This window comes from Pinus tabuliformis, chromosome 3_2, assembly GCF_031772625.1.
Source record: "Pinus tabuliformis cultivar Carrire ecotype Pingquan chromosome 3_2, CPIR1, whole genome shotgun sequence".
Lineage (NCBI taxonomy): Eukaryota > Viridiplantae > Streptophyta > Pinopsida > Pinales > Pinaceae > Pinus > Pinus tabuliformis.
Genome location: NC_142302.1, coordinates 914,929,288 through 915,001,376, shown reverse-complemented (window position 1 = coordinate 915,001,376; position 72,089 = coordinate 914,929,288).

The following is a 72,089-nucleotide window of genomic DNA, read 5'->3' as shown; positions in this document are numbered from 1 at the left end:
AGAGAAATCTAACCACTTTTAATTTTGAGCTATTATAAGCCCTCTTTGACCTCTGAGTGTGTCTATAGCCACCTGTATCATTCCTCCCCACTGACGATTTTTTGGTCCTCTAAAATTATGAACATAATCGACAACTTTTGTGTACATTTTCTACACCGCAAGTGTCCTGATAGGTCACCATTCTTTCTCCTTCACCTTTGACTTTCGGATCCATAAGAAATGAGGCAACACTTGCATCCTTTGCAAACTTGTAGTACAATATTTTTCAAATTACATGCTTAACTACATGAATAATTATTACCCAAGCATCCCATACTTGTCATGTGTCTATAACACATACTTTGTGGTCAAGTTTACTTCAAAATGGAAACAATGGCCCAACTATAAATACAAGGCCAAAACATCATTGTGTCTTCAAAAAGTGATGGAAAACACATCATCATTTTTACAGTTTAAAATGCAACACATGATTTACAAAGTGAGGCCATGATAAGCTACCCAATCTAGAAAAACCATTTCTTACTCAACAAAGTGAACCACAATGAATGTGGTAGATTTTCTTGATGAACATTTTCACTGTTTGGTTTCTGCACGGGAATTTTGTCCTATTGAGGTTGCTCTACATGGAGCCTCCAACATGTGGCTCTTTGGTGACCACCTATGTTGCAATGACTACAAATAGTATTCTTCCTCTAGATCTGCTTCCTTCCCTACTGTGGAGAAGGCCTTTCATGCCTCATACTCTTTCCTGCTGCTAGTCTCTTCAAGCACTCAACAAACACATGGTTATGTACACCATAAAAGCTAAAGTGTTTTCTATTCCATGATTTATGTTCATCATTAACAAGCTTGTAATGAAAATTAACTTCAGAATACTAAGACTTGTTATACCTTTCCTGGCTATCTCTTGTGCAATTATGGTGATGACATCTTGCCTCAGCTCTTCCTCTGCAATGTACACTACCATGGGATGATGGCGATGTGTTCCCATCATTCTCTTTCCTTGATGGTTTCATCAATGTCTTGGAAGCTTCTGACACCTTTGAGCTTTCTCTTGCAGTGTGTCCCAAACCAGAAAATCAAGATATTTTCACGACCTCCAATGGTTCAGTCATTCTGAGGATTTCTCCAAGTATGCCTCACAAACTGAGCCAGAACTATGAAGTGGAGTCTCCAATAGGTTCGTCCTTCAGTAGAGTCACCAAATAGATTATTACAACCAAAAAAAATGCCCAGACTTTGTCTATCATCAAAGTTGGATCTCTGTCATTTCACAAGGAAGCTGAGCTTCAATTTCTCTCCCCAGCAAAGGTGCCAATTATATTAGGACTCCAGGAAACTCTCCTAGGCTGCAGCTAGAAAATGCCTAGTAACATATAACCTTAATATTGTTCTCAAAACTATTCGAATGAATGATGGTTTGGATCAAGTCAGTTAACCATTTCAGCTCTATTCTCACTCAAGACATGCATGAACACCCTCACCAATACAAGGCTTTAGACCAATAATGCTCAATAATTTATAAATTCGATGGATAGATGGAGAATTCTGACTGTACCAGCAGATTCCATACATAAACACATATGAATGGCAAACTATAGGAAGTAAATGAGACTTGCAAATCTAATTTATCAATGCAAACATAAGATGATAGTTATCTGGCATTAGACACAACAGAAAACCTAAATAACCTATTCAAGTGCAAGCAGAGAACAATAAAGAGAACGAATGTTGAACATATAATAGCAAAAGAAGCTTATATTTCTAGAATGAAGATGAGAAGATTGAAGGAACATAAGAGGAAAAATCTTCAGAAGTTGAACCCTTGTTACATCTAGTTTACAGTCTTTCATAGGCCTTTTACAATGCTCGTGAGCTCTCAAAGGCTCGGAGTCTTAATTTGTCTAATAGGTCTTGTTAACTGATTGATTCTCTAAATAGGCAAGCATGGCTCGAAGGTTTTTTCCTTTTGACAGATGAATAAGCAGCTTCAAGTAGTCTGATGCACTGTCTGGGGGCTCTCTCGTGCTAGAGATGCCCCATGATGTTTGTTTTGGACAGCTGTGCGTGCTGTGTTGCATTATGCTACTACTTGACCTCTTTTTCGATTTGGGGATGAACAGCGTGTGCTGTGGCCCTTTCAAAGGTTCAACATTACATGCTTTCTGTCAAAACAGAACAGCGCTGCCATATTGTGGACTTCTGCCTTAAACAATGACTGTTTCTGTTTTAAACAGAAAACACAGAAACACTAAGAAATCCCGCCCCTCTATGTCCTTTTCAGACTTCAAAAGTCCTCAGATATGGCTTATTCTCCTCTCAATTCTTCCCTTGCAGTGATAGCACATCTCCAACATTGATCTGGGAGTCCTATATCCAACTATGGTGATCAATTTCGGGTGCCTCTTTTGTACTGGAGTTAACCGCCCAATGAGGGCGGTTTTCTCTCTCCTCATTCTGGACACATTGCGGCCGCTGTATGGCATCAGGCAGAGTTTGGCCTAAACCACTTATCACCTTTAACTCCCCTGAAATCCTGTCGGTTTTGTCATTTCCTTTGTGTTTCAAAAATGCACCAAAAAATTGAAAATCATTAAAAAATGGACTTTAACAGACTTCAAAAATTATATTTTTCACTTCTCAAATCCTTTCGGGTCCAGGCTTCATCGCAATCAGCGCTTCTCTCTTTCCCTTTGTATTTCTTTATATAATGAAGTACATTAAAATGCATTTAAAACAGGCTTACTGCGAACCTGAAATTTTATCGAATATGCCATATATAACCATAGGATCCGGTTATCGGGTCGCCCATGTGTATATGCCTACTCCCTTTGTATAGATGATGTGATATAGCGATGCGATCAATCGTAATCACATGCCATTGATTCCCAGGGCCTTTTACATTAATCTTCGATGCCTCGCCGATGCAACCCGCCGATCCGATCATCGGAGATCGCTGATCAGTAAGTCGTGCGACCATACTTAAATCATCCTCTCTTCTCAGTCGATTGTGATTAGCCTCTTAGATCTAGTTTGTTGCTCGGCCAGATCTAACGGCTAGTATTATTTCACTATTTAAAGCCTATGATACTTGATTTTCATTGTTTTCTTTGGTTTTTTACCTCCCAATAGTGTATTTCCGCCTTTCCAAGGGCTCTCCTCTCTCGCTTGTTTCGATATTTGGATGATTTTAAGAAAACTTTGGAGACTTTGGGAGTGTTTTGGATCCATTTTTGGGCCAACCTCCAACAAAGCTAACATTGACTCCTTCTGGGGATGAAATCCTCCCTGTGAGGTTTCAAGGATCACAGATCAATGCCTTTTCTGTAAAACAAGATCAAATCTTCCTCCTAGTGTTGCATTGGGCATGGAGTCTATTTAGCATGAAATAAAAACTTGAAAACAACATATTTACAATACCAAGGCTTGAAATCCTTAACTGAAATAAAGTTCAAAGAACAGCCCATTGACTTGGCCATCAAAAGCATATCCTTTGTTTGATGCATCCATTTTGAGAAAATAGTGACCAAACTGAGAATTAACCCTTTTTACCTTACTATCAAAGTTTCTTTCTCTTCATCAATTTGTATATCAGCAAATTCATCAAAGACTTACGAAAGCCTATTAATTTGATCAACTACTTCAAAAAATTTCCAGTATTTGACATTATCAGGCAAAGATTGTCTATATTTCACCTCATCTCTGTCCGCTTTCAGCCTTGGATGTTTTTCTTCGAAGGTTTTGTACACCTGCTGAATGATAAGGTTTGCTTCATACTCTGTTGTGTCATTTGTGACCTGAAAAGTTAATATAAAAGATGAATCAATGCAATCTTGTGTGGGGGACACAAGGACTTCACCTGTTCCTTTAACTTCCTTAGAGCAAGCCCCATCAAAGAACATGTCCCAATTCTATGGGCCTTGTTCCTCTGTGATCTTGAAAACTGGTTTTTAAAGCTGCGTAGAGGCCAACTGATAAGACTTGGTAATGTCAAGACCAAGCTTATCCATCACAGCCTTGGGAATTGGATTATGGTTGGCTCTAGTGTCCAGAAGGCAACTATGAAGTATTTTATCATGAATAGTCAGAGAGACATAGAATGATGGGGATCTGTCTTCAAAATTTTAAATCATTGGGCTGAGAATAATAGCTGGTTGGTCATCTTGTAGATTTACATAGTCAGTGGAAGCTTGGATGGCATTAGGCTCAAGTGCCTCAAGTATAGATTTCTTGAAGGAATTTTTCCTCACTTGTTCAATCAGAGGCATAGGTATTCTTGGCTTCTGAATTTCTGATTAAAAACTAAAAGAAGAAGGGGACTTGTCAAGGCCTCTCACCTCTATGGCTAGAGCTTTGAGGATGATAGGATCAACTGTTGGTTGCTTCTACTTATTAACTTATTGTTCCATAGGGATAGCATCTTTATGAATAGGAGTCTCCTTGGCATTATTCATTTTTTACCTCAGATTATATCTTTGCCGATCTTCAGTTTGTAGAACAGTTGCACCGTCCCACTCTTAGTTGATCTGGTCATTGAATAATGACTTCTCATAAGCAGCTAAGGTCGAAAATGGGGCACTTCCTTTGTCTTCCATACAATGGATCTCATCATCTTCTTCGAACTTCTCTTCTTCCACGACTGCATTCTGAAAAGCGACCTTCACCCTTTGGTCTTCATTGGCATCTTTGTTTCTTTGCAGGATCTGCAACTGGTCATTTTCCCTTCTATATGGATTTGCATTTGGAGGAGTAAAGGTATCAGGAACCCTTCCTTTCACAGAATGTTTCTCAACCTTTAATTTGGAAACTTCAAAGGCTAATGACTCTATTATCTTGGCCATTTTATCGATCTGAGGATTTGAATATGATAAAGACTCGCCCCTCTGTCTCCTTCTATCAGCATTACCTTTGAGTTTTTCTGCAGCCTTGATGTTTGATTCTACTTCCAGGGCTACATCTTGCATATCAGCCAAAGAAGCACATCGCCTCTCCCTCAACAGTAAATAGAAGTCAGAATCAAAGAGCTTTTGAAATTTTAGCTCATGAAACCCACTTTCATAATGTTTTGGATTTGACTTTATCTTTAAACTCTATTTTTTGGGCTTTTTCACCTCTTTTTGGCTTTGCAATGAACCAAATGACCTGAGCTTTGCTTGTTTTACAGGTGATGGAGCTTCTGGGCTAAGGAAAGAAACCAGGGTGCAGATGAAGGAATTTACAATGAGCAAAACAAAATTTTCATGATTTTTGTACAATAAAAGCTAAATACTCTGTTTTTCCTCAAAACAAAGTTTTGAGAAAAAACACATTTTTTAATATATGGTGATGAAATTATTGATGATGAAACCTCCTCATGGCCTGCTGGTAATTATTGGACACTTTGAAACATTTATTGACGAAACCCTAATGAAACCTAGAACTAATTGATAATGAAACCCTAAAGACAACCTTTTGCAATTTTTAGATAAAAAGAAGACTGTATATGCCTTTTTAATGAACAGACATGAACCAGCACGTAAATGACATGAGGGACATGAGGAAAATTGTTGGAAAGCCACTACCGTCACACGATCCATGCGCCTAATGGAATGCAAATGACTGGGCGAGACACCTAATATGAAATGCAACAAGAGGATTTGATCTCTGATGGAGGGATGAAGATACCGACACTAACATAGGGGAAGAGTTTTTATTTGAGGTTATTTGATTGAGATAGATTAGCTGCAGTAATGTCTCATCTTTTTGTATGGTAGTTATATCTTGCATTATTGAGTTTTTGCATCTCGTTTGTTTGCAGAAAATGTATTGAGGCCATGTGAGTTGAGCATGATTCATGAATGTGAGAGTGGAGTGTGATTTGAGGTTCATTCTATGATTGATGTTTTGTATTGGGAGTTTTGATAATGTGCTATGATGATAACGTTGATGCCTTGTTCATGTTAAGTAGCTTTGGGGTTCCAATTTGAAAATTCATGAAATGTGAACCACAAAAAGAAATGGGGGGGGGGGGGGGGGGGGGGAGTGTTCCAGAAAAACAAGGATTGAGAACATATTTCTTCATAAGTCCAATGGGTGTTGGGAAAGGCTTGTTGATCAGATGGGTGTCTATAGAGTCGTGAGATGGAGATCATAGTTCCTTTTAGATATTTTCCATATTATATTCTTTATGTAATGATTTTCTTAACAGATAATAAAATATATTGAGCATCACAACAACAACAGCGTGTTTTTTTCTCTAGAGGGGGCTTTCCCACAAGATATCATGTGTTCCTATGTGATGTGATGATTTCTTCTTATTGTGAATATTTATATGTTATGTTATGGCTCTTATGTGTTGATTTTAGTTGATGTTGCATGTTCATATGTAATGCTTATTTGTTAAGTGATGAATTGATTAATATATTGGAGAAAAAGTTTTATTATTGTGAAATTTTTATCACTCCTGATTCAACACCCCCCCCCAGTAGTGATCTTGGTTCCAACACGAAATCTCTAGACTCAATGATTAAATATATAACAAACAAGACAGTGCATCCTATCTATCTCTCGTAAAGCTTGAACATGACTTACTTATTTAACAAAATCAATATTCATTTCAACCCTTTTCCTACTTGATTTCCTACTCCACTTCAATCTCCGAAGACTAGAACTTACAATGAGAGAGATAAAAAAAAGGATCAAAGCATCCTATGGATGAATAAGTTTAAACAAATATCGATCATATTATTAAGGAGCTCTAACACAATAAATGAAAATAATAAGCAATTCATGTGAGAAAAACATTATATTGTATTAACAAAGAAGAGGGAGAGTTTACAACATATGCCTTGATCTCATAAGCCTCCACTCAAAGATATTTATCCTTCCTTTGCACACAAGCCTTCAATCTCAATTTTACAGCATAAGGGCATAAATCAAGTACTAAAAAATGCAACCTATTCTCCTTTGATTTGCACTATATTTATAGGAGAGGGGAGGAGGTTGGAGATCTATTTTCCATGGGTTGAGATCCAAAAAATTGGGGGAATGGGTTTCAAAATGAGTTTGATTAGATCCATCAATCTTGGGATGAGGCTAATATAGGTAGGGGCTCAAATCCATGTTGTTGGCATAATATTCCTCAATACGGCTTCTAGATTTCACTTTTTATTTTTACCCATGTAGAAACAGTGGCACACTTTTTAATGGAGAAAAGTGCGAAAATTATCATAGGTAATAATGACTTAACATGTGGTGTCATAATTTATTAATAAGTTACTTTTGACAATACCTGAAATTAAGGAGTTTTGATAACGTAATATAACATTTTTATTATTCTCAAAAATGTTTTACTTCCAAATTTGCAAGGGATTGTCAAAAAGGTTCACCAGATAGCAAGAGATCAAAATTTGCAGTGATTTTCCTAATGGTGAAAAAATCACAGGTAATATATTTCCCTCAAAAACACAAATTCAAAAACCGTGTACAATGAAAAAAGTGATTTACCATGCTAAAGTTTGGATATGAGATTAATGGGTTGGAGACCTGAAAGGAAACAATCATGGGTTACAATACAATATAATCATGAAATCATCTTCAAGGTGGGAATTCCCATTTTTAGTATATCATATCAATATATCTAGACGTAAGAACGGAAATGTCCAAAAATACCTTTGAAGAAATTAAAGTCACAACCACTAGACATACATTGTGGATCAATGCTCATATAGACTCATTATGAACATAACCATCATCATACAATGTGGATCTGTACATGAGTCATGAAAACTCCACACAACCTGGATGGATGAAACTAGATCCAGGGTATTATTCACTACCACTTAATAGTACGAGTCTAACCATGTGAATGAACTTATCGAATTAGAACATTTAATACACCATTTTCTTACCTCTCAATGATGAGAACTGTGACCGAATGTGAGAGAAACAAACAATAATATTAATGGCTCTCAAGGTACACTAGTACAATCTATGAAGTGTGAATGAATAATCTGTAGTTGAACACCCATAGAATGTTTTGATCAAGGGAAAATGATGTGAACCTTTATTCGAAAGCGAGGATACCTACAATTGAGGCATGCAAGTTCCACAACACTAAAGGGAGTTTTTAAGTCAACTTCCTAGATAAGGTGTTGAAGTCGATAAGAAGTGACTCATCATAGTAGAGCCTTAATGTATCCCTCAGCAATGATGCAAAATAGGTATCAATATTTTTAGTAGGACCAAAAAAGTAATTCAGGACTAACTAAGGGATGGAAAATGTAGAAGAGACTATAAGTACTACAAAATATTTTAACTAGTATTGATATTCACTTGAATATATTGGTGACATTATAGAGATTTAGCAGCACTAACTCAATATTGGATCAAAAACCAGTATGAATTATTTCAATCAGGTGTAATAAACAATTAGATAAGTGGATTTCCCAACCCAATTAGAGACGAAAGTGAGAGAGTTTCATATTTAAGAGTAACTTATTGACAAACACTAACACTATACACTTTTTCCGTAAATTTTCCCCACCATCTCCAGCAAGTAACTCTTTATTTTTATGAAAGCTTGAGGATGGTAACATATGCTTATAGTATAAGATCATGCTTCAGATAAGTATTTCGAAGTATTTTAAAAAAACCCTGGGAAGGAGTGCTTCAATCTCATCATGATAGATGAGTCCTACACTATTTACATTTTATGAATCCAGTGAAGTGGAAACTCAACTTGTTTTTCACATTTAGAGGGTTTGAAAACAAAATGAAAAGGGTACTCCATAAGGTTCTTTTTCATAAATTTAGTCTTCTGAGTGCAAAAATGTGTAAAATAACATAAGGGAGAACTATTTTAGTCATCATTTACTAAATTTTAGCTTTTTCATAAATATTCTACGTAGTCCATAAAAGGGGTAAACTTAACTGGGTAGATGTTTCTTCATATACGTTTATGAGTATGAAGGAAACAAGTTTACTGCACAATATTTTCATACTTTGATTATAAAAATGGCTTAAAGAAGACGCTAGGGGTTTCCTTTTTCTATTCAATTTTAACAAGCCCCAAAAAGCAATACAATCATACTCAATAACTTATTCTCATGTATTTACAAGCACAACGAGGATACTAATCTCGAGATAAGTTTCATTTTTACACAAGCTTGAAATAGAGAAAAAAATGCTTGAGATAAATTCATTTTTACACAAGCTTGAAACAGAGAAAAAGTTAGGCTTGAGATAGGTTTCATTTTTACAAAATCTTGAAATAGAGAAAAAATGTTGCTGAGAGAGGCTCCATGTCCCCAACATAATGGCAGAGGCCAATGGCTTAATTCTAGCATGATGACCAAAGGCACATGTCCCTCAAGATTCATTTCCTCTACTCAAGTAGACTACTGACTACTAAATAAGGAGATGAAATGAAGGTTCATTTACCAGATTAGCTGAGGGACTTAACACAACATTTACAATATCTAGTGGATAAACTTTCATGGAAGGACTGCAATATGATATCTTCATTCAGTACGAAATCCATAATCTATTTCTAAAAAAACCAACTTTTCAAAAATATACAGAAGTAGATGAGAGGTTTCAGAGTATGGTAAATTTCTCCATTCCTAGTGAAGAGCAACGGGTTAAATTGTTGGAGCTCATCGAATAAGGTGAAATAGGAATCCTACATATTAGGAAGTAGGCAAACAAAAGAAGCATAAATGTAGCTACATTTGGCAACAACTCTCCTCAAAGTGTGAACAAAACATCCCAATTAGTCCAAATTTCCTATTACTTAGTTCTATTTTTGAAATATCTACATCTTCTGGTAGATATTATTTTGTAATTAATTTGTTTTGAGGTTCGAATTAGTTCAAGAGAAACTCTATAAATATTTTGTAAAAATATTTAGAAAGGGTTGGATTATGTAAAAGAGAAGATCTTTTCTTTGATTGTAAGCAATGAACTATATTTTGAAGTAATCAATTTCAGAAATACAGTGGCAACAATGCTTCAGGATTCTTGTGGAAAATAAATGGTGATGTTTTCCTCTTTCTTAATGTGTTTTTCCTTCTAAGTTTTCACATGGATGTTCTTTCCTGGTTGTTACAAGAAGATTAAGAGATGAATTTACTTACAGTACTCTTCTCTGGCTTGTTAATCGATCTTAATGTTTTCCTTCTAAGATTAAATATAAAATTCATTTAAGTATGTTTTATATTTAATTGAATCTTACTTCCTATTCATCTTATTGATGCCATACATAATTCATGAGATCCAATAGTTTGCCTACTTCGCCCTATTTCAGCTACTCTGTTTATTTGTGATTGATTACTGAAGATTTTTATGACTCCATGCCCAATGGACTTCTCTTTCATTCTACAACCAAAATTTTTTAAAAAACCTACCTTGACCTTTCATACTTAGCCTAATATCTTAAAATTAAAATTAAAAATCATACAAAGAGAGCCCTCTTTGAAGCTGGAAGGGCTAGATCCCATCTTTAAAAGTGGTTTTTGGTTACCTCTTCAGTTTTCTCTTTATGGAGTTCTAACACTAACAAAAAAAACAAAATCTAGCATATTGAGTAGGATTTCTATTTAGGAAGAGTAGTCTAAAATACCTTGTGCATCCCTACATTAAGGCTGCAACTTTGGGCTTAAGGCTTGTTGTTAGGTCTTCAAATTTTCATGCTAATTTCACTTCACAAAGAGTACGTTGAAATTTTTCATTGCCAATATTGGCTATTTCTTTGAGAATATTGAATGTAGGATTTGTCCCAAAAATTATGGTTAAAGAATCATCCTCTACTCCTGTTTCTTCATTCTTTCAACATAATATAGAGGATCCCTTCCCCCATTATTTCCTTCATCACACAAAAATAAAATCATTGGTCTTTTGTGTTAAATTGTAGGATAACAATGTAAACTTTGAAACAGGAACTATAAAATTAAAACGGGAACTCTAGCCAAAATCCCCCCCCAAAAAACATGAAAACAGTGCTAAAAACGAAAAGTGTGTATACTAGAACAATATTTTTTTTTATTTCTAAATTTGAGATAAAGGGCCTAGGATTGATGCATTACTTCCTAGGCTTGGAGGTCTGGCAAAAGCCAAGTGATATTTTCCTTTCTTAAGGAAAATATATTTTGAAGTTGTCATAAATATGTGGCATGGTGGACTGCAAGCCTGTGACTATAGCAATGGAACTAAATTTCAAGAAGCTATGTGGAAGAGTTGTTGGTTTGGTTTTGGAAAATCCTACTCGAATATTGACAACTTGTGGTAGAATTGATGTTCTTGGTGAACATACGACCAAACATATGGTTGTTAATACATTGAATTAATTTATGGTTGAGCCTCATCATATGCATTGAGCTTTTGCAAAGAATCTTCTAAGATATCTTCATGGTGCTATCAACCATGCACTGAGGTACATTGTCAGGGATCTAAGATTACATGGATATATTGATGTTGATTGGGCAAGCACTATGGTGGAAAGAAAAAACACAGATGGATGTTTTTTATCTTTGGGATCTTCTTCCATCTCATGGATTAGTCAAAAATGAATGTTTGTTGCATTAAGCACAACTAAGGCTAAATATATGGTAGCTAGTATGGTTTGTTGTGAATCCATTTGTTTGAGGAAGCTCTTTAGTGATCTATTTTAGCACATGCTAGGATACCACCATCATTTATTATGATAGTTAATGTGGGATTCTCCTTTTACAGAATCCAATGTTCCATAACCAATCCAAGCATATTGATATTAGGTACCATTTTCTCCGAGATATGGTACAACCGAGAGCAATAAGGCTCCAACACATCAATATGGATGAAATAGTTACTGAGATCCTCACAAATCCTTTGAGAGAGGCCAGGTTCTTATCCCTTAAAGTGATACTTCGATTCACGAAAAGACCCTCCCATGCGGGTCCCGATTGAATTGGATATTGAGCTCTGCGAGCTCCTAGAGCTTGGGGGTACTTCTTGGACCTATATGACCACAGAGTGAGTGGTTCACCTTCCCTTAGGAGTACATACTCCTACATGTGAGCATAGGGCAATTGGTTCACCTCCCCCTATGGATTACACTATACGAAAATAGGGTGAGTGGTTCACCTTCCCTGTGGAAACCCTAGCATACATCCTACCCTTATAGTCAAGGACTCTTAGGAAGTACCTCTCATTTGACAATTGAGTTAGGAAATGTGGTTAGGGTTAATTAGTACTACTGACAGACACACTAAGTACTATTGTATTTCTTATGACTAGGATGTATGATGTTCAATAGCTATATCACTAATGATCAATCCTAGTAGGGGTTCTATCCTCGAACATGAGGATTTGCCTCTATCATTTTAGTAAGAGTGGTAAGGTCTTATGACCCACCCTCTTTCAATCCTTTCTTATTGGACTATGATATCAATCTTTAGTAGAGACGAGACATGTTACAAAGATGGCACATGATGAATACAATAACATAACTATGGATGAATGTTGATAGGTGGAATTCCTCCCTAGTTAAGAGAGAGTGTTAAAGAGTTCAACTAGGGGCTAATTCCCCTTCCTAGAAGCCTTTTATGAATAATATATATAATAACAATCATTAATAATGAATAATTAACTAATAATTAGTGGTGAAGGGTCATGTCTTGAAGGACACGACCATTTATTGAGAATAGCTCATACTCACATAAATAACATATTTACCATAAGTTACTACCCACCATAATTTAAGCAAATATTTCCATAAAAGATAGGATAAGGAAAATGATGTAAATAAATATACTTACCAAGAGTTACTACCCACTATTATTTATTGGTTATTTAACACTTCAACAAATATGGGCAAAAATGTAAATGTGCAAACTTACTATAATTTAATTTACAAAGATACATGATCCAATTTATGAAGAGACATGTCTCTTGGATATATTGAGTATAAAATTCACTTGAAACTTTTCATTTTATATAATTCACTTATTATCTCATATCTTCTTGTACCTATTGTTGATGTTCTATCTACAATTACTTTTAATGATGATCTAAAGTGAATGCTAATGAAGTTTTTATGTGATTGCTATTGGAATATAAAGTAAATTTGTTATTGGGATAATAAGACATTGAAATTTTTACAAGCATATAACATACCATAAAATTTAACAATCCCCTTAGAAAGATGAACAATTCCCTTTTCCATCCATTCCTTGTCACCAAACCTTAGATCACAATCTACGACTATATGACCCAACAAAGCTTGCATTATTAATTGAACTACATGATGCATGCATATATCTTCTCCTATATCGATAAATAGAGGGAACTTTATCATGAACATTATGTTTAAATTTACTTAGCTTTACCAACTCACCTCCCTTTTATATACTTTCTATCATGTCTTGCAGCCTTGAAAATCTCCCTTAAAAGGCTATTATTATAAAGGTTCTAAAAATAAGTTTGAAAAACATTCATGTGTAAAGAATTGTCCATTGACATGACAACACAATGGTTTTAGGGCCCTTACCATTAGATATTCACCCTCAAAACCATGTATAAATATGTTTAAAAACCCTACATAATGAATAAAAGGGATAGAAATAGGTGAAAATGTATGGAATAAAAATTATAGTCATTTCCAAGACCTAAACTCTCATAATACTCATGTGCACTAAATGATTTTTTAAGTATGGTATTCAAACCATGAGTTGATAATATTTTACTCTCTTGAACACAATTTCTCTTGCATTGAAACCTACCAGCACATCCACACTATCCATGAATGAAAAATGAAACACTTCCACTTGGAAACCCCTACATATATGACTTGGGATATGGTCCAAAAAGATCTTGGACTCAACCAATAAGTATTTTTAAGAATATAATATGTCATCATAATTAATATTACCAAATACGAACAAATTAAAGAGGTGAATTCAAATGCCTATTAAAATTTACTACTGACACTTGCAGAACACTGACCATCCATCCCCAATCTCCCAACTCATGTCAGACCATATATTTATTTTCCAAACACATCATGGTAACTCCTCTAAGCACTCCCCATGATCCATGGATGATAAATGGGCAAACCTTTGGCCTTGGTTATAAAGCCCAACCTCAAGGGGATCATGATAGCAAAACCCGTGACCACCCTAACTTTAGGGAAGATATCTCATCTTGGAACATGACCATTTAAGCTAACCTTTGAAGTTAAATTGAGACAATACAAATACAAACACACATTTTCACACATGCAAGATGATAATTTGATATCATAATATATATCCATATTAATCATGTATAAGCAAGAAAAGTTGAATGGGTTCTAAGATTAATATTCTCTCAAGGATTGACTAATTATTTATACAATAGAGTTATCATAAATTTTAAGTCAATAATAAACACATTTATTTAAATCACAATTATTTGTTCCTCTTGGGAACTAAATTAAACTTACATTTTTTCTTTAAAGTATTGAATTAATTCGCTTGCATTCCACCATCAAGAACAATAAATTAAACCACTTTTTATTTAATTTAACATACACATTATAGAAGTGAAGAAATAAGTTAAAAAACTAGCAACTAGCACAACTATATAAGTTGATTTACTGGTAAATGCCCATATTAATTCACAATAATCACCAAAACACTCACTTCATCATACATCTCTTTTTGTTAAAATTAAAATGAAATCCTGAGAATTAACTAAATTATAACTTTATTTAAAATAATAATAATTTATTATTGTTAATGATAAAAAGAGTTAATATATAAGTTAAACACATACATTTTGAAGAAACATGTAACAAGATTCTTAACCATGGAGATTCACTCTCACTTTATCATGGAGATTCTTAGCGTTATTACAATACAATGAGTCAATACCATGATTATCAATACCACACACCCAAAAAATCCATAACTTATTTCATATGAAACTTGTCCATATGATACTATTTAAATTAATGAATTTAACTAAAATGATAGAAAATAATAACTACTTTGGAAATATATCTCAACATCCAATTTGTGTATACTACTAAGAATATTATAACATATTTTATAGAGATTAACTACCGTCCACCTAATAATTATTGATAATTAAATTAAAACTATGGAAGCTCTATTCAAAAATAGATATGCCTATTGACATAATTAATAGTTAAAATATTATCAAGGTGCTAAGATATATTCTAAATACAAATCTACTAAGTGCATAAAGGGAACAAGTATGGTATTTTAATTTTGGATCTAGAAAGCACGGAAATGGATCATGTCTAGAGTTAATATACCACGAGCTTGTAGACCAGCATCGGTAAACCATAAAATGACAACTTCAAACTCATATTAACTAGTCTATGACCTAAACATTTATTTCTAATTATGTTGATTGAGTCAACATAACATTACATAATTCATTACATAATGTTTTACAATGTTTCTACCATAGCATCGATAAACCCATCAAATGAAAAATTCAAACTCATCTTAACTAATCTACGACCTAAACACTTATTTTTAATTATGTTGATTGAGTCAACATAACATTACATAATGCATTACATAATGCATTACATAATGCATTACATAATGCATTACATAATTCATTACATAATTCATTACATAATGTTTTACAATGTTTCTACCATAGGGAGTCGTAGAGCACCTATGGGCACAAAAATCATAAAAATTAACTAAATTATAACTTTATTTAAAATTATGACTATTGTAGGCACCATATAAATTAAATGTTTTGTGAACGCCACCCATAGGCGTCAATCCACATTACCATGGTTTATCAATACTACTTGCCCAAAAACCATAATTTATTAATCCCTGGCAAGGCAAGACTCTAGCAATCTATTTTCTAGTTGACCACTATTAGTTTAGCATTGACCAATGCAAGTTATATTGTTTAACTTTGAAAAACAAATATTTATTTTTCAATATTATTGAAAAAATATTTTTTAAACATTTGATTGGACCATAACTCATGCTTTTGTGAATAACTTAGTATACTATCTACTATCTACCAACATAGATTCATCTTAAATACGGATCTAACATGAGTCGAGAGGGATCCAATTTCTTCACGTGCAAAATGAGTCGACATTATTTAAATGCTTTTTTTTTTTTTTTTTTTTACCAAGATGAGCAAAATTTCAACTTTGATGATGGACAGACAATGTTACACATCATATTGGGTTGTAGAATGAGCCACTTAGCTCAACCATTATTTATGTTTTTCCTTTAACATGTAAGAGTAAAAGTGTAAATATGCAAACTTATTGGTGGTTACCATCGACCAAAAAATTGTGCAAGTCCTTATCCTTTAGTAGGCAATTATCATTTCCACTTCATATATCAATTTAATTTTTTTTTGTATTTGAACAAGAGAGATTTCTTGGGAGGAGCGAGGGTTTATGAATAGGTTCACCTAGGGTTTGATATCAATGGTGTTCATAGGGGGAGGGATCGTGGCTTCCTCCTATCAAAATGTGGTAACAAACAGGGGGAAGGGGTTTAAGGCAGGATTTGGTGGTCCTACAGATGGTGTGTTAGGGAATGCACAAGGTAGGGTTAGAGTATGTGGGAACGGTTAGAGAAGAGATGAGGAAATAAGTATGTCAGGGAATCATGTAGATCAACAACAACAACAAAAGTCAAAAGGATCTACATGGTTGTGTGAGCCCAAAAAAGAAGTGATCATTGGTCCTGAGACTCAGGAATTCAGGGAGAATATGAGGTCATATGCTATCATATGAAATTTTATGGGCCTTTGGCCCACAGAAAAAGCCTTGTGTGATTCAATCAAACATCACTATAAACCAAGAGGGGAGATAGAGATGCATCCAGGGTCCAAAGGATTTTTCCCAGTGGTCTTCACTAACATGGAAGATAGAGACCAAATCTTTGATGGTGGTCCCTACTTCTTCACGTCATATTGCTTACACATGTGACCAGGGATGGAAAATTTTACACCGAAGAAGGAGACCTTTACGAGTGTCCCAGTTTGGTTAGGTTGTACTCCTTTCCCCTGGATTATTGGTTACCTTCAACCCTAAAGCTCATAGGAGACACACTGGGAAATTTTACTAAAATATCAAAGGCAACGTTATAAGGAAGGTATACATCATATGCAAAAATATGTGTGGAAATGGATGTTTCTCGAGCCCTACCTAAAGTAGACAAACTAGAGTTTCAGGATGAATGTTGGTTACAACCTATGGACTATGAGCATATTTTGTTCAGATGCAGACAATGCCATTAACATGGACACCTGATATGGGAATGCCATTTGAATAAAGCAGACGAATAGGGAAAATAATAAGATTGAAAGGATACGAATGGGTTTGTAAGACCTAACCCAAGGGGAAGAACCAATCGAATACAACAAATTATAAAGAAATCAAGGAGAGAGAAAATATCAGAGGAATAGCCTTGAAATCTTATCCAAAGAAAACCCAGAGAGTTAGGAGGTTGAATAAGAGAAAAATGAGGAAAAATAAGAAGGGAAAGAAGAAGAAATGTTGCAATTGATGGAATATAGTGGACAACAGGATGATATCCCATATCTATCAAAGGATTTTGAAGGAGATGTCGAAATGACCCCAAGCGAGGTAGGAACAGAGGACCCAAAGCTACAAGAAATAATAGAGTGGGAGGGTATAGAACTCCATAATATGGTGGAACAAGTAAGAAAATATGGATTGGAATCTATCCTAGATGATCAAATGGATCGTATCTAGTATCTTTACCTAATGAGAGAGAAGACAAGAATAAGAGGTCAGAAAAGATCACATCCAGAAATAGTCGAGATGGGAGTAAAAGAAACAGGATCTCAGATAGTTTTGGCACCACAACATAGACGATGAAAAAGATGGATGAAGTCAAATAATGTTTCCTTCTAGGAGCTAGGAGCCATGTTAATAAATATAGGTAAGATGAGAGCATTAATCTCGCCACCCTTTAATCATAGTTAAATTATGAAAAACTTAACATGGAATATAAGAAGCATAAGTAGTCTTAGGAAAGAACGACTTCCTAAGAAGAATATTAAAATAGAACAACTAGACCTTATTTTCTTGCAAGAGCCAAAGTGTTCTTCAAAGAAAATCAAGGAATTAAGTTGGAAATTGGGCAGGAGGTTAGAAATAATGGAGGTCGAAACACATGGCTCTAAAGGGGGGCTAATGATTGGTTGGAACACCCAGTCTTTGATCTTACTTGATGTGGAATCAATAAGGTCATATTTATCGTTGGAAATGTGGGTTATAAGGACTCCAGGATCTTTGGTGTTTACAAATGTTTATGATCCTTAAAGAATAGAGGAGAAGATCAAACTCCTTCAAGTTTTGAGCAAGACAAGAACTAGGAAAGGTCATCTTTGTTGGGCGTTGGGGGGATACTTCAATATGATAACCTTTCTATCAGGAAAAAAAAAAAAAATGGGGGCCAAAGATGCATAGATCGATATGTTGAAGTTTTCAAGGAATTCATTGAGGACGCCAACCTTATTGACATGGAAACTGCTAATGGTTGCTTCACATGGAGTAATAAGTGTGGAAGGCAGCATCAAGTTTCATCTAGACTTGACAATTTTTTAATTTTGGATGATTTGCTAATGAGAGGGATAGATGCGGCAAAAACTATCCTTCCCTCTGAAAGATGAGACCATTGGCTAGTGATATTAATAATTGTGATGTTGGGTATGCCCAAAAATAGACCATTTAGATTCAAAGCCTTCTGGTTGGATCACCCTGCCTTTATGGAGAATATTAAAATATGGTGGGGGGAACATATCCCAGTTAGGGGCTCCAAAATGTACATCTTACAGGAAAGGTTAAAATATATCAAATCAAAATTAAAACAGTGGAATAAGTTAGAATTTGGTAACATCTTCCAAGCAAAAAAGGAATTGGAACATAAGATGGAAACATTACAACATAAGTTGATCACAGAAGGCTACTTGGAGGAAAGTAGAGGAGACGAGATCGAGCTACTAAAGCAGTGGGGGTACAGATGCAAACAGGAGGAAATACAATGGAGACAAAAATTGTGAGTGTTATGGCTCAGGGAGGGTGAGAAGAACACTAAGTTATTTCATTGCTTAATGATAGAACATAGGAATTCCAACTGAATCCTCAGAATCAAGGATGATATGGGAATACCTATGAAGCACATCAAGATATTTAGAACATCCTGGTTCATCACTTCCAAAAAAGTAGAGGAGCCTCCACTAGATAGACGAGAGAATATCCAAAGGATTGTTAGGCACATCCCTAAGTTGATCATGGATGAACAAAATAAGAATTTGAACAAGTCAGCCTCCATGGATGAAGTGGCCCTAGCAGTGAATGAAATTCCCAATGGAAAAGCCCCCAAACTAGATGGATTTACTATTGATTTCTTCAAAGCTTGATGGGATGTAGTTAAACAAGATATCTATGAGGTAGTGGAAGATTCACAAGATTTAGCAACTATTCTCAAAGCCTTGAATTTGAATTTTATGGCCCTTATTCCAAAGGAAGAAATGACCAATACTCTAGAGAAATTTAGGCCGATAGCCCTATGTAATGTACTATACAAGATCATATCCAAAGTAGAAGCTAATAGGATGCAAACAATTCTTCCATGTATGATCTCAATAGAACATTTTGTTTTGTCAAGGGGAGACATATTTTAGATAATGTTATTCTTGCGCATGAGATATCTCACTCGTTGAAGACCAAGAAATAGGGAGGTATGATTATTCAACTAGATTTGTTTAAGGCATACAATAATATTAGTTGGGATTATATGGAATTGGTTCTAGGGGCGTTTGGGTTTGATGAGCATTGGATCAAATGGATTATTGTCCTGGTCTCATCCCCCATCTTTTCAACCCTGGTTAATGGATCCCCAACAACACATTTCTTCCCATCTAGAGGTACGTGGAAAGGGGACCCCATGTCTCCTTTTCTATTTATCATAATAATGGAAGCCCTGGGGAGGGTGATTGGTGCGGAAAACAAAGAAGGAAATATAAAGGGTCTTAAGCTGCATGAGGAATTTCAGGAAACAATGCATCAACATTTCGTTGATGATACCATGTTGCATGGCATTCCAATGATAAAGGAGGCTTGATCATTTAAAGTCATCTTGGACACCTCTATGACCACTTAAAGTATGGAGATAAATTAGTCTAAGTCCAATTTTTTTCTTTGATACCCACATTACTATCCAAAGGAACTTAACGGTTATCTTAGGGTTTCAAATAAAATCTCTCTAATCAAAGTACTTAATGGTTCCCCTAACACTGAAAACCTAGAATAAGTCCAAATGGGATAAAGTTATCTCCAACCTTGAAGACAAGGTTAAACGGTGCATGGTGAAATCCTTGAACTTGGTTGGTTGGTTAGTCCTAACAAAGGCGATGCTTCAGGCTCCCAAGATACATGTTATCCATCCTACCTAGGCCTAAGGGAGTGCTCCAAAAGATCAAGTATGTCCAAATAAAATTCTTGTGGCAAGGGGTAGAGGAAAAATGAAAATGGGCGCTTGTGGCTTGGAATATTGTGTGTAAGGTGAAAAATGAAAGAGGCCTCAGTCTTCAAGATCCATAGATAACCAATAGAGCAAACAGATCCAAATTGATGGTTAAAAGGGGGGGCAACACCGTGGGCAAAACTGTGGAAAGAAAAGTATGCCCCTAATTGTCAAACAAAAGACCTAGTTAGGCTCCCGGGTTCAATCCAAGGGTCGACTCTATGGAATTTGGCTTGGAACAACAGAGACATCATATAACAACACTACTTTTGGGAAATAAGAAATGGGAAAGAATCCCTATCTTGGGAGGATGCTTAGCAGCAACAACAAAAGTTAAACAAAGAGGAATAACAACCCTTCCAATTAAGTACACAAAACTAGGGGTACAAGGAAGTCCACCAATGTTGGGCTCAAGGATTGGAGAAAAATAAATGGAGACAATGGAATCTGAATATTTTTCAACAAACATCCCTGAGTCATTCAATCACTCAGAATTCAATAGAGGAACTAAGAAATAAATGAATTCTAGTTAATAACGACCAAGACCATCTTAGGTGGGGGTAAAATGATGGAGGGGAGTTGAACCTTAAGGAAGCCAAAGTGTATCTCAGGATGGAACATAATGATTCCAATGACCCACCATGGAGAAAAGTCTGGTTAGCTCCACACTAGACAAAAAATAAAATAAAATTATGTGGCTGATTTTACATAGGAAGGTTCTAACCTTGGACAATCTATTAAAGCGAGGATTTACAGGTGCAACCAGGTTTTGTCTCTGCGAGAAAGCATAAGAAAACCTTAACCACCTTCTGAACACCTATAGCTACACAAAGACCCTATAGGAATGGTTGCGTTATCTCAAAATCAGGCCCTGGAAGGTTGCAGACCAGGAAGACTTCAAGTAACTCTTTCAAACCTACTTTTGGCTGAGGCTTAGCCTCCTCAACCTGAGAGGGCTCTCTCAAAGGTTAATGATTTTGATAAAGATTAGATGGCTAACTCTATGAAACAAGTGAAAAATATGAATGGTTGAACATGATCAGTAAACATCCATTGGGCTTATGGAGTCAACAACACCTCAATATTACAATGAACTCAACCTTACATGGAAGTCAGGGCATTCAGCATTTAAACATTCAGAATATAAACTCATATGGGACCACACAGTTTATAAATGTATACAGGAAGTCAGAGCACATTCAGTGAATTCTGAGTGATTATACATCCATACCACTGTAAGAATTAAGAAAAGGACAACATCACATATTCTGAACATAAAAAATCCTTCATGAATCCTGAGAAGTAAAGTCCAGCATGTATTACTGAAAATGAGTCTTACATAGGCCAAATACAAGTTTTTCCATAAAATTTCCAACCCTTTGTACATCAGATCTTCTTCTATATATAGAGCTCTTTACATAACTGAGATTCCTCCTCCAGTGCGAGGGGAATTCGAATTCATCCTACTATGACACCTATTGATACATAAAACTAAAAATTAAATGCAAATGACACCTAACTAGCAGTCCTAGAGACCTAATGCAACTAGGAGTGTAACTCTTTATCATGATTCAACAACCTTATCTAAGTATTTAAAGCATTATTTGACAACTTGCAACCTAAAGAAGTCGAATTTGATGAAGCCTCCCACGTGGTCATCTGACTGCTGAAGACAAACCCTAGAAATTAGGGAACATGTTTCCCTGTTTTTAGGTTTAGATCCTTGAAAATTGGCACGTGGGACAGAGATTTTATCTCTTCATCCATGAAACATTTTATGAAACGGAAAGAGTTTTTTGTAGCCCATGTTTTCCAGAACAAAAACCTCTCCTGGTTTTTGAAAACATTACTCCAGCTGTCCAGAAACTGTCCTTGAAAAACACGTGGCAAACAGGAAAAATCCGTTTTCTGAAATTAGGGTTTCAAAGAAAGCTTATTATCTCCCAACTGAAAACACTTATGAAGAAATTGAGATAGGTTATTGTATAAGGAGAGTTGATGAAGATAAACCTCCTTCCGAATTCCAAAATACCCTTTCATGTGACCAGAAACTGATCTTGAAAAAGGCTGCTAAAACAGAGAAATATGCCTGTGGAAAACTTGCACCTACAGCAGTTTCGTAGCGCAAGTTTGATCATAAATTCCTCCCACCTCAGAGTGGATTTGAAGAAAATGAAAGAGGTTTTTGTAGTTTGGTATGTTAGGAATAAAAGCCTCTTTCAGTTTTCAAAATTAAGTTTTCAGCTACTCAGAACCCCTTCTGGAAATTTACTAGTAAACGCAGAAAGCAGAGTTTTTTCTGCTGAAACAAGCTGCTACAGGGGTTTCGTAGCGCGCTACGAAAACTCCTAGTTCAGTGATTTCGTAGTTACTTTCAAAATTTCTCCAAAAATATGTGAGATATGACTTATAAACACCTGGTAAGACTTCTAAAACATGGAATGAGGCTGTCAAACATTATTTGGAAAAGAGATATGATCTTAAAAGACTTCTAACCTTATGACCTAACCCTTAAAGCATGAAATGACCTAGAGACCCTTTAACACCATGACTAGAAGAAGGGTTTGTAAATGAGAATGATACTAATTGTGATGAGATGACTCAAAAATTATAAGACTATGACTAGAAGCAAGGCAACTTTCCAAAGCTTAGAGACAAAGATTTTAGGGTGATAACAGGTTGAACCTCACCTTTTAACAAACTGACTGAAACATGGAAAGAATATAAGAAACCATAAATAAATGACAGTTACAATATTATAAAAATGAGGTGGTGAATATGACCTAGAATTTAATTCTAGGATTCATCCTCTAGGTAGTTTGGAAGGAGAGAAATCGATGCATATTACATGATAAGAAGCTTCCTGTTGAAAACCTGGTACCCTCTAGGAATGGTTGAACCTCAGGTTTCGAAAAACTGACTGAAACATGGAAATCATATAAGAAACCATAAATAAATGACAGTTACAAAATTATAAAAATGAGGTGGTGAATATGACCTAGAATTTGATTCCAAGATTCATCCTCTAGGCAGTTTGGAAGGAGCGCAATCAACGCATATTACGTGATAAGAAGATTCCTGTTGAAAACCTGATGGAGGAAATAATTTTTCATCTTAAGGAGACAGTGATTAATAGAGGCACTCAAACCTCAAAGGAACAAACTTGCCCCCAAGAAGTGAGAATTCTGAAGTTTTTGATATTAAATACTTGAGTTTTTTGAACCACCGACCCTGAGAGTGCCATATATAGTGTGGCTCCACAGTGTAGTTGGCTTCCCCGAGTGGCTGCCTTAAACTAAACTTTGACGGGGTGTCCAAAAGAAATCTATGCAAGGCAAGGGTTGGAGGGGTCATTTGGGATTGGACAGGAAAAAATCGCAGACTATACTTCATGCCCTAGAGCATGTGATGGAAACAATGATTCGGGAGGGAATGATGAATGTGATGGTCGAAGGGAACTTTGCGCTAGCCATCCAAGCAACACGTTGGTTGTAATGTGGTGCACAGTTGAGAAAATTAATGAAGAACTGGTGCCTTTCCCAGTTAATCCAATGAATTTAGAGACATCTAGAGGTGTTGAAAGTCATGGAGTTCACCTTAGTTCATCGCTCAACTAACGTGTTGGCGAACAGAGTAGAAAATGCATGGTTGGAGAGCGCCTAATATCTTACCAAGGTTGCATGGGAGGAATTGGTTGATGGTTAGTTGAAGGAATATTTTCCAAGACTTGCGGAACGGGATTACTCCGTATCAAGAAGGCAAGTTGATAGAGAACGAGTGGGCCTAGATCAGGCTAGAAAACCACCTGGCAATGCGAATGAATAACCTTCATATGGAAATATAGGTAGCGGTTCATTAGGAAATGAGATGGGGTACATGTATACAGTATATGAAAGGGGTGACAGCTAATGATGGGAGGGAAGGGAATTATGCCTTAAGCGATTGTCAGTCGAAGTGCCTCATTAATTGGAGAGGATGGTGAGAGGAGTGGCTAAGTACAAAACCCAGAGGGGATTCGTACTGAAACAAGGCCATGGAAATTATGATTATGTACAGACTGATTGAAGGGTTGAATGAGAACGAAGCTACCCATAGTCTTTCATGATTTTACTATAACACCACTGGCATGATGGAGTTATCAAAAATATAAAAGGAAGACACTCAAAATTTAGGGAGGCATGTCCTATTTTGACGGTTTCCTTTAAATGGAAAGTCAAGTATGGGAGTAGGATTTGTAGAGATAAGCTCGAAAGTTGGAAGGCAGTGTGACTGTGAGTGGGAGTTTGCAATTTTATCAAAGGAAATTAAGGTTTCAAAGAGTGCAATGGCCAAGGGTTGCAGTGCTGGGGATAGGCCGAGGGGCATACCTCATGTGGATGCTCATGGCTCAACAGTCGTTAAGAGGACGTAGATGGAGGATGTGGCAAGGGTCACTACAATAAATTATCAATCGAATATCCTGCAAAAGGGAATGAGATAGTGGAAATATGGGAGAATGACATTATATGATAGCACAGGGTTGTGATGGATTACCAAATTGAGGAGGAAGTAGACTGGATAATTGACACAAGTAAATCTCGAACTCGGATGATGGTGTACCATAAAACCCTGGAGGCATTGTGTCATGTCAAAACTTTAGTAGGGAAGTTGTAGCTGAAGGAAACCGGGGAGAGAACTAGGAGGCAAATTGAGACTTAACTCCAGTTGAATGTGATTGACTAGAGATTGAGAGCTATCAAGGAGACCCTCAAGCATGTGGTGAATATCGAATGATTGCAAGAGGATATGATTGGGGACATGAACAAGATGTTTTCCATATACCTGAAATACATCGATAATTTGGATATCTCGTTGGGGAAAGAGCAAGGAGATTCATCCCATATGAGGAAATATTGTGTTAGAGAGGGTACTGGTGTAGGCAGCCATCAAAATAAAACTCAAGGAGTGAGGGTGGCATCGGTAACAATTCCAAGTGCGGGATAAATCCCTATAGCTGATACAAGTACAACGATAGTAACAACAACGCCTCCTATTAAATGATTATTGTTTTGGCCACTTTTTTGTTTTGTTTTGTTGCATGGCTTCATAAGCTAGATAGTAGTTATTTTGTTAAATTCGGGTTTGTAGATCCAAAATGTGTAGACAGAATGATAGACATTTCATTAATTAGTAGTAAATTGATAATTAGTGGTCGTAGGAAAGGTAATTTTGTTGATCTATATAAGAGATACCATAGATAGAAAAACATTATGGCATGTCTGGTTAAATGTGTGATCAAGGCAATATTTTTTTGCATCTGGTCTGGTTTCCAATCTAGAAGGCTAGCTTCTTTTTTTGTACTCTATGGTTATATCGTAATATAATGTTTCTCTACTTACAAAAGAAAAAACCAATTTGCATTTTTTCTAAAAACATAACATCAAGTGCCATGGCTACCCTACCCTGCAACACTTATTAATCTTGTCAATGTAGGACTCTAGCAATTGATTTCCTTTTGACTAACCATTAGTTGAGATTTGACCAATACATTCTCTAATGTTTAATTTTACAAAATATATATGTATTTTTTAACATTATTTAAAAAACCAAATTGTAATCATCACATTTGTTCATAATTTGAAGGTCTTATATCCACATTCATGGCAAGTGAATTGGAGTATAATGAAATAATCATTCTTTTAGTCGGATTCTATGTCACCAACAAGATTTGTGTAGCTTCCATCACTAGGATACAAGAGATTCGTTAATGTAACTATGAGCTTCTTTAATGTAACTATTTTTCATTTCTCTGTGAATAAATTGAAATGCAAGAATCACAATGCCAAGATATCCCTTGCTAATCCTTTTCCAAATTAGAATGAGAGATAAGTAACCACTCACAAAACAAAACAATACTTCTTTAGCTAGCGGTCAGGATCTTTGGCACAAAGGTCCCAACTCAGTCTTTGACATGATCTCCAAGTCCACCAATAAATCTCCCAACTCGGGATTCCTCATTATGTTTGGTTTCATACTTATTCAATTCCACAAACTTATGCTTATACTCTTCCTTTGTCGTGTTTCCCTGCTTCACAGAGTAATAATCACTTTCTTTCTTGTGGTAATACATGTCTCCTAGGTACTTCTCAAATTGAGTCTTTAACTTAGTTTGATGAAGCAAGAAACTTGGACACGATGGCTGATAAATGGAGGCCACTAATCAGTTGTGTTACGAAGCACACAGCTAACGAGTAAACAAACTACAAGAAGGTACAAGTTATTCATTTTTTGTGGCTTGCCTAATAGGTTTTTAGCTTTCCATTTTGCAAGGATCATAGTTGTTGTAGTTTGTCTTTATGCAAATTGCCTGGACTATGGAAAAGGTCCCTAATTACTTGAATGACAACATAGAGAAAAAGATCTTGATTCTCACTTTTTTTCACTTAATTTTAAACATAATTTTATTGTAAATTTCAAAGTATTTTGAAAACTTTATCAATTTAAATGCCTATTAAATTTTCAAAAGATTTCATAAATTTAAAATCAATCAATATAATGATGAACTTCTTACCCACAAAACCTAATATCAATTTGCACTCTTGAAATACATTATATTCTTGACATACATGATACAAAATATGCTTCGGGTAATATATATTTCATCACTCATTTGTTTCAATGTTTATGGTATAAGCATGGCTCTTACTACTAGCACTTTGCATGGATAGTTCCAATCACAAGTATTAACATTTTTTTAACAAAAAAAACCTAAAGCATCATTGTAAGGTATGCCTAGGGTAATGGATTAGGAGAGCTCAACATTTTTATATGCATCCACACTTTTTGCTTCCACCTCTTCTACTATGTAGGTGATACTTGTAAGGTATGCCTAGGGTAATGGATTAGGAGAGCTCAACATTTTTATATGCATCCATACTTGTTGCTTCTACCTCTTCTATTATGTAGGTGATACTTGTAAGGTATGCCTAACGCAATGGATTAGGAGAACTCAACACTTTTATATACATCCATACTTGTTGCTTCCACCCCTTCCATTGTTTAGGTGATTGTTAGTATCAGTGAGGTGATTACTATGTTCACCGACTTTTCTGATTACAATTTGATGACATAATTGAAATTATATTATTAAATTTAAAAATAAATTTTAACTTTATAAAATGTTTGAATCAATAACACTAACAATTTAAAATCACAAAATTGCTAATTTTTAATATGATTTCACACAAATCTATCTAACCAAAACGTCACCTCATCAGTCCATATCTGTTGTTTGAGATTTTGAAGATCTTGCTCACTGCTCAGATGTGTTACTATCAGGGCTATAATTTGACATTCTACATAAAGTTTGTTTCGTTTTATGGTTTTCGTTTTGTAGACGTATAGATATTTAATTTAATTGTCATAAATTTAATTGGTTGTTTATAAATATCATAGTGTTGATTCAAGATAAAGCAATCTTCTTTTCAGTTGAGCAAACTATTATTTTTCCAATTTGACTATCCATCAATTGCCACTAATAAGTTTTAGATCTCTTAGATATTGATAATTGCTGATCTAATTCTTTTTAGTTTTTTAATGCTATTGTGAAGTGGAACATTGAAAATTTGTAATATCAATTTTCGTTAATTATAAGCAAAAAGAATATCTTTCACTCAATCACATTTATGTTAAATACTTGTAAAAGGAAAAAAATTAGCGATCGTATATTTACATAAAATTTAAAATAATAAAGTCCACAAAACCTTGGATAGATGGTGATTGGATTCTTTGTTAAGGCACTCTTTGATGTGAAGTCAGAGTTTCAATTCCCCACCCCGTTATATACTAGACATAATTAAAATGTAGTCCTGTGAATAGAACTGAACTATGTATTGCCTTGCACGAAAAAAAAAAAAACATTTCTATTTTATAGAAAGTAAATCTCTACCATAAAATAGACACATCTTTATAAGTATAACTGTCAGACCAGGAGGTAACTCCTCAAAACAATTCATGATATTCATTGAGGTTGTTCTTTATCATAGTTGCGAGGGGGGGGATAGATACAACAAACTTTTTATTGACTTCATCATAGAGACGGTATGCTTTGGACTTGTTTGAATACCCCAAGAAGATACACTTAAGACTTCTTGCACCAAGTTTGTTTCTATGTACCTTTAGTATCAAGGCGTAACAGGTGGAACCAAAGACCCCGAGATACTTTACCGAAGGAATGTGCCCATACCACATTTCATAAGGAGTCTTGTTTCTGATAGCATTAGATGGACATTTATTCTTTATATATACAACACATAGAACTGCATTAGCCCAAAACATTATTTTTACATTTTTGAATAATAGCATGGAGTGTACCATATTTAAGATTGTCCTATTCATCCTTTCAGCTACACCGTTCTGTTGGGGATTATAAGGCACAATTGTTTGATGTTTGATCCCATGTTGGCGAAGATAGTTTTCAAATTCATTTGAAGTGTATTTTTTTCCATTATCAGTGCGAATAGAGCCAATATGAGATTGTGCATCATTTTCAATCCATGTATGAAAGTTCTTGAATGTTTGAAAAGCATCAAATTTGTTCTTCAATAAATAAACCCAACACATTCTAGTGTAGTCATCAATAAATGTCATCATATATTTATTTCCATTTGCAGAAGGAACATGCATTGGACCACATAAATCTGAATGAATGAGTTCAAGTTTTCTATGTGCTCTTGAATGTGAATCATGAAAAGATTGTTTGCTATGCTTTCCTAGAATGCAAGCATCACATTGCTTAAGTTTCCTAGGAATTGTAGGCAAACCAGTAACACCATTTTTCTTCAACAAGCAGAGGCTGTCATAGTTCAAATGTCCAAATCTAGCATGCCATAATAAACTTGATGGAAGTGTACCTTCTTCATAATGAGAATTGTATGAGAAATGTTGTGCATGAGCAGAGGTACCCTGCAGCTTGAGAAGCCTTTCTTCTTCTATCCCCCTCATGACAAGTGAGTGGTCAGATGTTTTTCTCACCTCAAGCTTGCCATCAAACATATGAATGGAGTGACCTTGCTGGCGGATGTGGACCAAGGACAACAAGTTTCTCTTTAGCTATGGGAGATATAGAACATGATGCAGAAGAAAGTCTGGAAGACCAGGCAATTTAAGCCTGATTGTGTCAAGCCCTGATGGCTTGAGTTTTGATTAGTCTGCAAAGTATACTGCTCCATCAACATTGTCAGTAAATTCTTCAAAAAAATCTTTTCCATGAGTCATGTGGCAAGTTGCTCCTGAATCAAGCAACCAATCATTTTTCCAAGAAGCAAGTGAAGCATTAAATAAGTCTTCATTTATTCCAATATTTAATATTACATTGTGCCACAACATAATGAGAAGATTCAGGTGCTTTACCTTTGTCTCTGTCATTAGTTTTACCTTTGGGTTGGTTTCTTTGCTGCTTAATTTTGTCCCAAGGTAACTTGCATGTGGAGGCATCATGTGATCCATTTCTTTTGCAGCATATGGAGTGAAAATCTGACTTTTCTCCTTGAGAGTGTCTGCCCCCCCGCCTCTGAAATATCTTCCTCTTCCTCTGGAAGAATCTTGGGAAAGATCCTTTTCTTTATGAGCAAGGCACACAACCTCTTCAGAAGATTCAAGGGTTGTCTTCTTTCCAAAAGCTTTCTCTCTTTCAGCAATTTTTTTCACAAGAGTGAAGAGTTTAATCATGAGTTGAAAAACTTCAAGTGCAAAGTGTGAGTCATAGAGTTCCTTCACTTTTTGTAAGGCTTTGAAAGCATTTGAAAATGGAAAAATATGGCGACTCACCTCTTCACTTACTGGTGTTGCAATCAATGCATAGGCCTTGCTGTTCTTATTTTCCCAAATGGTGAACTCCTTGTTTAAGGTAGGTTGTTCTGACTCTTTGTCTCCGTCTCCAACACACACTCATTTCCACAACTCATTGAAAATGAGGTTGTGTTTTATCTTCCAGGACCACTCACGATAGTTCTCCTTACCAGTGAGAACTACTCCCACAATAGATATGATTGAATGCATTGTAAAATCTGTGTACTGTGGGAAAAAAAATACTTTTGCTACAAAATTTTACTCCTAAAAAAAATTTGATTCTGATATATGGAGACAAAGATATCACTGTAAAAAATGTAATACCATACACCGCAATATCATTCAGCGTAATAGTATTGACCATTCACTGACTCTAATATTCAATGTCATACACATATACAATGCAACAGCTCACAGTCACTAAAAATAACCATACCATTTGCGCAGGAGAGGAGGCTCTCACCCATAGGCTCTGGACAACAATAGCATTGGAGCAACGTATCAATTGAAACAACATATCAATTGAAGGGCTTAATGGCCACATAGGTTGGTATTAAGTCGTGTTGGGACCCGATGCCACTGCCTCCAATACAATCTCCAAGGGAGGCCACAGCGTATCCACTGAGCAGCGATGAAATGAAGAACCCTAGCACAAAAGCTTCCGGTGGAAAGCCTAATGACGTTGAGACTTCTTCGAAGTACGTCGCAGCTGACGGTTTTCCCAATTCAGATTTTGATGATCTGCTAGCTCAGACTTTCAGAAAGATGTGCTTCACTAAAGAATATTTGAGTCCCTCTGAAATTCTTGTATCGGAAAAAGGCTTCTGGCGCCATTCTTGCAACACATATGACGAAATCATCATGCTTGATGCAAAGGCTGCAAAGTATTTAAGTAGGAAGAGTTCGCTCATCTACTAGCACAATGTCATCGTGAAATGAACAGTCCTTCTTCCTGCTGCGGGGATATGCAGTGATGGCGGTGGCCGTTTTCCCAATGGAAAATTCACAATGCTTACAAAGGTCGTCTAAAGGCAGAGGCGGGAGCGGATGCAGTGGGAGTCTCAATTTCGTCGACAAGAAGTGCCCATTTCATCGATAAGCAGCACGCAGCGAATGAAACCGTTTCAAAATTAGGAGTCGACTGTATTCTTGGATGGGAGGTAGGGTCAGAGCTGCGAGGCTAGGCAGAATCAGCAGAATAATAGTAAGAGAGATGTCAGTCTGCATAGGCAGAATAGGGAGTTACAAAGCAAAGGGAAGCCAAAAATGGCACTAGCTCTGATACCATGTCAGACCAGGAGGTAACTCCTCAAAACAACTCATGATATTCATTCCGGTTGGTCTTTATTATATACATGAGGGAGAGACTGTTCATTTCATCTTCCGGTGACTCTTCATCTTTTCTATTATTTATCGACATCAATTAAAGTTGTTCACCCAATCCTAACAATTAGGTATCAACAATAACTAATAAATATAGAGAATCTATCTTTTTTTTCCTTAACGATAAACCACTAATAATTTATAATAAAAAAATTATTCATTCTATGTTAATTGGTTTATATAAATCTTATTGGTCAATAAAGAAGACTCATTAAATATAAACCTTTGTACATAAATAATATAATTATCCATTGTTTTTATTTTGGATTGAATTTATATAATTAATACATTTAAAAAATATTGGATAAATTTATTTTAATTATTTCTATAAATATAATAACAATTTTATTTAATAATAAACCTTTTAATATTATATTTTAATTATAAGAAGATTTAATATAATCTAATTAATTGTAAGAAGATTTAATATAATTTATTTTTTAGTTAGCGTAGAATGTTACGATTAGATACTATCTACAAATGTAATGAATTTTCTACAATGGATGGCTGCCTCTCTATAGCGAATATGTTATAAACTTAATGATTAGTTAAGACGGTTTCGTGTTTAGTTGTTAAGACGGCTGCCTATCGTCATTTTACTTTGTGAATACAAAGAAGTTAGTTTATTTATATAAATTGAATGGTTAATAAATATTAATAGATATTTTATTATATTTTTTTAATAATAAAATTAATTTATATAAATTAAATGAATTATAATAATTATTATTAAAAATGTTTATTTTAGAGATTATTTTTTTTTAGAGATTTTTAAATTTATAAATAAGTTTTATTATCATATTAAGTAAATAGATGCCAAAAAAACCATCATTTACTTATTTACTTTTTGGACTATTGCACTGTTACATTTACGTTTTCACTTTGAACACATGGTCGCAGTGGATTTCAAAGCCCGATGCTAATGCAATTCACATTAGCATGGGTGAGGTAAGATAAGATAAGATAAGATACTTATATTTATGTCCAACTAATGACCATTGAGTACAATGATGTCCATAAAATGCAGGAGAACCAAACGGTCTCCTATAAAAAAATACAATGCATGAATATAAAAGGTACAATGCCGGAACAAACCCATCTCTCCTAACATCTGAGACTCACTGAAGAGTACTGAAAAAAATTCCACAAAGTTTGTTGGCCTAGGTATGGACTGTCCGCTAACTCATTGTCTAGGGGAGTTTGTGCATTGCTGAGGTCTCGAGGACCTAGTCCGTCTCCCAGGGCTGAATCTGAGACAGTTTAGGTGCTGGGGTCTCGTGTGGCGAGGTGAGGTCCCACGGATCCTCACTAGTCTAGAGTCTGAATATGAAACAATATCAATCGTTCTCTTTGTGCCCCTGTCTGAAGGTAGTACCTTGAAAATGTCTTGATCCTCTGTGTGGGATCTAGTATGATGGGAAGTTGAAGAATATGCGCTCGGAACCTAAGAGCCTCTTGCATATATAGGGCCAAACATCTCTAATCGAGATAACTGAAAAAATCTGTGAGGGTCTCAGAGTCTTTGAACAAGCAATGGAACCTTCCTCTGATCTCGTAATAGATAGGGCATCCAAAAATGAAGTGCACCTTAGTCTCTACTTCCTGTAAATGACATACTTGACAGATTCTATCTGGCATATCAATCTAGTGGTCCATCTCTACCCGAAGTCTATGAGAACCTACTCTGAACTAGCCTAGAGGAATGTGAAGAGCATGCATCCAGTGGTGAAACATACACTGGGGTCGAATAATGAGCCCGTCTCTCAACTCCAAGAAGTGCTCAGCGTAAAAGGCCATATTTGGGCGCAACGCTCCCAGAGGATTGACCTAGGGGACTTGGACGAACTTCCTATAGATGTCCTCCCTGATGATCTTGTTCAACTCTTGTCTAGTAGGTAGAAGATGACCCGGACCATCCAAGCAATATCGAAAAGGAGGGAGACGATCCGACTGAATGCCCATTGACTCTAAGAGATCTGAAACTCTTGTAAACCAACATCTAGCCCGACCCGAGGGAGTAGAACGAGCAATATTCTCAGAAGAGCAATATGCCAAGTAAGGGTAATGGTCCCTACTCTTTATCGAGTCTGCAAATTCCCGGACACGATGCAAGAATGAGACCAAACTAAAGACTATCTCAAGCCGAAAGGGTTGAGCTCCAAACTCTGCAAGGATGATGTGTTGAGGTATTGTCTATTTGCATCTAATGATGCAGCGGAGAAGAAGAGTCTAGAGTCTCTCAACTAAAGCCCAATCCAACTCAAGTGAAGATGGTCCCCAAATATCTGAGCCATATATAATAGTGGGATGAATCAAGGTGTTCGTGAGGCTGATCTTGGACAAGATGTCCTGGAAGTGATGTCGAAAGCATTGTCTCTCGAGAAAGGCTAAGGATCCATATCCTTTGTTGATCTGAGGCTGAAGAGTTAGTCGCAAACTAAAGGGGGAGCCTAAGAATTGCACCCCCAAGTACGCATACGTGCTGGTGATCTCAACCTCCTCTCCTCTGAATAGGAACTGAAGGTCCAAAGTTTTATTCACCCCATTGAAGATCATAACCATGGTTTTACCCAGGTTGACTATCAACTGATGAAGATCACAAAACAAACCTAAGGCATCCAACTACCTCTGTAATCCTTCTGGAGATGAGGAGAGGGGGACCATGTCATCAACAAAGAGTAGAATAGATATCATGACCTGGTGAAGAAGGCAACCATCAGTGCCCTGGATATGCTTGTGTAGAAAAGCCTCTAACTCATCAATATAGATCCCAAACAGGGTAGGGGACGATGGACAACGTTGTTTAACCCCAATAGTGCTTCAAATGAAATTAGACATCCCATTAACAATGCGAAGACAACCAAGGATAGACTCATATAGGTGTGTAATAGGTGTCAATAGGTTGTCGAGATTCCAATATCTTTGAGTCTCTGGAGTAAGGCTTCCCTCGGAACAGAGTCAAAAGCTTTCCACAAATCTACAAAACAATAATAGACTTTTGAAGAGCGATGTCGTGCCTCCTCAATCACAACACGAAGGGTAAATATGTGGTCAATGGTCTGATGAGCTGGTCGAAAATGTGCATGTCTCCTAGCTCTGAGTTGTCTTTTCTCAAGGTCACTCGAGAGCTTTCTATGTAGAACAATATCGTACAACTTCGAGAACGTGTGACCCACCATGATCGTTATGTAGTTCTTAGGATTTGAGCTGGAGCGTGATTTGTGGATTGGATGGATGATGTGGTGTGACCATGCCAGTGGAAAACCTTCATGGACTACATGGTTGAAGAGATCAGCCAAGTAACTAACCAAAGCATAGAAACCATGTTTAAAGAACTCCGCTTGGTAGCCTTCCTCATCGGCTTCTTTACTGTTTTTCATCACCCAAATGGCCTCTCTAATATCTTTGTCTCAGAATAGGTAACACGAAGGGGGTGGAAACGTAACACGAACTTGGCCTTGCCCTGGAATATCATAAAGGTTGGAAGTGTGAGAGAACATGGATGTAGGGTCAAGGTCAGATGGAAGAGGGGAGCATCGGGGAAGGATGCTATGCCAAAATTGTTTAGGGGAGTGGGCAAGGAGAGCAGAAAGTTCCCGTCCAGGAAGGGGGTGGGAAGGTAACACGAACTTGGCCCTGCCCTGGAATATCATAAAGGTTGGAAGTGTGAGAGAACATGGATGTAGGGTCAAGGTCAGATGGAAGAGGGGAGCGTCGGGGAAGGATGCTATGCCAAAATTGTTTAGGGGAGTGGGCAAGGAGAGCAGAAAATTCCCGTCTTCTATGAGAGGCAAAGAGTCATTTCTTGGGACGAAGGAGACAATGGTAAGAAGCTTTGATGTCAAGCTAGAAGGGTAAGAGTGAAACAAAAATATAGAATTACGGCCGAGCACTCTCTCAATTCCGGTGAATTTTGGAAAATATCAAGCCTTGGGATTGGTATATTTATTCTTAAGATTCACAAATGCATGAAGGAGATTAGATCTTTGAACAGGTTTGTCAAATTCCGAGTGGGAGATCTCTGTTAATCATATTTATTCGAGTTTTATAATTAAATTTGCTCAGCTTTCTACTTTTAAACGGTGAGTAAAGCAAAAAAGAAAAAAAAAATTCCTTAATTTTTCAGTATCTGTCCCAACTGTTCGATTCTTGTAGAGTCTTTTTGGTTGTATAATTCAGATGTGATGTTTATGCGACATAGATTGGGTGGTTGTGTGATATTTGGACTTTGCATGAAGCAGACTTGTAGAATAGTGGACGTCTGGTGTAATATGGATTCAAAGCAGGGGAAGGTTCTCATTGGTAGGATATCATTGGAGACAGCAAAGGAGCGACGGAAGCACCATTTTAAGACGTTTGGAGATGTGGTGGAAGTAGTGATCTCAAAGGATAAGCTCACAGGCAGGCCAGAAGGGTTTGGTTTTCTTGCTTTTGCAGATGCAGCTGGCAGACATGTGGCGGAAGTAGTGATCTTGAAGGATAGGCTCACAGGCAGGCCACAAGGGTTTGGTTTTCTTTCTTTTGCAGATGCAGCTGGCAGACATATGTGGCGAAAGTAGTGATCTTGAAGGATAGGCTCACACGCAGGCCACAAGGGTTCGTTTTTCTTGCTTCTGTAGATGCAGCTGTGGCAGACAGATTTCTCTTGAATTCCAAGCACAACATTGATAGACAAAAGTTAAGTAGCTTTTCTCACCCTCTTCTTTTCTTTTTGTTCACATAAAGATTTACAAATTACATGTTATGACTGACTGGTTTATATTTCTATCATTTTCAACAAATATTTAGGTGGAAGTTAAAAAAACAATTTCCAGAAATGATCAGTATAGCATAAGTAGGAGTAGGGATAATACAATTGGTTGTGGCGCCCCTAGTCAAAGTAGGACAAAGAAGATATTTGTTGGTGGCTTACTGTTACCGATGATATTGGGAAATATTTTCAGCAGTTATGGAGATCCTGTTGCCTATGGAACAAGCAATGCAGAGAATAGAGTATCATATGGTAATGATGCGATACAGGTCATTTATTTAATATCATATTGTAAATAAATAAAGGAAAGACTCTCTGGCTTAAAAGATTTATAAACCTTGATTTAAACACAGGCTTCTTGGCTTCCTAGGTATTTAATAATTTCAAACAATAGCTAGCCGGCTGAAAACTACTCTAACTAAGAATTCAACATCTCCCAGTCCTAATTTCTTTGGCAAAACCTTTCCCAATTTGGAGGCTCTTCGGCACTTCGGCACCTCCAACAAAGAATTAGACATCTCCCGGTCCTAATTACTCTGGAAAAACCCTGCAGCATGGAAGTTTTGTACAAATTGTTCTGGAAAGTTTGCATCAAGTTTCGCTGAAAACAAATAAATAATTTCAAATCATACACCATTTTATCTTATGATTTATCTATAGGACAAGAAAGTTCAGTTCCTCGTAAAGAAACGCAATCTTTAAAATTAAAAAGAAAGAAACACAGTCTTTAAAATTAAAAAGAAAGACATCGTGCTTCTGAAACGCAACCTAAGGGAAAAGAAAGACGGAGTACATCATCAAAAGAACAGCAAAGTTTCGTTCGTCAGGCATAATCCCAATTTTTAAAGGAAAAAGAATAGACTTAGTATGTTTCTGAAACAAAATCTTTAAAGGAAAAAGAAAGATAGAGCACGTCATCAATAAAACAGCAAAGTTCCGTTTCTCAGAGAGAAACACAATCTTTAAAAGAAAATTAAAGACAGACTAGATTTCTGAAAAGCAATCTTTAAAAGAAAAAGAATAACTAAGGTATCCTAACCGTTCCGTTTCTCAGAGAGAAACACAATCTTAAAAGAAAAATAAAGACAGACTATGTTTCTGAAAAGCAATCTTTAAAAGAAAAAGAATGACTAAGGTATCCTAACCTCTGGTGCGCTGCATGATTAACCAAATAAAATGGCGCGTTGCAGAAACTGACGTTTCTCACAGGCTGGACACTGCCTGAGCGATGGACAATAACGGGACAGGTCGACTGACAAATTGTCATGAAGAGAATGAACATTCAGTGCCACTGGAATTAAGGTGCTTTTGTTTAAATAGATAATGGATGAATTCAAAATGATTTTAAACAAACAAGCCCCGCAGATCGACCTTCTTCCTATCTAGAAACCAACATTCATTTTGATATCAATAGATGGAGGGGTGGTGCAATGGAATCATAAGATGAGGAGGGAGATTCACAAGTGGGTTATGGCAAACGATCAAGATTGGTCCGGGAACGAGTGAGTGAGTTACAGAATTGGTAGAGGAATGAATGACTTCAACCTTTCACTGGATAAAAAAGCATTATATTCATCAAAATATGTGCAGTATGTATAATACATATAGTATAGATAGCAGAAAGATGGTATATACAAATATAAGGAAATGTCTCATAATCAGAAATATGTCACAAAAGCACAATGTCGTAACTGTGCAAGCATAGCAAAAAAACAAAACACAAAAAAATAAACGTCATGACAACATAATATATTTTTTAAGATACTCTGCCAGCATTAGCATATGAATATTTCTAGTGAATGTAATAGTGTGAATGTAATAGTTATCCAGGTAGAGGAAGCACCTCAGCATCTATGATATATTCCTCCATCTTGATCTCAATGTGCATCCCATCCAGCTCATCCAGCGACCCTCTCTTCCAGAGTCTGTCCAAGATTTGATTGAACTCCCTTCCAATGTTCTTAATCGTTGAGCCCATAAAAGAAGTCCAAAGTTTCTGAACCTTGAATAGTCAACCATGGAGCGTGGGTTGATAAATATGTGCTCGTCCTAGAACATAGTCAATGAGGATCTTGGAATCCCCTAATATATGAATAGTAGGGATGTTCAGAAATCTAGAGAACCAAAAGTCCCCAGTGTGCCATGGCTTCTGCCTTCGTACCGCTGCCACCACCCTAGTGAACCCAAAATTCCTATTCTGAAGAGAAAGCAATCAAGAAGCTACATCCACACCTATTCCTTTGTGAAGCTCCATCAGAAAAGCCTACCAGGAAGACCAACTTTGGACCAATTGGTTTTTGGATGATTTTCTTCAGTCCTATACCCTGTAAAGTGCCAATAGAGAAGCACTTTACAATGCGTCCCGCACCAGCAAATAGTTTTCTCTAAGGTTATTGAATATAATATTGTTTCTCCATCTCCAGATCTCCTAGAAGAAAATAAGGGGAATGTTGCGCCATGTAGAATGTTGTTTGCTCCACGAGCGCAAGCAGTGAGAAATATGTTCATATTGTTGATATGGGAAACCAATATAACCAACAAGTTTTTGCCATAGCTGAATAGTCTTAGGACATTTCAAGAATATGTGTAAATTGTTCTCCTCCGCAACCCTGCAAAGTACACATAACCCCGACCCATACCAATTCCTCTTCTGGAGGTTTCCCACGTTAGATTTTTAGTTTCTCATACCAACCAAAGGAAAAGAATAATCTTAATGGGAATTTTGGATTTCCAGAAGATAGAGAACCAACATACCTCCAAGTGTAACATCTCTTGAGGATAGAGAGTAAAATATGTGTCAACCACCAAATGGCCACCCTCCTTCATTTTGCCAGTCCAAGCAATCTCGTCCCTATTGACCTCATGACAAACTCCAACAACCAACAGGCTAGTTCTAATCTGTTCCCTTTCCCTCGCCATTTGCCCATCTAATCTCAGTTCCCATGCCCTTTTCCAAATAGGACATCTACCTTGTCACGTCAATATGACCTGATGCCAGAAAAAGATGTCACGACTATTTAAACAATGTATGAATCCATCTTATATATTAGAGGTAGCATCAATCCCCAGAATATGATCCAAACCAATGATAATGTCGTGGCCAAAACCCAATTTCTAGGCCAGTAGTTAAAGGAAGCAACCATGAATTTTGTTGAAGTTGAGCCAAGTTGTTGATCTTGTAGCGATCCTTATACTTCCTCGGCGCATCCAGACAGAGAAATCGATGTTCTTCAAATACTTGTGACGAATGATCATGCCCCAGGTGCCATCCCCAAATATCCCTCTCCACATTGATTTAAGTAATAGTGCCCAACCAAATCTCCTCAAATTCAGAATACCCCAGCCACCCATACACTTTGGAAGTGTGAGGTGGTCTAGTTTGACAAGATGGAATTTTTTTTTTATTTTCAAACCGAACCAGATGAAATTTGTTGTAATCTTGTTGAATATTTTAATAATGGTGAGGGGCAAATGATATAAGTGTACCCAGTACACTCCCAATTGTGTGATTACGCCTTGTGTCAAGGTGATTCAGACGACCATAGATAAGCATCTGAACTCCCAGCTGGATTTTTTTTATAGAAACGGTCTACGAGCGACATCGAGTCATTGAATTTATGGCTACAAGGCTGATGTGAAATCTGAGGTATTTCATACCCCCAGACAATGGTTCGAAAGCCACAACAAATAATATTTTTATATGTGCAATAATCTCCTCATCACATATGTCATGGAGAATGATATACTTCTAAAGATTCATGAGCAAAGCATAGGCATTTCCAAACTTAGCAAAAATGTTAAAAAGATGAAACCATGCAAACCTGTTAAGGATCCCCATGATGAGCACACTGTCAACAAAGAAACTATGCGAGATATATATATCCCACCCCATATGTAATGCTTGAAACTGCCCTTCTGTCACAGTTTTTTGTATGTGTAGGCTCATCCCATCCATAGCCAAAATGAAAAGAAGTGGAGATAGCAAGCAACCTTGTTTGAGACCCCTTCTCGCCTTGAAGAATTCCATAAGATAACTATTTATAACAACTGCATAATGTACATTTGTGACACAAGCCATAATCCACTCAGCAAGCCTGACTTGTATTCCAATTTTGTGAAGTACCAGCCTTAGGTAGCCCCAATCAAGTCAGTCAAATGCCTTTCGAAGATCAACATTCATAATAGAAACATTTAATTTTTTAAGATGAAATGAGTGCATACATTCTTGGGCTATCGCCAATGCGTCGTGGATATGTCAATTTCGCAGGAACCCGAACTGTTGTGGAGATATAAATTTAGACAAAGTGTGCTTCATCATGTTTGTGATAGTTTTAGATATGATCTTGTAGATAAGATTACAAAGAGAAATAGGTCTATATTCCGAGAAAGTGGTGGAGGGTGACCTTTTCAGAATAAGAGTGATGTATGTAGAGTTAATATGAGAGTGAGTAAAGCCACTAATCCGAGATTCCTCAACCATGTCCACAAGACCTTGTTTGATGAGGTTGAAGAAGTGAGTGAAGAGTTCCATTGTCCACCAATCAGGACTTGGACTCTTATCCCCCTTGAAGCATTTAGGCACTCCCATAATTTCCTCCTCTGAAACAACTTTAAAGAGAATCGAGTTAGTAGCCTCATCAAACATGGTTGGAAATAATTCCACTGATCCTCTTGACAATCCAATTCCCTTTGACGGTAAGCATTCTAAAAATGGAGAACAACAACTTTGCAAATGTCTTACTGCGATTGAACATTAGTGTCGACTGCATGAGTGATCTCCTAAATGGAATTTACCTTCCTTCAGTAATTTGTAAATTTGTGAAAAAAATTAGTATTTCTTTCCCCTTCTCAAAGCCAAATGGCCCTACTCTTTAATCATTACATATGGACTCTTTGATAAGAAGAAGTTGTTTCCTTTTGAGTTCAAGAGCTTGTATGCGATTTCTAATATCAACAAGAAGATTGTGCTCAAGTAGGTGTGGGCGAATGTCATGTAAAGCTTTGGAAACATCAGCTAACTCTTTGTTCATATGCCTACATTTTCTTTTCTCCCATGCCTTAACCTCCATCTGGAGGGTCTTCAACTTCTCCTGAATATGCATCATGGGGGAGAGGGGCCAAAACCCAACATGATTCCATACATCTCGCACAAGGCAGTTAAAATCCGAGTCGTCAAGCCAAACCCAATAAGGGAATCCTGCCTTTGTAATCTCCCCACCTCCAGTGAAGGGCAATGGGACGATGATCAGAGATATGATTACATACCACCTCAGAATGGACCATCTCGAGCCGCTCAACAATCTGTTCATGCATGAGAAAGCGGTCCAACTGCTTTGCAACATATCCATCCCCAGATCTACCATTATCCCAAGTTGGAGTGAGTGTGGAAGGGCAGATATCAACAAGATTGTGATCGAAAATGAGCTCCTTTAATTAGTCAGTTAGTACATCCACCCTTCTGGAACTCCCCCATACCTCATTCAGATCGCTTGTACAATTAAGATCCCATTTAGTTTTATCATGTTTATTATTATTATTATCCAATTTTAAGGTGTGGTGATTTGATTGCTAAATTTGAACCCATAATCTCTTAAGAGGGTTAAACATGTTATTAACCATTTAATTTCTTGGAAAAAGTTGGTTCTCGGAAACCAATTATTCTATACAAATTAAAATTGTACCATCCACATATCCACTTAATAAATAAAGATAATTAAATTAAAATTCTAAAACTCAATTTTAAATTAAATCTACACCAAAACTAATTATTAAAAGAAGTTATAAAATTCTCTACCTATAAACAACTAAAAAACAACTTATAAAATTTCTTCCAATTTCCTCCCTAAAAATTAAACAAAGAGAACATATCTCCATATAAATATCCACGTGAAGGTCCATGATGATAAAATCATCACTTTAGCCTCCCACAAATAAAAATTTTGGGTACCCAAAATCTTCACACTTAACAATTATACCGAATTTTATCAAAATCCTTGAGTGATAAACTCATCTATTTAAACCCAAAGAAATAAGACTTTTGGACCCCCAAAATCTTCCAAGTTAACAACTATACCAAATTTTATCAAAATCCGGCGAAAATTTCAATAATTTCGAAAACAAGCTTGAAACTAATTAGACTACGGCGTACCAAATTAAACAAAACAATAATAGAGTTCCCTCCCTCCAAAATATTTAAATCTAACAGAACGGGCAATCGATTAAAAGCGGCACCAGTGGATCAGCATGAAAAATTGTGCGATGAACGTTTACAGTCCATTGATTTTGACGCAGTTACAATTGCCACAACTCACATTAATATGGATCAAGCTGATGAGAAGTTTCGTTGTATTTGTAGGAGTTGTCTATAATGCGATTTTTTGAGATTCTGGTGACGGAATCGGGCAGAAGAAATTGAGATGAAATCATGATTTGTTGCAGTTAAAATGGTTTTTTAACTGCATATTCGGATTCAGCACCTTGAAAAACCCCTGGGACGCTTTCATTGTGCAAAAACTAGTTATCAAACTTCGATTTCAATAAATCACTGCCGGATTTTCACCAAAAAAAATCGCCAGAAAAGCTTTCAAAAAGTCGCGTTAAAGACTACGGCGTACTTGTCTCATGCAGAGAGAAAGTATTGTAGCAGGAATCTTGAATTTCAACGCCGCTGACGCCTCGTCAACAGATGGGATTTTCTCCAAATTCAAGTCGTCATTGCCGTCAAACGGAGATTCCCACGACGCCCGTAATATGTACAAGTTTGGCTCTGTAAACTTTGCAATACATCTGCGCAGATATAGAATTGGAGTAATACACGTTATAAAAACCCTGAATAAAACTATAAGCGCTCACTTGGTTTCTTGGCTACGGTTTGCGAAATGATTTCAAATAGCAACTGAAAGGACGCAAGCAGTCGAAAACGAAGGAAACCTGCGAATCGATTCGCAAGTGGGCGGACGCGACCAGTGGAAAAATGAATCTGGATTGCTTGGCAAGCGAACGGACGCGACCAGTCTAAAACCGAATTGCGAATCGATTGGCCAACGGGCGGACGCGACCCGTCTCTGTTTCACATGATCAATTCACTTAGTTCGATGCGTAGACATAAATTATTTTCGTCTGTCATAATCTCAAACTACATGAATTCATAATTCCAACAAAAAATCTCACCCTAGTTGCCCAACTAAAAGGATGGATGTTGACATGGTAAGTTCCCCTCACGAAAGCAATGGAAATGGCGATAACAATAACGAAAATGGCAGAACAGAGGATGAGAGAGAGAACCGTGAAAGTGACAGCAATAACGAAAATGGCAGAAAAGAGGATGAGAGTGAGAACCGTGAAAGTGACAGCAATAACAAAAATGGCCGAAAAGAGGATGAGAGTGAGAACAGTGAACGTGACAGAAAAGGGGATGGCAGTAGCAGATCAAGTTCAAGTAATGGTGAAACTAGTTCAAACAGCGGTAGCAATGGTAGTAGCCGTAGCACGAGCCCTGCTAGGTCTAACTCTGCCTCAAGCGAAGATGGTAGTAGCCGTAGCACGAGCCCTGCTAGGGCTAACTCTGCCTCAAGCGAAGACGAAGCTGAGCAGAGAACAGTGGAAGATGAACCCCCAGCTGTGCATAGAACAGTGGAAAATGAATCACCATCTGAAGAAGTGAATATCGATGATTCTGATGAAGAGGAAAATGCAATGAACGGAGGGGTAAGAAGTGGAGGAAATGAATTTGAGGATGCAAATGCAGTTGTAGATGATGAAGATGTGAAGATTACTGACTCTGATGATGAAAGGGAAGTGAAAATGGCTGACTCTGAAGATGTGAAGATGACTGATGTGAAAATTGTTGATTCTGAAGATGTGAAGATTACTGATTCTGATGATGAAAGGGAAGAGAAAACTGTTGATTCTGAAAGTGTGAAGATTACTGATTCTGATGATGAAAGGGAAGTGAAAACTGTTGATTCTGAAGATGTGAAGATTACTGATTCTGATGATGAAGGGGAAGTGAAAATGGGTGATTCTGATAATGGAGAGAAAGATGTGGATGCAGAGAGTACTAATGAAAGAAATGAATCCATCGATGATGAAGAAGGGGAGAAAATCAGCACTGGCGAGGATAATGTAAACGAATTCATTGATAATGAAGAAGGGGATGAAAACAAAATTGTTTATTCCGACGAACACAGAGATGTGAATGCAGAGAGTGATTCTGGAAGGAATGAAGATGATGAAGGGGGTGATGAGGAAGATATGAATTCAGAGAGTAAAAGTGGAGGAAACAATGCCATTGATGATGAAGGGGAAGATAACAAAATGGTTGATGTGGAGGGAGATAGTGAGAGTGAGGAAGCTGGAAATGATATGGAAATTGAAGTTAATGATATCAAATTTAATGAAGAAGTTCCTGAGAATATGGCTTATGATGAAAGTGAGAAGAAGGAACAATATCAATATCCATTCACTCTCTCATTCATTCATAAAGATCCAATTCGTAAAGATCCAATTGATGACAAAGAGGATGAAAGCATCGATCCTAGCTACTATCACCCGCGTTTCAAGCCAGCGAACTATATATTAGAGGTGATCAATCTTCGTGCTAAGAGACCAAGCGAAAAGGTAGAAGAAAAGAGAGAGCGCACCAAAAGAGAGAAAAATGATTACAAGCCTACAAAGGCAGTTCAGCATGGTATTCCCCATCAGAAAGCATCACAGAAAGGTTGTGAAGATGAAAAGAAAAAGGAATCGAATAAATCTGGTAAAGGGCTACGTGACATTCTGTCCACTGAAAAATCCATCAAAGATGTTGCTCCGAAATGGGTAAGAAGTGAGCAAGGGCCAGTTGAGGTTCTGTCCACTGAAAAACCCAACAAAGATGCTGCTGTTAATTTGGTAAAAAGCGCGCAAGGGCCTGTCCATATTCTGTCCATGGAAAACCCCAACAATAATGTCATTGTGAATCGGGTAATGAACGAGCAAGGGCCTCTTCTGAAAACTGAATTGAAGGAAGGCATGAAGCGGCCCGTTGAGGCCCCACTTATGGAAATGCCCCCAAAAGATGCAGAAAGTTTATCTGGGCGGATTCCTATGAATCCTGTATCAAGCCAACCAAAGCTTTCCGTAGAAAACAAAGGGGAACCCAAGCAGACCAACAAAGGGATTCTGGAGACAGAGACACTGCCGAGACAAAAGCCTAAAAACCCTGTTGAAGAGCCCTCTATGAAAGCTGAAATGAAGGATTCCAAGAAGCCCAACAAAGGGTCACTAATTAAGGCCTCATCCAAGGAATCACTCACTAAAGATAGGATTGTTGCAACCACTGTAGCCACAAAATCTGTTGAAGGGACCTTTAGGAAAACTGAAATGAAGGAATCTAAGAAGCCCAGCAAAGGGTCATCTATTGAGGCCTTATCCAAGCAATCACTCACCAGTGATGGGATTGTTGCAACCACTGTAGCAACGGAACAAGAACTCTCTATGAACTCTGAAAATACCGAAGCCAAGCAGCCCTTTAGAATGCCAGTAAAGACTGATTCCAACGAAACATCCATGACTGATGAACTAGCAGATTTATTTGGTTCGCCTGTTGTAAATACCGTAACAAGGAAACGACAGCCTTCTTTGAAAGTTGAAGAGGAGAAGTTGAAGAAGCCAAACAACGTAGCAACTGAGATTTCGAAGGGCCAAACCCTACACACTTCTGCTGATCACAAGGCTAAATATACGAGAACAGATGAGGGAAAAGTTGAGCATGAGGTTGTGAGGAAGACATCAGAGAAGGAACCCAACAAGCCAAGCAAAGGGACGGTTGGGATCCCAAAGAAGGATATCCCACAGGCTTCTAAGGCTGAGGAAAGACGCACAGGAAAAAATGCAAATGAGCCGAGAGGCCTGAAGAATTCAGAGACGGGACCCCATAAAATTCCAGAAAAGGAAAATCCCCTTAAGCACAGAGAAGTTTCTTCTCATGGGCCCGTTCTGAAATCCTTAACTAGCAATAAAGCTGGGCCTTCAACGAAACATGAACTGATACAAGAACGCAATAAAAGCCAAGACATGCCAAAGAAAACATACCACAAAGATGGCAGTGATACCTCTCAGCCAAAAGTTAAGAATTCTTCACAAACAATGCAAATGGATGAGAAATTGCAGAATAAAGTTATGAATCCACCGAAGATCGCGACTAAAGGTGGAGAAATTCGGTTTCCAATCGATAGAGACAAGCACGAGAAAAAAGTTGAAGATCTCCACGAAGCCAACGCGACAAGAAAAGTGGGGAAAAAATCAACAGGGACTCATCTAGAGGCCGTAGATGGGGATGGGGAACAATTGCTTGAACAAGGGGAAATCAGCCTAAGCGATGAAAAAGGCGACAAGGATGCCTCTGGAGAGAAAGCCAGAATAGATAATAGAGGCATTCATGGCAAGGGGGCCGGCTCCGAGAAGCCCAAAACAAATAACAGTGGCAAGAGGCACAAAACATCCTTTACTGATTGCGGAGATGACTGTTATAAAAAATATCTAAAGGACGTGCCAGACAGTTGGGAAGCTATCGACAACATAAAAACGTTAGTTCTCTTTCACTTCTGCTATGTCCTCATTAGGGTTAGAATTTGAAGTCTCTTTTGTTTTTTTCTATGAAATGAAAATGTGATAGGAAGGTTGGATGTGTTTCTCATCTCCTCTTTTATTTTATGTTTTGTGCAAGTTTCTGATTATCAAATTCTGTTAAGTTTATGTTTTATGCAGATATTTCAGTGTCAAAATTCTGTTTCTATGATTATTGATGTGCTAAAGCATAGTGTTTAAACTCTTAGTGTTTAAACTCTATGTTATAGATGAAATTGTTGTGAAGCACTCTACCCAGAAGAGTTTAAAAATTAACTGGAAGTAAAATATATATATGTGCATTTTATTTAATATTATTGAAAAGAGTTATATTTTATAAATATAATAAAAGAAACTTTTAAAATTATTTAAAAGTCAAATAAATATATGTCAACATTGGTATAATGATATTCATTCATAAGGAAGTTCTATTTTTAAATATAATAAATCATGAAATGAGTATTATTGTTGGTTTGTTTTATTTTCTTTTATTGTAAAAATAAAATGAGATTGAAAACACAATTTATAATTTAATTCAGCTTGCTACTTTTTTCATATATATAGACAAATAATAACTTCCTGCTTAAATGTTTGTGTGACCATAACTAATCATTTGAAAAAGTATTTATTACTTTTAACACATGTATTTAGTTTTTACAAATCTATGCTATTCATCTGGATGATTTTGATAGATGTAATGTTGATAATTGGCTAGTAACTTATAATAAATTTGTTATTTACAGATATGGCGAGTATATCAAGGCATTTGAGAAGCGATATTCTTGTTATGAACTTACTGGAAAGCGATTATTGGATACAATGTAAGAATGAAAACTCCTAGTAGTATGGTTTTAAAATGATAGCCTTGTTATTATCTTATTAAAGGCCAACTATTGGCTACAATGTAAGCATGAAAACTCCTAATATTATGGCTTTAGTATGTAAATATTATTGTATTTCATGTTTATGATAAGTTTCTTAATTAGAGAATTTTGATTTTTTTCTCAGCAAAATTTTCAAAGACCTTGAACAAGCATTGGATGAGGCGAAAAGTAAATTCAGTGAAAACCTCTCAAAGATAGTTACACAACAAATCATGCAAAAATACCAAGAGGTAATGTAGTTAATTGTTCTATGTTTATTAATAGTAATGTAGAATAGAATCATAAGAAACATTAATGTTGCAAACTTGGTCATAAATCCCAAGGATGTAACAGAGAAGGTCTTAAAGCTTTTTTTTAAAGTTAATGTATATTATCACAAATATTTCCATAGGCTAGATTGATCAAACTTATATTATTTATTAAATAGAGAATGAAATCACATTCTTTAGATTTCCTGTATAAGTATTTTTAATATTATTTTATTTTAAATATATTAAAATTTGGAATTCTTTTACTATTTTTCTATTTAAATTTTATGACTAATTACTAAAATCACATATTATAATTATTTACCTTCATAATTTAATAAAAGTGTTAGAGTAATAGATGTTAGGACTTCAAATCACAAAACTTACTTTTCTCTATGCATTTGACTCTTTGCAGGAGGGTACAAAATACTTGCAAAGGAAAAAAGCGTATATTGTGCTACATAGAGAATTGGATGTAATATGATTTTCTCCTCATTTTCATTATTTATTCTCAACTGTATTTCACCATTCTCATACTGTGAATTGATATATTTGTGTGTTAATGTACAGAACCTCCGAACACATCTTTTCAGATATTTCGAAGATATAAATGTTGCAAAGTATTCCTGACAAACTCTTTTAACACGGACACACATGACCTGCATTGTCTTTCAAGGATTGATCTCATGACCCAATTTTTTAAACATGGGAATGGGGGAATGATGCAGTTCATTGCATCATAGCACGCAAATTTCTATAATTTCAAAATTCTAGCAATTTTGTTTTCAATTAGATTTTCACAATATCTAAATGAGTTGTATTTTTTTATTTTATGGTAATAAAATAATAATTTATTTTGGGCACAACAAAATTTATTCAAATATTAATTTTTACATAGTTAAAATATTATTATAAATTTAAAATGAATTTTAAAAATATAAAATAACGAGTTATTTTATTTTATTTTATGATAATAAAATGAACAATATATTTTGGTCAAAAAGTATGTGGTAACAAAATCTATTTAAATATTATTTTTTACATATTTAAAATAAATTTTAAAAATATAAAATAACTATTTAATGGCAATATTTTTAAATGAATTTAAAAACTAAGAGTACATATGGTTCACTTTGTCTCCCAAGTACTCTTACTTTTTCTAGTAATTATGCATCCGTTTTAAATGTGTTTGGTCTTTTCCTCTTTAAATTGACAATTGAATATTGATTTGATCCTAAACTTTTGCTTCCATGAAGAACGGTCCTATTCTTCCTACAACCTCAACTACCACTAAAAGGAGTTGGTGAGACCAAACTATGCTTTTTATATCTTATGGTCACTCCATTTATCTCTCTCCTTACATCTACTAATTAACACATGACACAATTTGAGACTTATTATGAGTAACCATTATTTCCTTGCATGCACAACTAGATAGAACCAAAGATTCTCCACATACCAAAACCTAGATACTTGAAAGATACAACCACCCTATTCGCATGAGGATGCTAGGGACCTCAACCTTGAGAAATAATTGGAAACCATATAACATGAGAATTTATCAAAACTATTAATTGAAATAAATCTCACAGAACACAAAACTTGCATTCATTTTTTTTTCTTTTTTTTTTTTTTATATATGTTAGTGTCCTTGATAAAACCATGCAATTATTAAGCGCACACCTCCTAAATAACTTTGATTATCTTAACAAATTTGTACGTTTTAAAATTATTGTTAATTATGATTTTATCTTTCATTAAAAAATTAATCAATAATGATTATAACTCTTATTAATTTAACAACAAAACTACATTTAAGTTTAGGAAGTCAAAATGATCTGGATTAGATCATTATACTGTTTTTCATTCATGTTGATGCATTTGGAGTGGAAAAAGTGGAGGAATTAGCTCACTAGACGGTTTTTATTAGGGGACCCAATTTGGCAAAATGAGGTCTGAAACCTTTCATGAGCGTTTTGAGGCATCAAACAATGTTTTTGGGGGTAAAAGTTTGTCGCTTCAACGCTGCACCATTTCATGTTATTATACATAGAGATCTTTCCAACAACCCAAGAAGCATGACAATCGAACTCAGAAGTTATGCAAAAGTTATGCCACTCAGAAGTTGACTTTTCTATTTTCACACCTATAGTTTGGGAAGGTGCCATGCCAGCTCCCATTATTCATGGAAAAGGGGCTAGCCACATGATTATGATGTAAAATACTCTAGAAGAGTCTATATTGTAACTCTAGTTAAGAGTTGATGTAGTCAAAATTAATCACTAGTAGGCTATTAGTTTGTGTTATGAGCGGGCTATTAGGAGGAAGAAGATTCCATTCTTTTGAGACCATTTTGTTCCATAGCCGATCAAAGATGGCCAATAGAGATAGGAGGTAGAGAAAACAGAGAGGATCTTTGCACTAGCCACATGCATTGCTTCTTTGTACCTGCAACCATATTTCTAGACAGATAAAGAGACTGAAGCAACCTCACCTTCTAGCTGGGTTTTCTCTCGAAAGGGTTTCCCAGAGAGCATATCTTGTGTTTTGTGTGTATGTGCTTATTGTGTCGTTCTCTACTTTTCTACACAATTTCCATTTGCATGCATGCACTAGTTACAGTTAAATCTACAGATGTTAAAGTTTTAATAAAATTGTAATAGTGTAGAATCTCATATTTTTAAGATAATATTATCAGATCTGTTTTAACAAATTGTCCAATAAAATATCCATGACAATTCATAGATCATAAAATATAATATATAATTTAATAGAGATAAAATTTTAATACATTAAAATTAAAATTAAAATCATGACCATAAAATCCTTTGCTTTTTACACAAGTGAATGGAGAATTTTCCATTAGACAATTAGTAGGAAAATTTTCCATTACACATGATTTGTCACAATAGTTGTCAACCTTAAAAAAACATCACTATTTAATATTTAACATTAAATATTTATTGTTGTATTTAAGTAGAGGAAAGATAAGATGGTCCTATTGTTGTATTCAAGTAAAGGAAAGATAGAATAGTCCTATTGGACTATGTAAATAGTTTGATGAAGCCACACCATTATGATTAACTATAAAGTTTTTTGTTTTTATTTTTTTTTCAAAATTTTAAATATAAATAAAGTATTAAAACCACTTATAATTTTATTAGAGAAATTAATAATAATAAAATTATTAAAAACTAATAAACCAAACTTATTTAAATAATCTTTGAGGATAATACAAATATAAAATGTAAGAACATTGTATATAGTTTCATTATGGTATATTCATTTTTTATCAATCATCTCTTAAATGTAATACAATCTTATGACTATTATCTTTTAATAGGGACAGGAATCACTTTTACCAATACATACACATATATGACTTGGCTTATGGGAGACATGATGGGCTAGAATGGGTCAAGAGACATCCAACCAACTTGGAGATGTGTTGACATAACCTTGAGACTATCTTTCCCTTAATTAAGATTAAATTGCTTTTACTAATGTACAGATAAAGGACAAGACTTATGAAAGAAGCGACAATTCACTTTGCCCATGCATCTTGTAATGTGGTGCGTGGACACAACCTTATGACTGCCCTTCTTTTAACGAGGGTTAAAATGTTTTTAACAATATACACACAGCTACAGCTCAAGCTTGGTTAAAAAAACTCTCTCAAAAATAGAATATAATGTAAAAAGATTACATAGAATCTTATTATAATACAACCAACTAACTCTATCAACATATCACTTAAAAATGATGTGCTAACAAGCCCTTATAACTACCATCACTTAAATTAGAGCCAAGAATTTCATTTGCATATTGTTATAACCCAACCGTTAATTAATGTTGAAAGGACTATTGTTCATCAAATAAGCAAAAATAATACCATGTTTTTTAAAATTATCAACCAATTATATCTGTAATTAATCTTTGTATAATAGATTTTATATTAATAGATTAAATAAGGACTATTGTTCATCAAATAAGCAAAAATAATACCATGTTTTTTAAAATTATCAACCAATTATATCTGTAATTAATCTTTGTATAATAGATTTTATATTAATAGATTAAATATATTTTTGTAGTTAATTTCTTTTATATTGACATGTAAATTCCAATATTAGATGTATTTTTATTTTTAAAATACTCCACTTAATATATGAAAGTGGAATACATAGAGATTATGTGAAAGCATGTTTTGATTTTCCAAATTAATCTTAGTTCTATGATTTTATTGGTTTTATAGAAGATAATGAACGGAAATTTAAATTTTTTTTTTACTGATTTAGAAATATTATTTTTATTCATGTATTTATATTTTTAAAATTTGTATAAAGAAGAAGTTTATATATATATATAAATTAAATATTATTATAAAATATGTAATTTTATGAAAGTATTCCTATTAATGACCATTGTTCTTTTAATAAATATTATCTAATTTGAAACATCTTTTAATAGCCCTTGTGGTTGTGGGTGTTCTTTGGAGGGAAAAAAACCTTCCCTTTATAAAGAAATTTAAATTGAGATGAAGGGGTTTTTTTTGGCATGGGAAATTGGGAGAGGGGGAAATTGAGAATTACAGGGAGAAACTTTGTCAATTGGAGAAAAAATGAGGGATGTATTAGGATTCAGCTATAGACCTACTATACTTTGGCTTTTTCCTTGGAGGTTTTGGCATGGGGGCTAGAAGACTTTGATCTTGAAGTGTTCTTGGTTTGGGAGCTGGAGAGGTTAATTCTAAATAGGCTAGCAGGAATTGGTTGATTTGGAAGCAGGAGCACAAGACTTGGATTCAACCATAGATAGATATCAGTTGAGGATCGACATTAACCAGGAGAAAACCAAGTATGTGTTGATTTTTAAATTGTTATGCTTTGAACTTTATTTTGAATGAAATATGCTTCAAATAAACAAAAATAATTATAATAGGTCTTACACAGGGTATCAGAACTTTAGATTCAACACTATTGGACCTTAGAGGTCATCACCATGCAACTGGGATTAGAACCAACAAATGTATAGTAAAAAGAAAAGTGTCTTTATTAATAAATCCATAATCCCTTATAAGTTTACATAACCAAAAAAAATCCATTTTGCTATACATTCAGGAGTTGTCATAAACCAAAAATCTTAATTATTTTTCTCCCTATGTTCCATTAAGAAGCTCCACAACTAAGATAACTTGTAGAGTCAAATAATAAAAAAATGTTAAAAAACAAAACAAAACAACATTTAAATAAGGGGGAATAATAAACAAAATAGATAAAAACCATTAGAGAAGAAAAATTGGACTACTGTAAAAACTATCTCTATGCTCATTAACTAAATGATGCAATGAAAACAATGTTGGTCTAAGAAATGAAAATGCAATGGCTAGAGATTACTGAAAAGAAATTTCACTCCTCAATGAGATGACTGCTTTGCTCACATATTGAACATGGGCAAATGGTGATTGTACCTAGTAGGCTAGATGAAGTGAAACTTTACCAAATACTTTCCCTAATTTGACTTCATTAGGGGAGAAATCAAGCTTTATCTTATATATACCAAAGTTTACGCCTAACAATGTCGATGCCCTAGATTCAACAATGAGATGACACTCAAAACTAAGGATTATTTCTCCAATTCGCTAACGTAAGTCTAGTTGGATTCTATATGCACCATTAATACAATCTTTAAGACTTTATGAGAATAAACCCCACTCTAAAAATATGAGATCTTAGGTAAAGAATGGTAGATTCTACAAATGAATACAATTTGATGAGAACACTATAATAGAACATGAAAATATCGCCTAAAATAGCATTGAAACTTAGTGTATTTCAGTCCAGGAATTGGACACCTTTTTTGGCGCAAAAATGGGCACAACTAGGTATGTTTATCATAGCATGAGATTTAGAGCCAAAAATTGCATTGGAAATAACATTGGAAATAGAGCTAGAAATAATGTCGGGTAGAGTGCCAGTTTTAGCACCAGGATGAACACTAGGAATATCGCCAGGATTTTCTTCCAATTTGGCTTCTCGTTTGGCTTTCAATTTTGCGTAGTTTTGCTTCTCATTTGAATTTCAGTTTTGCATTCTAGTGTGGCTTCGAATTTTGATTCCATTTGTTGGGTATGTGTTATATTCTTTCCACAACTAGTTCCATGCGTTGTATGTTGCGTAGGGAACAACCAGGGAGTCACAGGGGGGGCAAAAGCCCCCATATCGGGGGATTTACATGGGGCCGGCAACCCCCTTGCACAAGGTCCAAGGCAGCGCCCCAAGAATTTTCTTTTATGCAGACCCAATAATAGTTAGGCAAATCCATGGATGGGGGGCAGACCCAAAGATGGTGGGTGTACCTACCCATTATTTTGTGCATGGGTTTTGCACATGGTTTTGGGCATGATGGTTTTCTTCCCATGGTATTTTGTATATCCATTCAAGGGAAGTATGGTTATGTTTTAATCCAGGGCTAATGGAATTAGGTTTATGAATGCTTCAGCATGTAAATATATGTATTGTAACATTGAAAGGAAGATAATGAAAAATCAATATGATAGTCCCAATTTTGGGATCCAGGGGAAAATGTCTGTGTATATTTGTTTTCTTTTCTTGCCATTATTTATTTTCCTGTTTGAAGAATTTGTTTGCAAGTAATTTTTGTGCAGGGTTAAAATTTACACCATTGTTGCTTTTTTTTGCTTCCAAGCATCGGGAATAGCACTAAGTTTAGTGCTGGGATTTACTTCTAGTTTGGCTTCAAATTTTGCTTCCTGTTTTGCTTCTATTATTGCTTCCCTTTTTTCTTCTCATTTTGCTTCTAATGTGGCTTCCAATTTGGTTTCCATTGTTGTTTATTTTTTTGTTTCCAAAAAATATTATTGTTTTGCATATAGTTAAACTAATATGTTTATTTCAATTTAATTAGTTAAATATATCATATATCTTAAATAAGTTATATGATTATACAGTAAGTCATATGAATGCATTTGAAATATTTTATAAGATAAAATTTATAAAGAATTTTTAGGGAAACATACATCCATACAAATTAACAACATCATTATACTTATTAAATCTCCATCAAAATAGAATCTACAACATCCAGTATATATAAAATAACAAGATAATTATTGTAACATGATCATCATCTATAATTAAAACAAGTGAGTCAAATATCTATAATTTAAGTGAATTTGACAACATCCATCATGAGCAGTAAATCAAAACCATCATACGTAATAAATATGCATCCAAATCATCAACCACTTTCAATATATAAAAATTGATGAGTCAATACTGATAAGATCATCATCATATATAACTAAAACAAGTGAAATTCACATATACTAGTAGATCAATAACATGTGAAAATGATACATGTCCAACAGTCAACATAAGTCAAAATGATACATCATGTACAAATGATATAAATAAAAATGATAAATTATGTAAGTCAAAATGATACATCATGTACAAATGATATAAATAAAAATGGTAAATTATGTAAGTCAAAATGATGCAAGTCAATATGATATATCAGGTCCGAATGGTATAAGTCAAAAAGATATCATGAAAATGATATATATGATAGTAACCATGAAAATTGACATCATGACAATATATAAAAAGTGATCCATGTTGTAGTCTATATGTTCATGAATGTCACTGGCTGCTACCAACAACTAGCTCATCATCATCACCATCGTTATCATGATCATGATCATGATCATCATATGTATCGACATCTATATTTGTATCATCATGAACATCATCTACCATCTCATCATTGGACCCAACATGATCTGTATCTATGTGATGAAGATATTTCAGATCTTTTGGAAGATCCATTTTCTAAAAAAAATAAATAAATTAGAATGAAACGTTATTATTTATTTCATGCAATAATTGATTTCTCTATTATATATCGAATATTAACACATATGAAATGAAATGATAATTATATTACATCATATCAAAGTGCACATACGATATTAACATTTCAAATAAGTTACAACTAACATGTCATTCCAACGAACATTTTAAGATCTTGTGGAAGAACAATTAGAGCTTAGAGGTGGGATGAATAATGATTATTTAGATATATGATTATCAATTTGATAGGCAAAAAAAGAAACATACATCAATACAGAGCATCAAAATGAATTATGTTTGATATTGGAAGAAAAAGTGACAGTACTTGAAACTTGTAAAGCAAAGCACCAAATGAATTATGTAAACTTATATGACTTTCATTTCAAATATGAAGAATAAAAACACTTATGGAATTGCACAAGAAAAACATCACTAGGAAAATTGATTGATAAGCATCAATAAAATAATATTTCATATAAGAGTTGAAAAACTTTTGCCTTAAAATCTCTATTAATCTCAAAATGGATTCAAGTACACCACAAGTATTTTTCTTCAAAAACAACCCCTTCTCTCTACTTTTTCATCTAATTTATACAAAAATTACATAATCTTTGAGATCCATAATATCTGGAAAGTTTCAATTACATAATACTAAAAATATATACATATCTTGATTACTTTAAATTAAACCTGAAAAATACATTTGCAAGGAACAAGTGATGTGTTGTCACTTTGAAACATAATCCATGGTGACAAAAAAGTAGGCATGTAGCTATATAATTTGCTAAATATGTGGATCTGGATTGGTTACTGAAAATATGGAACAAAATCTGGAAAACCCCCTATTTATAGCCCAAATATCTTGATTTGATCTAGATTGATCATCTCAAAATAACAAATTCCTTTTGATCTTTGTCTTGACTTTACCCTATCATTCCAAGATAATGCTTACTATTTAACTATAGCCTCTAAAAATATTTAACAAAATCTATATCCTTATCGATGTCAAAACTGTGTTGTAAGTGGGTACTATTTAGAGGCTGAAAACATATCTGGGTATATGTTATCAAAATCATAAGAGTGAAAATGTTGCCAAAATATCTGGCTGTGCCATAAAAAACAAAATCAAATATCAGTGTTGCCAAAACATCTGGCAATGCTTCCTTGTAAAGACTTCAAACGAACTTGGTTGGGGATTTTAAAGAAAAGGACCATTGGGCATGGAGTTACTGCTTAATCTTAATGAAAATTTCCAAGAACTGGTGGGTAAAATAGGTAGATGTCAGAGGCATAAAAATGATGTTCACTTAGACTTTACATTATCCAGTTGGTAAGTAGAAAGAGATAACAAACCATTACAAAGAGAAAACAAATGAATTATGTGCGACTTTTAGAAGGGAAAGTGAAAAGGTTTGAAAATGATACAAGTAGAGCATATGAATATATATGATTTCTATGGAATTATTTAAATATGTTCAAATATGAAGACCTAACATTGATGGAAGTCACCAAAGAGCACAACAAAACTAAGAAACTGACTGGAAAACATCATAAGTGAAATCTATGATATACAAGTTAAAGGTACTTTTGTCTTGGAACTTCATCAATCTCAAAAGTAAAACATACATGACATAAGTATATTTTCATAAAATAACAACGCTTGGTTCTTCATTTTTCACTGCTTTATAGAGTTTGCAAAACTGAAATGTCTAACTTTTAGGAAGTTTTAATTACAAAATACTAAAGATATATGTATATATATTCAATCTATTTAAAAATGAAAAATACATTTTCTATTGCATTGATAACCTTAAAACATAACTAAATATACCAATAAGTGATCTTGTAATTGTAAAATATGCTAAATTTGTGGATCAAACAGTTCACTAATAATCTGCAAAAAATCTAGAAAATGCCCTGCTTTTTTCCCCAAAATCCTGCTTTTTTATTGATTGACCGGCTAAAAATATCACTTTCCCTTGATCTCCTTTCTGTCCTTATCATGATTCTGCTTGATGTATGAAAATATATTCTCCAAATATTTGACAATTTCATATCCTTGCCGCTTTGAAAAATTTTCTTCTAAGTATATGGGTTGTGAAAACTGAAATTGTGAAAGTGTTGTCAAAACATCTTGTCGCACTGTTAAAATAGATCAAAGGCCTGTGCTGCCAAAAAATTTGACAGCGCCATATAAATTAGATCAAAGACTAGCACCACCACAACATCTGGGAGTGTTGTCTTTGCCACACTCATTTAAGTGTTTTTGCTACCTCTAACAAAAGGCCCATGCTACTTGATTGATTTTGCTTGTCCTTTTTACTCTTCTTGGCCCTAGGGTATTAATTTTCTATTTTACTTTGTCTTTGGATTTTATTCCTTTTGGAGGTATTTTTTGGGGAAAAATTCTCTTTATTGATCAACAAATCCATCAAAGTTTCATCATCAAGATCAATAACTTGATCTTTCAAGGTTGGGTTCTACCACATTTTGAAGTTGAGCCTAAGCTTATTTGTGGGTCTTGTATGAGGCTTTCTCATCCCATACATCTTAGATAGGGTAATTTATTTCTCTTTTCCTCCATGTGTGGGTTTAGATGACTGATTTTGATCTTCTAAGTCCCCTGTTTCAGTGAGTTTAACCCCCAATCCACTCTCTTGTTTATCATTGCTAGATTTTGGCACCTTTGGAAATTGCTCTTGAGGAGGGGCTGAAGTCTTTTTCTCAAGAACCCTCTGAATTCTTCTTACATACACACTTTTTTTCCATAGGAAAATAAAAAAAATTATTTTATTTGTTTACCTAGTGAAGTCTTTCTCTGCCTTTTGGTAAATACAGAGGAAATCATTTTCTTTTGAGCTTCAGGGGTTTGAATAAGGTGCTTAGCCTGCTTCTATTTCTTACCCTTGACAACTTTGGGTTTGGTAGTAGTTGATTCAGAAAACCCTCCTCAAAATAAGAAATGATCCCATGTTATACCAATATTGTTCAAATCACTGACAACTAACATTTTAATTAAACCATTGTGGAAAATACAATGAGGATAATACTTAAGGGTTTCTCTATTTTTCGCAAACATCTTCATAAGAATTTTTAACGATAAATACAACATATTCATCCATAATTTCGTTGGTACCAACAATAGATGCAAATGTGCCAAACCAGGTAGCATGATTGTTAAGCACAAAAGGGGGTGGTGTAAGGCGAGATTGAAATACTGCTAATTAGCTGATTAACAACTACCTATTGTGCCACCCTGATCCATTTTTTGGGAAACTATGAGTGGGGGTAGCATAGGGTGGTAAACAATTTTACAAAACCACCCTCATCCTTGTTATGTGGCCTATCCATTTTTCAAGTGAGTGTGCCAAGCGAGCTTTCTTTCCACCTCAACCTACCACATTAGCTTCACCCCACCACGTGTCCTTCACTATCCACATCCTCAATCATTTTCCTACCTCATTACCCGCGTCATTTCCCATGTCGCATCATGACTCTCATCCTATGTGCATTCCATCGAATTTCCCAGTCTTATCAAACTCAAACTAATAAAGCATTTTGTTTATAAGTCTTTCCCATTCCACATCCCTTTTAGAATGAAAACCTCCTTTATTCCAACATCCGAGTCAACCCACGAATAACATGATCCATATTCCACCACTCTCCTCTGATTTCAGGTATTTGTACATTTCACTAGACCCAATTATCATCATGTTGGTGTTAAATAAGTCTCAAAAAACCACCACGAAACCTACAACCTCTAATCCTCCACTCAAGAACCCTTGAAGGATACTGAAGTAGAGATACACAACTCGAGATGTCCATTAAACTTTGACTAGTTTCATCGTGACTCGAGAAATTTTCCGAGAAAATGAGATTAATTTAGTGTGGTGAATTCTGGTTTGTATTGTGTGTTAACCCCAACCAATTACCATTCTCTTGAGTTTGTAACTTGGCTGGCCTCTGCACACAATCCTCAGATAATTTGTGTTGCATCTTACAAAAGAGAGGTTATTCTTGAAGTCACATTCAACCTCATTCACGAGGCTTTCTATTTCCCAAATCCCTAAAATCCAAAGCCATTCAACAAAGGTTCATTGACCCTAGATTCACTGACCAATCCCCAGGTGGTGCACTCTCTAAGCACGGGTTTCAAGTGTCAAGTGCTCTTCATCAAAAGGTGATGAGCCCCAATTTTTGGTATAATTTGGGCTCATTTGGCCTACTTGCTTTGCTCAAACCATTCACTTTTTACTGCTTATGCATGCATTTCTTAGTTTATTCGTGTTGATTGTAGGAAGAAGGGTAGACATTTTATCTACATTACTAATGCATGATGCTTTCAGGTTTTTGGCATTAAAAGGGAAAAAGACAACGAAAAAGGAGACAAGGAGACAATGAGGTGGCACTGCTGGTTTTTAGGAGAGGATGTCCACGGTCTTGGGGACCTTCCTCATGATTTCCACCAAGAACTCCGAGCTCCAATCCATCTCCCCACCGAGCTTAGAAGCAGCCAGCTGTTCTACAGGAACAACAGTTATAACTGTTCTACAGGAACAGTAGTTATGACTGTCCTACAGGATCAGCAATTAAACTTTAGTTGGACAACCGAGCTCCTAAAATCAAGGACATCTGTTGGATGATCGTTTTTGCATAAATACTGAGGCCGTAGCCTTGCAGAGAAGCTTTTTGAACCTTGGCATTACTCTTGTAATTGAAAAGTACGAGCTAGAGCTCAGTCTTTGTTCCTTTTTGTAAGCCAATTTGGCATGACATCAGATTATGAATAAAGTAGGCGGATTTTGATCTAGTTCTGAGTTTTCTCAAGGAGCTATAGCTCTCAGGTTAGGGCCCAACCTGAGAGCAATAGATCTCCTCAGTGTTGTAATGTGTTTGCATTTCGTTCCAGCACTTTAGTTCATTGCTTTACCATGCAATTCGAAACTACAGGTTTGCTGAGTTAGGTTTTATGAGATTGAATGAGTTTAGCTTATGGTTGAATTGCTTTCGGTTGTTTAGTTAGACTAGCAGGTTGATAATACATTGGAGCTCCAGCAAAAAAGGTTGAGGAAGTCTCCACTGCCATCTCTGTTTGGAGATTGGAGTGCAGCCTATACCAGCCACAAAAATACGCAGTTCTTCACTTTATACATGCTGCAACATAGTCTCGTTTATGATAGATCTTTCCCTGCACTTCACTCTTGCACCATACAGCTTCATCACCGCTTCATGCACATTCCTCTACACGCTTTATACTGCTGTTCATTGAGTTCAGGTAGCTTAGGTTAATGAATTTTCATCTTGGTGACAGTCATAAGCCATTTGTTTTATTTACACTGCTCTTTATCGTTCTATTACCTTCTTCTTCGTCTTGATCACGCATACAACCACATCCTTGACCTCTGCTCCACTCTGTTATCTCCCAAACTCCTCCACTCCTCACGTAACTTCATTCTTTAGACATTTCGTTGTTATAACCTTCCATCCATCAACCCACTTCATACACTCGTTCTCCATCCTACTTCTCCACTCCTGAGCCATCACCATCTTTATTCCTACCTTGCACATCTCCCCCTACCATTCCATCACTCCACCATCACTTCAAACACCCACGGTAGGTCATCCTGTAGCAATTTGTAGACTTCCTGTAGAAACCCCTGCGGTTCCTGTAGAATCCCCTGCAGACATCCTGTAGGAGGCCACTCACTAGGTTGCTGAGCCTCTGAACGTGAGGAACCTCTGTGGACTGATGCTAAGGATCTCTGGGGACCTCTCCTAGCCTCCCCAACCTTTCCCAAGCTTTCCTTCCTTCCGCATCACATCTGCACAACCAAACCCTAATAAGCACAAAATCACAATCACTCCATCCACTTAAAGAAAAAATACAAAAACATGTCTTTTCAGATGCAAGTAGATTAGATTCATGCATTTTCACTTATTAGAAGTAATGGCATCATTGGTAGAAGTTTCCTTCACATTCCTTGCATCATAGAGGTTAGACTAGTTAAATTAGGGTTTCCTAGGGTTTCCATGTTTTGATTTGCTTTTAGTTCATTTTTGCCAAGTAGATTAGTCTTCTTTGAGCTAGCTTTCATCCATCATTTAACAAGCTTCTTCTGAGTGCCTATAGAAGTTGGCTTGAGCCCTAGCGGACTTGTGCCAGCTGACCAAGTGACAGCTGCGACAAGAGCTAGTACTTGTGCATACAGCACCGTCGCTTCCAAGTTTGTACGAACTACCGGGTTGATAAAATTAAGAGACAGGAAGCCCCAGGAGTTGTAGCATTATTGCTACAATACTGGAGCTCACCATCTTTTTGGCGCCGTTGCCAGGGAAGCGTTAGAGTATTATCAATTGTTGCTTTTCTTCTACTTTCTTACTCTTACCTTCTGCTAAGTAGTTTACTTCATTTCCATTCTGCAAAAGTAGCATAACATTTCCTGCTTTCATAGATTAGCATTTCCTGCTTTCATAGATTAGCATTTCCTGCTTTCATAGACTAGCATTTCCTTCCTGCAATTTCATTTGAGCAAAGTAGATTAGTCCTTTCCTGCTTTCAGTTAATTTTGCATCTTTCATAGATAGTTGTAGATCAATCTGTCTCAGTTTTGCAGGTACCAAAAGAAAAGCAAAGCAAAAGCAATCAAAGAAGAAAAACGAAAGTCTTTTCCATTTCATGCCTCGTAGGAACTGAGATAGATCAGGAAAATTCCTACCAAACACCCCCACCACATCACTGAGTCACCCTTCTCTCCTCTTTGGTGACAGTGACCCAGAAGAACCTATAGGTGAACATCCTGAGATATCCAAAGACCCTATAGAAGAAGAAGAGTTAGAGACTACTCCATTTGAAGCTATGGCTGATAATAGAAGAGATGAGAGAATAGAAGGTGCCTTCCCCATCCGAGAGACCAATGGAGAGATGAAAATGAAAAACATTAGCCCCTCCGCCTTACCTCACTTCCATGGGTTGACCACTGAAGATCCAGATACCTTCCTGTTTGAGTTTGTTGTCCTTTGTAGAACCTATGACTATACTGAAGATGAGCAAAAGTTGAAACTTTTCCCTTCCACTCTCAAGGATGCAGCACTACGCTGGTTCATGGGTTTACCTGGGAATAGTATCACTACTTGGGCTCAGATGCAGCAAGCTTTCAACACCAAGTACCGAGATTACTGTAGGTCCAAGGAAACAAAGGGGGAAATCTTTCGGATGTCCATGGGAAATGATGAGTCCTTAGAGGATTATGAGGAGAGGTTCCAACTAAGCTATAAGTGGGCCAGGTGCACACTTGACCCTGAATCCCTCAAGTTGGTCCTACTCCGAGGAGTCCCTGAAGACCTCTTAGATACCCTTCACATGTTAGCTGGGGGGGACATTTACCAACTGCCTTATGAGGACATCAAGACTGTGTTTAGAAACCACTCCAGGGCAGCTCGGAAACGAGGTAGAGGAAACCACCTCTCAACTAGTGTCCCTTTCTCCAAACATGAGCTTGCAAACCAATTAGAAGATCTTAAGAGTGAGGTGAGACAAACCATTGCCATGCAACTTGATACATTCAGGATTCAGCAAAAGAAAGAAGAGGCTGAGAGAGCCTTGGCTGTCTTCTGTCCTAGGTGCACAAGGAGGCACCCTAAGAACGAATGTCCATTGCATTCGGTTGAAGTGTGTTTCATTTGTGAGGAGGACCATCCCACAAATCAGTGTCCAACCTTACCTAGGTTTAAAGCCATGTACCAAGGGACCGAAGCTCCCACAGAGCCTCTCTATTACCTCAACCAAAGGAGGCCACAAGGATCTAGACCTTATCAGCAGGGGATGCAAGGGGCATCTCAAGCTTATTACAACCCCAACCAGTCAACTCCTATGCCTTCCTGGGGTCCCCCTGCTCATCCTTCATGGTCCATGCCTCCTCCATGGTCTTATCCACCTCAGTACCCCACTCAACCTACTTCTCATCCATATCACTCACATACCCAGCCACAACCTCAATGGAATGCACCTCAGTCGGGGTGGAGGCCCCAATACAACACTCCTCCTGCCATTTTTCCTCCACCACCAGTGCAACCTCAACCATTACCTCCTGCTCCTCCAAGGCAACCTCAAATGCCTGCTCAACCGAACCCGAACCCCAACAATAGACAGGCCCAGCAGGTATACACTGGGGAAACCTCATGCCTTACCTATGCTGTGGAGATCCAGGAGATCAACCTTCGATCTGGAAAGACTCTACCAGATCGCCAACCTCCTCCCCCAGAGGATGAGGAAGATAAACAGGAAAGTGAACCAAAGGCTATTCCACCCTTTCCTGAGAGACTAACAGCCACCACACAACCTAACCCAGAAGAAGATGAGCTTTTGGGTGAGCTCAAGCAGTTGTGTGTAAAAATCCCACTTCTCCAAGCCATCAAGGATGTGCCAATATATAACAAGCTGGTTAAGGAGAAGTGTTTCAAACACCCAGGCATACGGAAGAAAGATGCCTCAACTATCAATGTCATAGGAAAACTGTCTGACCTTATGCTAGGACAAGTCATCTGCCCAAAGTACCTAGATCCTGGAAGTCCTGTAGTAGATGTTCACATCAATGGCACCATTATCCCCCACACCTTGATTGATCTGGGGGCGGCCATCAATGTGATGACCAGGGATACCATGCTTAAACTCAAGGATAATTTTAGGGGCGAATGTTCGCCCTTTGGCGAAATTAAGGGGTTTTAAATTTTTAGTGGGCGAATATTTTGTATCATAGTACATTTTTACAAATCACCTCAAATAGCCCACCTTATTTTAATGGAGAGGGTAAAAAAGGTAAATTTAGCCCTTGAAATTAGGACTTACAACCTTCCATTCGCCCATTTTCAAGAATAGGTTTTATTTAAGTGAATCCATTCGCCCATTTTCAAGAATAGGTTTTATTTAAGTGAATCATATGGGCCAAATACCATATTTATAAAAGAGGTATGGTAAATTAATAAAAATATAAGTAAATGAGAGGTATGGTAAATAAATAAAACATTTTTTATATTTACTCCATAAGTCACCTTATATACATGTAAGGGTGTAAACAAATAAAAATATAAGTAAAGTGGAGGTATGGTAAATAAATAAAACGTCTTTTTATACTTACTCAAAAGGTATGGTAAATAAATAAAAATATAAATAAACTAGATGTATCATAAATAAATAAAACCTCGTTTTATATTTAGTCCATAATGAAGGCTCAAGAAAGAGGTTTTATTTAGGTGAATCCTATGGGCCAAATACCATATTTGTAAAAGAGGTATGGTAAATTAGTAAAAATATAAATAAACGAGAGGTATGGTAAACAAATAGAACATTTTTTTATATTTACTCCATAAGTCACCTTATATTTACTAACACTCAAAAAATGGGTTATATTTAGGTGAAACCTATGGCCAAAATACTATGGGACAAATACCATGGACTAGATTGTTATTAATACCATGCAAAAAACCATTATTAACCCTAATATTAGAATTAATAAAAATAAAAATGGCACATGGTATTGACCCATGGTATTCACCAAAATGGCACATGGTATTGACCCATGGTATTCACCAAAATGGCACATGGTATTGGCCCATGGTATTCACCTGGAATGTAGCCTATTTAAATGGGGGAATTAAACCAGCATGTAGCCTATCCTAAGATTCACTAGGACTTTACAAAGTTTTATTATTTAGTGAAAGACTCGCCAAGATCTTACAAGATTTTATAATTGAGTAAAATATTCGCCATGCCTGGTGAGATATTCGCCAAAAAATTATATATACATATTATATTATTGATAAAATCGCCTTCCATTTTTCCTATATACCATGGAGATTCGCCCATTTATTATATTTATAAATTTAGGGGGGTTCTTAAAATTTTCCCTGCTTAAACTCAATCTTCAGGGTTCCTTGAGGAAGACCTCGATAGTACTGCAGTTAGCAGATCGCTCCACCGTGACTCCCGAAGGGATTGTGGAGGATGTCCTGGTCTCCATTGATTCTTGGGAATACCCTGCAGACTTCCTGGTTCTGCAACCAAAGGCCAAGCTTACTGGATATCCTCTCATTTTGGGAAGGCCTTGGTTAGCTACTGCAGATGCTTACATAAGTTGTCGGGCAGGAAACATGACCATCAAAAATGGTCCCATGTCCAAGCAGCTAGTCCTATACCCTCCTGCCCAACCTTCTTTAGAGCATGATTTACCACTCTGGTTGGAAGAAGGAGAAGAAGACGAGGTGTACTCAGCACCTCTGTGCACCTTAGATACCACTAGGAAAGACCCCCTAACCGAGGATGACTTGATCGAGACCTTGATCCAGAATCCACCTTCCAGTGCACTACCCTTAGAGGAATTGGTGGAGGATGCCCAAGCTAGCACCTTAGTGGATCTCTGTACAACCAACCCTGTTACTCCCAGAGTCAAGAATGTGGAGTTCGGCCCTGAGAAAGCATTGAAGATCAGCTCCTCCTTATCTCCTTCCCAGGAAAAGGAGCTGTGTAGTCTATTGGCCAACCACCTAGATGCTTTTGCTTGGAGCTATAAGGAAATGAAAGGAGTCCATCCTTCGGTCTGTACCCATCATATATACATCAAAGAGGATTGTAAACCGGTTAGGCAACCTCGGAGGAGAGTGAATCCAGCCCTTAAAGACATTGTCAAGGAAGAATTGCAGAAACTGTTGGATGTCGGATTCATCTACCCCATCTCAGATAGTGAATGGGTGTCCCCTCTAGTGTTGGTTCCCAAGAAAAATGGGAAATGGAGAATTTTTGTGGACTACCGAGAACTGAACGAAGCTACCAAGAAGGACCATTTCCCTCTACCTTTCATAGATCAAGTGTTGGATGGACTGGCAGGAAAGAAGTTCTTCTCTTTCCTGGATGGGTTTAGCGGGTACAATCAAATCCAAATCAGCCCGGAAGACCAAGATAAGACCACCTTCACTTGTCCTTGGGGTACCTTTGCCTATCGAGTCCTTCCCTTTGGGCTATGCAATGCTCCTGCTACCTTTCAGAGAGCTGTCTTGAGCATCTTCTCGGAGCTGGTCCATGATGCAGTGGAAATATACATGGATGACTTTACTCCTTATGGGGCCAACTTCCAGGAAGCATTGTCCAACCTGGGGAAAGTCCTAACCAAATGCACCGAGATGAACTTGTCCCTTAGTCCTGAAAAATGTGAATTCCTAATGACTGAGGGGACCGTGCTAGGCCATACCATTTCTTCCCAAGGATTGCAGGTGGATCCTAACAAAATTGCTCTCATCAAGAGGGTTCCACCTCCTCAAAAGGTAAGGGATGTCCGGAGTTTCTTGGGATTAGCAAGATACTACCAGAGATTCATTAAAGATTTCAGCAAGCTAGCCTCGCCATTGTTTGGTCTGTTGGCAAAAGATGTGGAGTTTAAATGGACTGACGATTGTCAGAGGGCTTTAAATGAGTTGAAGGACAAGTTGGTGTCAGCCCCAATCCTGAGAGGTCCAAACTGGGCCCTACCTTTCCACATCCACACTGATGCCTCGAACAAAGCCATAGGTGCAGCTTTAGGACAAGTTGAGTAGAAACTTCCATATGCCATTTACTTTGTTAGCAAAAACTTGTCCAAAGCTGAGCTGAATTACACTGTAACCGAGAAAGAATTCTTGGCTGTGGTCCATGCATTGAACAAGTTCCGACATTATATTACTGGTTACCAGACCTTTGTACATACTGACCATGCTGCTATTAGATATTTGATGAATAAACCAGATGTGAATGCTCGTATTATTAGATGGTTACTTTTATTGCAGCAGTTTGATCTAACCATTGTTGATAAACCAGGTAGAGAAAATGTTGTTGCTGACTTTTTATCTAGATTGGATTTGTCTGCAGATGAGGATGGAACAGTGGACGATCAGATGCCTGATGAACATCTGTTTGCTATTTCAGTACTCTCTCCATGGTTTGCTGATATAGCAAACTATCTTGTTTCAGCACAGTTCCCTCCACACCTATCTTCCAGAGAGAAGAGCAGAATCATCAGAAAAAGTGCCTCATTCACTTGGATCGGGGGCAATCTGTTCAAGCTTGGCCCGATCAGATCTTAAGGCGTTGTGTAAGGGAGGAGGAAGTCTTTGATATCCTCCTCACTTGTCATGATGGGCCTTGTGGAGGGCATTTTGCAGCAAAGAGAACTGCCTTCAAGATCCTGCAGGCAGGCTACTATTGGCCCACACTTCATCAAGATGTCAGAAGATATGTCAGTCAGTGTGACCAATGCCAAAGAATGGGGAAACCGACCCAAAGGGATGAGATGCCTCTCCAACCTCAAGTGACTCTTGAGCCATTTGAGAAGTGGGGCATGGACTTTGTGGGCCCAATCAACCCCTCTTCGAGGCAAAGGACTTACATCATTGTGTGTACTGACTATTTGACAAAGTGGGCAGAGACCAAAGCAATCAAAGCAGCAACAGAAGAAAAGGTGGCCGAGTTCCTAAGAGAGAACATCTTCTATAAGTTTGGCTATCCAAGAGAGCTGGTCACCGATTAAGGGAGCCAGTTCACCTCCAACCTGGTTGAAGATCTCCTAGCTCATCACAAGATCAAGCACATGACTTCCACCCCTTATCACCCTCAAGCAAATGGGCAGGTGGAAGTCACCAATAGAGCATTAGAAGGGATCTTGACTAAAGTGGTGAGCAACAGCAGAAAGGACTGGGCAGATCGCCTGGTAGAAGCCACATGGGCCTACAACACCACTTGGAAGACCACCACCGGTTTCACACCATATGAGCTGGTCTATGGGAAGAAAGCGTTGCTGTCCATTGAGTTTGAATACAACACCTTGAGGATGGCAGCTCAGCTGGACCTAGATCTCAGCCATGCACAACAAGAAAGGCTGCTGCAGCTGAATGGCCTGGATGAGCACCGCATGCAGGCCCACCTTCACTCAGAAGTGGTTCAACTTCAGAGGAAGGTGTGGCATGACCAACATCTCCATGACAAGCAATTTCAGCCGGGAGATTGGGCTTTGTTGTATGATTCCAGATACAAAGATTTCAAGGGGAAGTTGAGAACCAGATGGCTAGGACCATATACAGTGGAGAAATGCCATGACAATGGATCTGTCCTCATTCGAACCATTGATGAGGAAGCCATTCCCATGCTTGTCAATGGGCATCGATTGAAGATCTACAGGAGACCTATCTCAAGACAAGAGTTTATCAAAACTATGGAGAAATTTGTATTGGTCATAGAGAAGGGTTCTGCCTCTGCCTCTGGCACACCCTGAAAGAAGATCTGAAAAAAAAAAAAAAAAAAAAAAAAAAAAAAAAGAAAAAAGAAAAAAAAGAAAAAAGAAATAAAGAAAAAAGAAATAAAGATCCTTGGGTGAAAACCTCTCTGAGGCGCCCAAGGCAGGTAGTAGGGGTGAAAACCTCACTGAGGCGCTCCTATTGCTTTTTCAAAAAAGAAAAAAGAAAAAAGAGAAAAGGTTGAAAAAGATCCTTGAGTGAAAACCTCTCTGAGGCGCTCAGGGCAGATGGCACGGGTGAAAACCTCCTTGAGGCGCCCCTGTTATCTTTCAAAAAAAAAAAAAAAAAAAAAGAAAAAAAGAGAAAAGAAAAAAGAAAACACAATAAGCAAAATATGGTAAAAATTGCAGGTTGCAGATGCTCTATGGAGAAGAGGAAGCCCTTCAACTCATAGCCAAGGGTCCTTATCATGCTGTCAAGGAACCTCATCAGTACCTCCTCCAAGAGCACCCATGTTTTTCAAGGTATGTGCAATTTTATCATGGTTTGAATCTTCTACAGGAAGCTGTTGTCTTTCTACAGGAAGGCACAGTCTTTCTACAGGAGGGCGCAGTCTTTCTACAGGAAGGCGTGGATTTTCTACAGGAAAGTGCAGACTTTCTACAGGAAGGCCGAACTTTCTACAGGAAGCTCTGTGTCTACAGGAAACTTCCTGTAGGAGTTTTGGACGGCCAGAATTCATCTTAAAAAGAGATTTCACGACCATGGATTAGTTTGGATGCATGCAAGCCTCTGTTGGTATCCTTGCACGTTGCTGTCACCATGCTCCACCACCCGTGTCGACATGTGGCCAAGTCCCTGCACAAACAAAGAAAATCGATGAGTTCTCGCGGGAAAGCCATTTCCAAAGTTAACAAATGATGGAATCTCATACCACATGCATCAAGAGCTCCGGGATTGTGATCGAGAAGCCAGAACCGCCATCGTGCAGCATGCACCCAAGGAGAAAGGACTGTTACGAGACCCCTCGCGGGGATCCTGTAACAGTTCAACCTGCTCAAGTGGATACCGTTCACAGCACCGCCATCCGAAATGAAACGCGGGCGCATGCAAGCAAAACCACCCACTCCAGCGTTGGCAGCCGGTACCCACGAGCTTCCGGGTCTGTGTAAGTCGCACGCAGCAGGTAGATCCGCTCACCATCGTCCGAGAACTGGAAAAATCGTGTGCAGCCGCGCAGGTAAGTGTCTCCACCCTTCCTTCCATCAAATCGCATGAATCTAACTTTGAAATTGTTTGCAAAGCGTAAAATTGAATGGTTGAGCGGCCGTATGGCCAGTCGACTGGCCACGTCGGCTAGTTAAAGTGTAACTGGATGTTTGGGTGGCGGCCACGACAAAGAGAATGAATGGCATGCACGTGGGAACACTCTCGTCAGAAGCATGAGTTTAACAGGAAAGGCGGCGGCAAATCTGTGGGAATGAATGCAGCAGCAAGTGAATACGCAGGCGGAGGATGGATGACGTCGCCCAACGGTCCGGCGGGGACAGCTCATCCCCCGCGCCACGGATTGCGTCGATTCAAAATCCAATCGGCTAAATCGTGCACATGCATTTATCAGCCAACACTTCAACTCGGATAGCTATTCTGATCTCCTCTCCACTTTGATACGCCGAGTTGTTGGCTACCAGAACGCTGGTCAAGCACACTGCGAGCGCGGCCAACTACAGTCCTCCCCGAGAATTGCGCACGGCTTCTATAGGAACGCAGTTCTACAGGAACGCAGTTCTACAGGAACGCAGTCTACAGGAACGCAGTCATCTACAGGAAAGCGGGTGCCTCGCGAAAAAAAGGTGGCCAATTAAGGAGGTAACCCTGAACTCTTAATGTAACTGGTTATTAGAAGTGGCAAGACCATCGTCCACGGTCGGGTTATAAAGATATTGGTGGAATTGTTGTTTGCTGTGCCGTTGCTACCGTTCTACAGGATGTTGGTATAAGTAGTCTGTGTTGAAATTTTGTATGTGCATGCTCTGTCTTCATAGACCAAATCTCTTTTGCATCTGCCACCTTTAGTTGAAATGACCGTGTTCATCATGCCGGGTGGGTTTATAAGACGAGAGCCCACTGATTCAATTAACTTAAGGAGAAACCCGACAGTGGTAGAGCTCTTCACCAGAGCACAATGGATGCCTTTTTGTGATAAGCTGCAGGGCTACGATGATGAAGTAGCCGAGGAATTCTTGCAGGCTTTGAAGCCTAAATCCCAGACATTGGCCACAGTAAACTTCAGAGGTCTAAGTCTCAAACTCACCCCATAACATATCAGTCGGATCACAGAACTTCCTATGGGTCTGCCGTGGGATAAAGAAGAGAGAAAGCTGAGTCAGCAGGCAAAGAAGGAATTCTTTCCACCTGAGGAAGAATTCTCGGAGGATTAAAACGGGGTGAGAAGAACGAGCCTATCACCACCTTGGAATGAAGTCAGTTTGCAAATCATGAAATATATTACTTGTGAAGGCCGGTTCAGCATCGTGTATGCATATCACTTTCGGCTACTCACTGAGTTGAGGCACCGAATTGACCTTCCTGTAGAGCAAAAACTGAGCATCCCTTATTATCTCCTGCAGTCCCTAATGGAGTGTGCTACAAAGCTAAGAGAGGGCATACCTGATTAGATAGCCCACCATGGGTTAATAAAACTGCTTGTGGAAGATGCATTGCACTCATATAAGGTCCCCCTCTCATGG